Genomic DNA, 72,089 nt, shown 5'->3' with positions numbered 1-72,089 from the left:
TTGGTTTTACACAGAACAAATTTTCAACTAAATAAGCATTTGGCATTGTGTAAGGTTAATACCAAAGGTTCATAAATTCACAATATTTCTGTGTTCTTAACTTATTTTCATTGTTATGTAAGAAGAGCTGAAAATCTCTGACTTATTCATTGCATAGTGAAGCCAAATGAATATCTGTGTTATACTAGTTCCATTTGTTTTAGTATTATATAAGAATGTATAGAATTGTCTTGTAGTTTCAAAAATTCTTTCTGAGCCTGTGAAGACTGAGTCATTTATCTACAGTCAGTGTTCAACTGTTTGGTCTTTGAAGATCAAACATCAGCTTTAGGCTATATCCTTTATTTTATTTAAACCTAGTGTGATAAAATGAAATTACAGAAGGTAATAGGGAAAGCTATATTTGGGTGTTGCTTATGACTTTCTGAAGCAGTGTAATCTAAGATATATCCTTTGCTTGCATAACCTAAAATATACCCACATTCAGATAACATGCAGTTGGTGCAGAGCAAAGACCATGAAGTTGCTGTACTAGAATTTGTAATGATTCAGGACTGCACAAGTAGATGTAATCAGAACCCTCCCCCTCCCAACCCCCCCAACCTTCTTTAAAAGACTAACTTGTTTAACTCTTATTTACTTTAGCCATCAGCGTGCTTGTAGCAAGCGTGGGTAGAGCTCTTCTCAAATCTTCATTCGCGAAGCCTAGCCATGATGATGATGATGACTAATATAATAATAATTGTTGATCTCTTATAAGACATATACATTACATACGATGTTTAGTTACAGGAGGAAAATGTGATGAATGGCATATTAAAAGGCAAGGCTCTTTACCTGCTAGAGAGAAGGAAGGACCTGATGTTGGTAGGTAGTGGTTCTGATTTGGTGGGATATTCTTAGCCAGGGGGACAATGCTGAATCAGTTTCTCTCTGTTCTTTTAATATAATTTTGTAGGAAAGATCCTTATTACTATCTATGTATATTTACCTTATACAGGACATTTTATTTGTATTGTATTTGTGATCTCCATACTCCCTGCTGCTTGTTCTGCTGAGTTCTCATGATTTATTACCTTAACTGACAAATAACTGAACAACTGTGATTTGTGTTTCCGCTCTGGGGACCCCTGATGCCATCCTGTGGTTGCACTTCCAGGATTTCCTGCTACAGTATCCACTGAAAAAAAAACTCCTGGGTATTTTTCAAAGCTAAAGACTAATTTAAATTATTCTACTACTTCACTTCTATGATGTTTCTCTGGGTACTTGCAGAAAGAATTGGACTATCATGTGAAGCAACAAACCCAAAAATAAAAGCAGCAAATATTTTTCTCAATCTGTTCTGCCTTTCCCCACTCATTAATTAGCTTCAGCATCATCTAAGGTTGCTTCAGAAACCAATATGTTATCACATTAGTTTATATACAAACTGTAGTTTCAGCTAGCCATGGAGGAAAATAACTAATTTCACTGTATGTAACTTCAAATGGACATGAGTTTGGTGAGATTAAGCTTAATTTCTCTGTTACAACTGTAGGAGAATTTATTATTTAATTTTATTTGCCATTGTTTTCTACTCTGTATCTAACATCTCGGGAAATTTTAATATTTGCACAATTATAATAATAAACCTATTAAGTTAACTCATATACAAATAGATCTATAGGAATCTACTTTTTACATAAGTCATACTTCATAACTTAGGATAAATATATTATTGGAAAAATGGGGAAAATAAGTGATAAAATTATTTCAGTCTTAGATTTGAAGTAGGTTATGTCCATATGGAAAAGCATAAAAATTAATTTATGCCTCAAAGGAAAAAGAAAAAACCCTCTTCCTCTACCACAAAATAAGTTGTAAAGAAGCATCTGTCTTTAATACTAAATTAAAGAGCTAAGCAGGTTTGGTTGTATATACTACTCTTATTTTGTAGTGATATAGTGCAAAAGATGTCTTCACACATGCACAATTAAAATGTGTAAGTATGAATGTGCATAGTTAATACGTAAAGCCTTCCAAACTGATAAATTATACATCTCTGAAAAAAGCAGAGCACATCCTATATGAGTCTGGAGACTATAATTCCCTCTTCAAGCACAGCAACAACAACAACAAGCACAGAATAAATTGCAGAACACATCTCAGTCCAGAATAAGAAAGTAATACTTGATTGTGCTGTTGCCAGAGGCAGCTTGGTTTATTTTTCATAATAAAACAGTGCAGATAATATTGCAGTGGTCAAGGGTCATTTTCACAATGTGAAATTCCTCCTCCATCTGATGTCAGTGTCTTCACCAAGACCCCTGATGTGAGATTAATTCTCATTTTGTCATCAGCATTTAATGATTCTTTAAATCTATGAGGTAAATTTTACCCCTATACAAAGGGCAAGCACAGAGGTTATACAATACTTCAGTACTGAGTTCCAGAGATTTTAAACACATGCAATTGATACACTGAAATAGCATATGACATGACAGCATAGAAGCAAACATCTCAAACACACAGAAGGAGGAACAAGATTTAAGCAACTGGTTCACTTAGACTAAAATTATGATAAGAATAGCAAAACTCTTGGGAATATTTTAGCAATAACGCATTACTGAAGACATCCCTTCCCCTTGTATTGACTGCCACCTAACAGCAGGTGATTGTACTACTCTTTCTCTGTATGTCTTCTGTATCCCTGGTCCCAGGTAGAGTCATATGACTTTCTGTGGCACCTTCAGCTGCAATCTCCTTGTGTGACTGACACATACTGTGTATGGAAGTGTCCTCCCTCCAGGACTATGACCCTGATGTGTTAGATTGTTCCCTTCCAATACGTAACCTAAATTTGGGGGGCCTCCTGTAACTGAATAGAGAAAGAATTAAATGTACTGACATGACAAGACTAATTTTAAAGGCCATATTGGCCTTTGAAATAGCAAATAGCATCTGTGGATTTTGAATTCAGCTTTTGATTAGGGGCACCTACATTTAGGTAACTAAATGAATGCAAACTCATGGAAATTGTATCTAAGTATCTACTTGAACTAGGTATCTAAGTTTCAGTTCTGGCTTTTTCAGATAGCAGTGTTTAGAACTGGCTGCCAGCAGTGGTTGCATATAGATATTAGTTAGATATATAGAATAATGTAGCTCCTTTAGTTACAAGAATAGAGGACTACCTTGAGTTTAAAAGACCTGTCAATCACTCAAAAAATTGCAAACTCATAAGAACCAAAACGATCAGGCAGATTGTGAGCAGCAAAGATGGTGCCAAATGACTCTGAACAGGTTAGTAAGGAACTGTCTATTTTCTACTACAATTTGACCCTTGCAGTGCTTGGGGTAACTCACAAAAAGACTCACATCACTGGGAGAGACACTTCAGGGCTCTGAGGAAGATTTCAAGGCTGTGTGAGAAAAATGAAGAGACACTCGGGGACCCACAGACCTTTGGGTCCTACCAGTAGATACTCAGTACCATTTGAGATCCCTAGGGCATCCTAGTTCATTTACATTCGTCTGCATAGAAGATACATTGTTTTCCCAAAACTTCTCTTTTCTCTGTTAGAACTATGCAACCATTTGGATACCGTAAGATTTCTTATGGTATTTGTAACATTGATATGGAGATAAAAGCATCTTCAGAAGACATATCCTTCAGTAGAACCAGCTGTAGGTAATGTAGGTCAATGCAGGAAATACGAAGTGTCACTGTGCTCGTATGCCCAGGCAACAAAATTGATTTTTTTTAAGGGGTGTTGTAAATGAACACTTCTTCCAAGAACTCTGAACCTGGGGGTCCTTCTGCCCAGCTGCTAGAGATCAGCACAGTGCTTGGAGACCCAGGGCTTCTGCCCAGGCTGAAACCTGTTTCTGCTGACTTCCTGTTAGCTGGAGCATCTCATGTATGTTGAGAGGCTGAGAGATGGGACTGTTCAGCCTAGAAAAGAGAAGGTTTAGGGGGGATCTCATCAATGTATGTAAATACCTGAAGCGTGGGTGCAAAGTAGACACAACCAGGTTCTTTTAACTGGTGCCCAGTGACAGGATTGGAGATAATTGTCACACACTGAAACACAGGAGGTTCCCTGGTCACTGTGAGGGTGACCAAGACTGGAAACAGGTTGACAAGAGAGGTTGTGGAGTCTCCCACCTTGAAGACTGTCACCAAAAGCTGTTTGGGCATGGTCCTGGACAATCTTGCTTTAGGTGGTCCAACTTGAGCAGGAAAGTTGGGTGATTCTAGAAATAAAGGGCTGTGCTTTGTTGCTTTGGATTAAATGACACCAAGTCATTTATTAAAAAAAAAAAAGTAAAGTCTCCAGTAGACTTCTACCATTATTCATTTCTGTTCTTCGTACATCAGCTTTATCATCATTTTCAGGAAGCACTTTCAGGGAAGTATTCACTCTGCTGAATACACTTGCACTTGCACACACACGCACACAGAGAATTGTCTAACAACTGTTTAATAATTCAGCTTATAGTTTTTTAAATGGAACACATCCATATTTAAGGAAATAGGCAGTTTCCCCTACCTATGAGCTAATGCTTTGTCATTAACACATTTTATTGAATCTACTACATCTGCAAATTTGGATAACCAGAAGGCGATAATGGTACAACAAGCTTGTGACTCCTCTAAAATCAACTTTTATTCTAAATTAATGGCCAGTCTTCGCGAGCGAAGATCCGGGGAAGGTCTTTCCACCTTCCAGCCTGCGCATTGGATTTTTTAGGTGAGACACAGTGTGCGCGGAACTGAGCCCACCCTTTAATCCTAAGGTTCATCTGCCGGGGCCAAGCAAGCTTGGACGGTGGCAGCGAGGTCCTTAGGACGTAGGTGGGTTGCCTTTAAGGGCTAATGAGCCCCACCTGCCCGGGAGTGGCCCTGACCGGGAATCGAACCCGGGTCTCCGCGGTGATAGCGCGGCGCCTTTACCCCCTAGACCACCAGGGGCTCCCACTTTTATTCTAATCAGAAGAGTATCTGCATAGCCTAGATTGTCAATTCTAATTCTATATTCATTAGTCCCAGTGTCCACAGGGGCAAAAGTTCTCCTAACGTATGTAATGTTTAGCTACTGACATGACTTTCCTTTACTCATGCACAACAATTACCTGCTATATTATATAAATTCCCTGTCTTCCCCAAACAAAAAGGACAAACTGTTTCATTTAAAATCTTGTTATGGGCATAATATTCATGTGGATTTAAACATTTAAATATCTCAGCAATTTAATCTAAATGCAATAATTACCATTAATCTAGTTACAATAGTACTAATATAGTTCAAATTAGTACAGGAATGTCACATTAATAATACCTTAAATTTGTTACACAAGAAAAGGAACTAATGTCAATCTCTGGTTTTACACATCCCTACCTGTGGATGAGATCCCCCAGCTCATGGAAATGGTCTCACTCAGCCTCAGGGTGATGGGTGTTGCTGTGGGGGTCACTGCCCTTGGGGGTCTCAGGGCTCCACTGCCCTGTCCTGTGACATGCACATCTACAAGAAGGGTCAGAAGGATGATCCAGGAGACTACAGGCCTGTCAGTCTCATCTCAGTTATGGAAAAAGTTATGGCAGAGATCACCCTGAGTGCCAGTGCCAACATATGCAAGACAACCAGGGGATCAAACCCAGTAAACATGTAATTATGAAATGCAGGTCCCGCTTGACCAACCTCATCAGAATCAAAGAATATTTTGACTTGGAAGGGACCCACAGGGATCATCAAGTCCATCTCTTACATGAGGGATTCCCCATATAAGGATTAAACCCACTACCTTGGCATTATCAGTACCAGGTTCTAACCAACTGAGCTAATCTCAAGGTCATCTCCTTCTGTGACAAAGTGACTCAGTAGATGAGGGAAAGTCTTTGGATGTTGTCTACACAGTATTCAGTAAAGTGTTTCATACTTTTCCTCATAGCATCCCCCTAGAAAAACTGGTTGCTCACTGCTTGGATGGGTGCCCTCTTCAATGGTTATCAAAAAACTGGTTGGATGCCTGGGCTCAGAGAGTTGTGGTGAACGGAGTTAAATCCAGTTGGCTACCGGTCACTATCCATATTCCCCAGATCCTGCACTTAGGTCACAGCAAACCCATGAATCACTACAGGCTGAGGGAGGGGTGACTTGAGAGCTGTTCAGCAGAAGCTTGGTGGTGCTGGTTCACAGTCGATTCAACATGAGTCAGAAGCAAGCCCAGGTGGTCAAGTAGGCCAGTGGCATCCTGGTCTGTATCAAGAATAGTATAGAAACAGGACTAGGAAAGTGATCATCCCCCTGTACTCAGCATTGGTGAGGCCACACCTCAAGTCCAGTGTCCAGTGAAGTACAACAAGGCTTGTGAAAGGTCTAGAAAACATAAGGAAGCTGAGATTGTTTAGTCTCCAGAAGAGAAGGCTCGGGGGGACCTCATCACTCTCTAGAACTACCTGAAAGGATGTTTTGGTGAGATGGAGGCTGATCTCTTCTACTGTGCCTGTAGTGAGAGGACCAGAGGAAATGGCCTTGAGCTGAGCCAGGGGAGATTCAGATTAGATATTAGAAAAAAATTTTCACTGTTAAGGTTGTCAGGCATTGGAATAGGTTAGCCCAGGAGTTAATGCAGTCACTATCCCTGGAGGTGTTTAAGAGGTGTCTGGATCTGGTGCTGAGTGACGTGGTATAGTGGTTACAGAGGTAGTGTTGGATTGACAGATGGACTAGATGATCTTAACGGTTCCTTCCAGCCTTGATGATTCTATGATTCTATGACAATGGGTTATTGTTAGTCACACAAGGAGGATAGAGGACAATAGCAGAGATCTTCACCAGAGATCCTTGCTGTGTATTCTCAACTTATGATCCACAACCATTGCTGGCAACTAGACCAGAACAGGAACTCCTTCTTACTGTTTGAGAAATCAGTAGAGGTAATGTGGAACTGCTCTATTTTCACTCATAGTAAAAGGATGGGTTTAAAGCACAAGACTGATTTCTTAATTTTGTTTAAGTAGCAGAATTAAAAAGAAACATTTTTTTCTTTTCATATTTACTTTACTTAAACTGCAGTTTCATAAACGTCTTATGCCTGAAAATACTATTTTAATTCATAAGTTCCTTTAGTCCCTTTTTCACGTTGTACTTGTGCATCAATATGGTTCCCGTTGGTGTTTGTCAAATGCAAAAACCTCACTCCTCTATAAATAGTCACAAGTTTGATGCAGCTTGCAGTTTGCAAATATTCATCCCTTCTTTTTTCTGCATCATACTCATTTGACTCTATAAATAGAATAATAGGTATCCATTATAACGAATGGCAAATCTTTAATCTTATTTATTAGAAACTTCCTGCTGTGTATTTAGTCAAACGATAATAAACTGATGACTAAAACTGGTATCTCATTACATTTCTTTGAGTATTGAAGTACTGTAGTTGTGTTGATATAACAATTGCTTTTGAGTTTAGCATCACGTTTTTCTTACACCTACTTCTTTGAGAGACATAAGATAATTAGGAAGATAATGTTAATTTAAAAGAATAACTGTCTTTGTGATGAAAAGATGCTTTAAATACATTCCTTTTCCCTATGTAATCTGTACCATTATTCATTTGTCATATGGAGCATAAATGGATATTGATTTATAGAAAATGTTCTGTGCTTTGTTTTAGCTTACAGATTTCTGATTCCTCTTTTTATCATTCTTTGTTTGTGCTATTGCTATAATTGAGATCATCAAAGATAATGAATCAGTAAATCTTACCCTGAAGAGTTGGAGCTGCTTCTAAACATAGTGTTTCACTCTGGAACAGGATTATTAAGCATCAACACCAGTGTTAATACTTCTAGGCAAATGTTATCAAGGTAAAGACTACAAAATTGTGGCAATTGGTAGATCTATTTGTAATTAGACATTACAGAAATACACTTCTCAAAGATCAGTCTCTGCTATTTGACTATGCTATTATTTTTTACAAAACCATTTCTTAGCTGACAAAAATTATTATGTTCTTAATACTAATTCTCTTTTGAAATGTCTGATGACAAATATGAGAAGTGTGAAAAAATTCATGTGAAGAGATATAAGTAAGACATGTCCTTTACTTATCATAAACCACTGAAATAAGAAATGGCCAGATTTCAGTATAAATGAATCATAGTTATTTCAATGACTATGCTTACCCCTCAGAAAAAAATGCCTTCATATGGTAAGCTGATAATGTTTTACAGACATTCACGATGACTAAATAATTTTGAATTCTAAATCTGTAGCTGATAGTAGCTCTGACAAGAGCTGTTTCAGTTATCCATTTTTGTATAAGAATGTTTTTGTGAGTTGTAGTTTGGGATAGTGTGGTTTTTGCAGCATTAATCACACACACACTTCAGTCTCACATCTTTTTTGTTACATGGGAAATAAAGAATTTCTCAAGTTTAGCCTCACTGTTTTTTGCCCACGCTTCATACTATAAAAAAAAGAATGTGATAGTGTATTTTAGGTGAGATTTATTTGTTTTGTTTTGTTTTAATACTGATTACATTAGAATACTGAAGAAGTTGTTGAAGTGGCAATACATTTCATATAACAGAAGAATTACAGAATCAGTTCCAAATGGTGCCTGTAAAAAAAGGCCGGCAACAACACTGAAAAGTCTGGAGCATAACACCTCTTTCTATCCGTCCTTGCAAATAATACACATATTTTCATGGTGCAACACAGAACAAACTAATATGATATGCTAATATGCAGTTCTTTTCAGTTCTACTGAGATCAATAGTTATGCAACAAATTATAGAAGGAAGTGCAAGTGTAATATAATATAATAATGGCCAGTCTTCGCAAGTGAAGATCCGGGGAAGGTCTTTACACCTTCCAGCCTGCGCATTGGATTTTTTAGGTGAGACACAGTGTGTATGGAACTGAGCCCACCCTTTAATCCTAAGGTTCATCTGCCGGGGCCAAGTGAGCTTGGACGGTGGCAGCGAGGTCCTTAGGACGTAGATGGGTTGCCTTTTTAAGGGCTAATACTGCTATGGATATTGGGGAAAGTGGATGGTTCCTTTGGAAACATTTTTGTTTTAACTGCATATCACTAAATCATCACACAAAATACAGATCTGTAGAGAACTCCTACCTGTGTGAAAATACAACCCATTAGAAATATGTGAGTCTATATTTGCCTTCATATATGAATACTTAATGCATGTACTACATTTGTAAGTTGACTATAAACTGTGAACTATATATATGTGGTCTATCTGGACTTCAGCAAAGCCTTTGACACTGTCTCCCATAATATACTCCTGAAAAAGCTGGCAACCCACAGCTTGGACAGGGGCACTCTGTGCTAGGTTAAGAGCTGGCTGGAGGGCTGGGCCCAGAGAGTGCTGGTGAACGGGGCTGCATCCAGCTGGCGGCCGGTCACCAGTGGTGTCCCTCACGGACCAGTGCTGGGCCCAGTCCTGTTTAACATCTTTATCGATGATTTAGATGAGGGGAGTGAGTCCATCATTAGCAAATTTGCAGATGACACCAAGTTGGGAGGGAGTGTCAACCTGCTGGAAGGCAGGAGGGCTCTGCAGAAGGACCCGGATAGGCTGGGGAGTTGGACCAATTCCAACGGGATGAAGTTCAACAAGGTCAAGTGCCGGGTCCTGCACTTTGACCACAACAACCCCCTGCAGCGCTACAGGCTGGGCACAGAGTGGCCGGAGAGCAGCCAGGTGGAAAGGGATCTGGGGGTGCCGATTGACAGGAAGCTGAACATGAGCCAGCAGTGTGCCCAGGTGGCCAAGAAGGCCAATGGCATCCTGGCCTGCATCAAGAACAGTGTGGTCAGCAGGAGCAGGGAAGTGATCCTTCCCCTGTACTCAGCACTGGTGAGGTCACACCTGGAGTATTGTGTTCAGCTCTGGGCCCCTCAGTTCAGGAAGGATATTGAGGTGCTGGAACAGGTCCAGAGAAGAGCAACCAGGCTGGTGAAGGGACTCGAGCACAAGTCCTATGAGAAGAGGCTGAGGGAGCTGGGGTTGTTTAGTCTGGAGAAGAGGAGGCTCAGGGGTGACCTCATCACTCTCTACAACTCCCTGAAAGGAGGTTGTAGCCAGATGGGAGTCGGTCTCTTCTCCCAGGCAACCAGCAATAGGACAAGAGGGCATGGGCTTAAGCTCTGTCAGAGGAAGTTTAGGTTGGATATTAGAAAGAAGTTCTTTACAGAGAGAGTGATCAGGCATTGGAATGGCCTGTCCAGAAAGGTGGTGGATTCACCGTCCCTGGTGGTTTTTCAGATGAGGCTGGATGTGGCACTGGGTGCCATGATCTAGTGACCACGGTGGGGTTGGATCGGGGGTTGGACTTGATGATCTCGGAGGTCTCTTCCAACCCAGTTAATTATATGATTCTATGATTCTATTTCTAGGATATAAGGAACTATTTAATATGTTGCATGAGTCTTCTCTGCAAGAAGTTTTAAAAATAGTTGGCTTTCCTTTTGACTATTTAAAAGAAATATATATATTGAATCTTATATGTGTGCATGACTTTCACTGTTATTCATTCTGATTTCTTCTATCACAGTCTATTTTTCCTTTTTAAGAGGGATTTTGTTGCTACACATTTCTACAAAACTGTAAAAGTACTGTTGTGTTTACTTAGGAATGTAGAAGAATTGGAATAGACAAAAGGAAAGATTGGGAAAGACTGTTTACTCCCACCATTATTTTTTTTTCTGGAAATTTCTGTTTTCCTCCATCATCCACAGAAAAGTTACAAAGCTCCTCCACAAATCTGAAATATCAGTAAAAATCTGGATGTTTATTTGGAGCTATATGAAGTTAAAAAGACATCCATAAGATTTATTCCGTATTGCAGTATTTTCTTACATTCTCATCTACCTCTTCCTTTATTTTTAATGAGATCTGGGATGTAGACTATTTTGTGGTGGTGAAGCTACTATATTAGTGTCTCCTCTGGACAGTTTTGCAAAATCAGTGATATCAGTCCAGAAACCTTAGGAGATATTTAGAATCAGAAGATACCTGGCTTTTGCAAAGACTTGGAGATGATGTGAATTACTCTATTAGGTTGTTTGACATAGAAATAGAACTGTATACACGAAAAGGAAGTTCAATCAAACCATAGAACACTTGTTCATCCAGCCTGAATCTCCAATTCCAGTTGGTTGTTGTCATGCAAAGATGTATGTATGCTCACAGCTAAACTGTTCCAAAGTTGAAGGATGTCTCTCTGAAAGAGAGCTACAGGTGTTTTACAGTGCACCAGACTTTCATGGGATGAAGTTGAGACATGAGTATGTTACATGACATGAGTATGACTTGAGAGTATCTAATGTTGGCCAGAAGTGTAAAGCATCCTGAAATTATTATGGAGGAGCAAGATCAAGTTTCATGGAATCATAAAATCATAGAATATCCTGAGTTGGAAGGGACCCACTAGGATCATTGCGGTAAGAAAAAGGGAGATTTCTTCGACCCTTAATATGGAGACATTTCCTTGACCCTTTGTGACTCATTTTTCTCTCGATGCCTCAGGAAATCTGACATCCTTGTGCACAACCAGTCTGTCAGCATCCTGACGTGGGGACTGAACAGTTCTGCTGGACAAGATGGTGATTCAATTTCCCTTTTCAGAGGGCTAAGTCAACAGCATAAGGGAGACACCTCAGTGGGCCTTCCCACTTTATTTGACTGTGTTACCCACTGCAGGCAACCCCTAGTGCTTGTGAAGTACTCACACTAACAGTTTACAGAATAACACTCTTATTAATAGAAAATTGTGACAGGTTATGGTTTGAATATTGCCAGTGACAGTATTTGACTGTAAAAAACATATTTAAAGCAATATACAGACAAGCTCTAATCCCATTACAATTATTCAGCATGCATATAGTTCTTACCCAATAGAAGTAAGAATCCTATGGGGGAGAAGGTGGGTTCACTCCATCTACTGATGCCAGCAGTTAAAATGGAGTCTTCCCTAATTTTGTCCCCATTCTCAACTTACTTTCATACTATTTCTTTATGTTTAGGTGGAGCTTGACTGACTTTAGTCATAAATACTTTTGTATCTAATTGGTGTAAAATTATCTCATTTCACTTTTAAAGATACTATTGAAAGAGTACAGGGCACATGTTCGGGGAGGGGAGGTCGTACCTTGGAGGTGGGTAACATGAGGGTGGAGGTGTGTGTTACTATTATAATTAGGCTTTTATGAACTAAGTTCATCTGAGGAGAGCAATTTTGCCACCTTGGCTCAGCAGCAGGACATCTTCTTTCATCTCCCTTGGTTGGCAGGTGCTATGCAGTCTTATCGACTACAAAGTACCACTGAGTTCCCCTCCCAACAAGGATTTCTATGGAGGGAGGCTGTCGCATCTCCACTCTGTTCTATCCTCTGTTCCATCCTCCTTGGAAGGTGTTTATTGTTGTACAGGGATGTACATGTTGACGTAACATGCTGACCTCATTCCATCCAAGGAGTAGCAGCTGCATTTTACCCCATAATTTCTGACCATTGTAATCTAACTTCTTAGTTTCCTCTAACTTTTACCCCCAGTCATCTTCCCACGATCATCAAAATCCAACTCCTAGCCCTGCACAGAATAACTCCAAGAATCATATCATGTACCTGAGATCATTGTCCAAACATTTCTTGATCTCTGGCAGGCTTGGTGCTGTGACCAAGTGTGGCCAAGTTTAGATTATCTATTTTATCTTAGCACAAAGAAATGTTATTTCAAGTGGTCCAGTTTTGTTCTGGAGACTAGTTATTCATCAGCATTTTGAATTGAATATGATGGGAATGATTTGATGTTGTAGGATTTTTCACGAAGTAACATCTGGGCTTAACTGCTATAAGGGATGCAGTCTAATGGATATAAGGTTGACATCACAGTCAAGTGGAACTGGGTTAAATTCAGAATAGATGTCAATAGGTATTTCCATTTAAAAACCTAAAGGAGATCTCATTTCTTACAGTACTCAAGTGCATCCACAGAGAAGAAAGGGGCAGGAGGAGGTGGAGAAAAGAGGGCCTGAAGAACAAATTGCACTGCTTGAGGGAGAACTTGAATGCCTAGATGATCCCCATCCATTCTATCAAAGCTAGGACACCATGTAGTCAGCAATAGTCAGTGCTTTTTGTGAGACATTTCCCCTATAAAGTAGTAGTTTTTTTAAAAAGTACATCTTCTTTTTTCTTTTTTTTTTTTTTTTTTTTTTTTTGTTTTAGTTTTGTTGGTTTGGGTTTTTGTTTTGTTTTGTGGTTTTTTGTTAGCTTATACAATACTGTGGACAGAAAACCTTTTGCTTAGGGGTTCCAACAAATTTTAGGGAAGAGCCATTATAATTTTTCAAGTGTTCACAAATGACCTGTTAAAATGAAATTGTCATTGAGTAGATTATAGTAATAAGAATAACTAAAAATGTTAAAAAATTGAAAAGAAATGTTTCTTTCTAAATCTTGATATTTTAATCTATGCAGTTTCCAAGTAAACATAAAAAATATTTTAAAAAGAGGAAAATCAAACAGACTCAAAAAACAAACCCCACTTTTTTTTTTTTACATGCATTTATCATCTTCATCTAATTGAGTCCAAGTAGAAGGTAGTTTTTTTATATAAATGAAAAAAAAATGTGAGACGTTAAATTGTTAAACAACATGAGCTGTAATTAAAATAGCAAGAGCACTGTAACTGCTTTCAAGAGCAGTTACCAAATAACCAGTGATCTAGAGAGATACAAAAATAACAGAACAAACAAGTGAATACAAGATTCCTACATTCCGTTGGGAAATAAAATACCCCCAGGGATATATATAAACTTTTATAAGTTTAACTGGAGTTTACTTCACTGCTGATACTTGTTTTCATCCTAATTTGTCTTTTTGCTGAACAAGACTTTGCCTTTCAGCTATAACTTACAGTTGCGCTGTCTTTGCAGGATAAATGGAAAGAACAGTTTTTTGAACACTTTCCAGTCACTGCATTTGGATTTTAAGGCCAAGATAATGAGGAAAGACTGTCTCAAACAATTAAGTAGGCAGAATGACATATTTGAGAACCTTGACTATTATTAGACTATAAACACTAGAGAAGCCTTAATTAGATGCTTGCATATAAACTGCATGGAAAAAGAAGGGGGGTGGGGAAATGGGTCATCTAGAGGTTTGTTGTGTTAATGAGCAAAAAATATATGGAAAGAGCTATCTAACCTGTTATATCCATAAATAGCATTCACAAGAAAGTGTGTCAGAACTCCACCAGCCTTTCATAATCAAATCAAGTCTGTGTTAAGGTCACAATTTTTCATTTAAAAATGAAAGAAGAATTTAAAAATTTTTCTGGAATTTCTCTTAATGTTCACTTTTTCAGCTTTTTACAGAAACAAAACCAAAACCACTAACAAAACAAACAAAACCAATAACAACAAAAATGCAAAACACATACATACACAAACCCAAAAAACTAGAAAAACCAGTTCACTCCTTCTTTATTATGCTCAGTTAGAAAATGCATGCTTAATTTTCTACTCTGTGACAGGTTTTATATTTCCTTGATTGACCAGAGGAGTCTTTTGTTCTTCCTTTGGTTTGAAGTTAACATCTTTTAGCCCTGGGATAAAATATTCCAGATGAAGCCTCTGCAGTATTTTACAGAGTGAGAGGAGTATGTTTCTAATTCAACTGAAAATAGAAAATATTTTCTAAAATGTCATTTATCATTTTCAGTGTTGTGTTTTGATGGTTTATGTTCATATAGTGATAATTTAAGATTATGTTTTTCTTTGCAATTATTCATAGTTCAAGAATCCTTGATTTGGATTATTTTTTGTTGTCTTTAGTAGTACAAGGTTGTCATAGATCTTTTAGGTTTCAAACAGCTATTTCTTGTTACATTAGGTCATTAAGTTCTTTGTGGATTTGATCATTTCTTCATGTCAAGATTGTGTTTTAATGTGTAACTTAGAAAATTGCCATCATATATTCCTACTTCCTTTACTGGAGTAACAAAATAAAATATACATCAAGTCAGTCCCAACATAGCACCCTGAAAATCCCCAGTTGGCTGCCTCATTTCTAATAAAAGATTTAGTTCCTCCTTATTTAGTGTTGTCTATACATATTCATATATCATATATCATCAGAGTCTTCTCCAGTTTAAAGGAACACCTCTTATTTGGCATTATAATCATTATTTAAATTCTGATAAATTTATTTTTCACTTTTCCTTTTCTCATTCTGTTTTCTCAAAGACATATATTAAAGAATCAACAGAAGATCTCATAGAACATCTCATTTAATATTTAGATATATGTGTAGCAGAACTGCAAACGACAAAGATGCCTTTAAATTATAATCAGAGTGAATGGTACAACTGTGTTAACAAGGCAGTGGATCTAGCTTAAAAAGGAAAATTTTGCAATTGGAAAGCTTTGCATATACTTCATAAGTTTTTATAAAGTCATGGTTTCTGCAGTTATGAAGAAGTAGGAGAGGAGTTCACAATAGCAATATGTAAATGCCTTCACAACAGAAGTTATGTATGTTAAGTGATGATTTATAAGAATCAACACACTAAATGCTAACTTCATTAAGATTCTGAGACTAAACCACAGAAAATGAAATATCATGCAGAGAGTTGTTCAAAATTCTGTTGCCCGAATGAGTTTACAGTTTTGTTTCAGGACTGCAGTGCCTTTGTAGAATTAGGATTCTGACCCTGAAAGACAGTTTTCATATTAGACTCTTACACCAGTACTTTTTTTTTTTTTGTAGAAGTAGCTCCTTTTCCCAACAAAACAGCCCCTGAGGCACCCACTGAAATTGTCCAAACAGCTTAATTTCATTTTGCTGCTCTGTCTGCCCACAGTTTCCACAACGCTAGAAATAAAAGGCTTAGAACATTTATTTTCTTTACCATTCTATATATGAAGAAAAATATATTTTAAATGCTCTAATATGACTGCATTCCCTTAAACATGAAGATTTTTTAAAACTGAAGGCAATATTCCCAGGTCTTATACTGTAATTGTCAGGATAACCTCAGAAATGAAGTGGATTTTTAAAGTTAAACAACCACAATGAAAGTATTCCAAAATTTTATAGCACATAATATACCCAAATCACCTAACCCAGGAATTATAGCTACCAAGGAATTAGGATGTTATCAAATTATAGATCGTTTAACCATTCAGAGGATTTTTTTATCTTTTGTTTTGTTTACAGAAGCATTTGGCTTACACAGATCACATATATTAGATGTCAATCTAAGCTGAAAAAAGGAAAATAGTTTTGTAATAGTTCCAGTTTCTTATGGATATTTAAGGGATATTATACAATAGTTCACACATTCAGGAAGCCATGTTATCTACCTCTGCAGGACCCTAATCTGTCACACTCTCAGTAGCCCAATTATATAAGCCTCAGGGAAAGACTGTAAGAAGATTAGGTTTGAAATATTATCATTTGTCTTGGGTTTGTGTGGCCAGGTTTGGGTAGCGTGGGGGCTACACAGGTGACTTAAAAAAGCTGCCAGAAGCTTCCCCCATGTCCAGCCAAGCCAACGCCAAGTGGCTCCAGGACAAACCTGTCACTGACCAAGGCCTAGTCAATCAGGAATGACAGGAACACCTCTGTGATAACATATTCAAGAAGGAAAAACATTGGTTTGCAGTTGTAATTGTGGTGAGAGAAGAGAGGAGTGAGATATGTGAGAGGAACAGCTCTGCAGACACCAATGTCAGTGGGAAAGGATGGGCAGGAGGTGCTCTAGGCACAACAGTTGAGATTCCCCTAGAGGCCCTGGTGAAGACCATGGCAAACAGCTGTCCCTGTGCAGCCCTCGGAGGTCCATGTGGATGCAGAGATCCACCTGCAGCCTGTGGAGCAGATGGATGCCTGAAAAGGTGGCCTTGAACCTTCTTTGAGGACACACCAGGAGCTACCCCCATGTCTGACACAAACAATTTAAGCTGGTTCCAAAAAAAAAGCCTGCTGCTGGCTAAGGCTGAGCTCATCAGCAATGCTGGTGGCACCTTTGCGATACATTTAAGAAAGGGTAAAAATAAGCTGTATAGTATATGTGACAGAGAGGAGTAAGAAAGCTGTGAAAGAAACAGCCCTGCAGACACCAAGAGAGAGGGAGAGGAGGTGTATTCCAGGAACCAGAGCAAAGGTTCCCCTGCAGCCTGTGGAAAAGATTATGGTGAAGCTATTAGTCCTCATTTAGTCCATGGACAACCATAGTGGGGTAGTTATCCACACTACAACACATACTGGAGCAGGTGGATATATCCTGAAGGAGAACACAACCCATGGAGAGCCCACATTGGTGAAGAAAAAATTTGTTGAAGTATGTTCTATATTGTAACCACTACTGAATGACTAGGAGGAGGTGATTTTCTTCAGGTCTAGTATAATTTGAAATTGTATGTATACTTATTAGTTATTGAAAAAAAACCCAAAAACAAAAAAATCTGTTTTGTTAATATTATTTCTTATATGGCATATTCAAAGTACTTGCCATGAGCCATAAATCTTGACTGATGTGAGGTTTGGTTATTTGAGAGAATCTTATGTTCAATTCCTGCAGCAACAGAGGATATGTTACTGCCAGCAGTTCCTCTGAATTAAATATTCATATATGAGTTAGGATGAGTTGAGTTCAGGGCCCTTATCACTGTGATTTTACAAACCAGATACACCCATTTGCAGAAAAAATAGTTGATGATACTTATTTCTTCAGGTTAGATTGTGTGAGGGATGATTCTTAATGCTGATAGAATAGTTTATAAAATCCAATGTTGATATTAATAAAAAAATTTTAAAAAATCAAAAAGTGTTAGTTGGTTGACTCAAATGTTGTTCAATATTCAAAGATAATATGATGGGTACTCTTCACATACACCTACAGAGACATCTGCAGTAGTCAAATATAGCAGGTTTTTCAGTACGTAGCAGTGTGTTACATTGTCAAAGTTAGTCTGATAGAAAATAAAGACAGGCCTGGTTTGAAAATTTGAATCTATTTGGATCTCAGTTTTATTTCAAGTTCTTCAGTAAAAACACTACGACTGCTCAGTTTTCTTTTTTGGCTATTTTGTGTTGTTCTTGCAAGACGAGAAAATATTTTTCTAATTAAAATACATAGTGAACATTCCTGGTGTCAGTAGTGATAATGTTTCAATATTCTGATTAATGCAACACAAAAGATATGTTAAGAATAAGATAGAATAGATCATTTCAGTTGGGAGGGATCTACAATGACCACCCAACTGCCTGACTACTTCAGGGCTGACCAAAATGTAAAGCATTTTATTAAGGGCATTGTCCAAATGCTTCTTAAACACTGACAGGGTTGGGACCTCAACCTCAGTCACCTCTCTAGGAAGCCTTTGTCAGTATTTGGTTTAACTCATTAACCAAATTACCTTTATATTTACCAGAATAGTACAAGGAAACCAAAACATGTACACCTTCAGCACACTGTAAAGGACAACCCTGAAGGCAAAAAATTACTTGAGAGTAATTTCTTCCTCTGAAATATTTTATGTTTCCGTTTTTTTAGTTTAAATTTTTTTGTAAGAACTATCTTGGTTTCAGTCAATGTTGTCGCATTTTTTAAAACTCGGAATATTCAGAAATATTATTTCATTACTACTATGAAGTCTGAAAACTTAATGTCATGTCATTAAATTCCATTTAATAGAAAATGTATATAAAGTGTATTTGGGTAACCAAGTGAGTGTCAACATTGAAGATAACTGAGTGGGTATGCTTACTTATTGAATTATAATTTTCCAGAAGTAATTTAATTTAATACAGAAGAAAAGTAAGTAAATTCAAACAGCAGAGATGAAAAAAATCTAGCAAATACAAAACTTGAAAATACAATATGATGCCCATTTAGGTGAGTTTCACTGAAATTTCCCTGTTGTTTTGTATTTGAGAGCCAAAGGGTAATATTAAGTAAAAAATATAACAATTCTAGATTGTCAATATTAGACATAATAACTGAAAATCTAATAGGCACACACAAAAAAAACACACACAACAACAACAACAACAACAACAAAAACAAACAAACAAACAAAGCAACAAAAAAAAACCAAACCCAAAAACAAAACAAAACAAAAAAACCCCCACCCCAATACTCTTCCTACATTTGTGGTCAATAAAATAACTAGATAAATGTAAACATATGCACATATGCATTCACTCATTCCAGGTAGAGAAAAAATATAGAAAGTACTTTCCTAAATACTTGGTGAGAACTGCAGGGTCACCTATATTTAATTAACAGACAGGACATACGGTTGGTTTTTTTCTCTGTGCATGTGTGTATGCAAATGTATTTATGAAAAAGCAGAAAGCAACTAAAAGTATCCATTAACTGGAGAAAAACTGCATGGAAAAAAAGCCTTTGTGTAAATACAGAAGCACCAACATTTCCATTAAATGAGAGAAAGGCAATAAACAGCTGTTGTATGGGGGAGGAGGGTATTTATATCCAATTTATGCAAGAATAATAATTTTCTTAATATTCTTGAAAAGGCCTAACACCTCATTTTCACTTACAACTATTGTCCATTTCTGAATAATGTAAGTCTCAGCAACCACATTATAGTCATGTGCAAACAATTTCATAAGCAGAAGAATGGATCTTATCAGTTTGGCACTGAGTCCCTTCCCTAAGCTTAAAACTCAACTTTATTTTTCTTTTTTAATTATCATTCCTTTTTCCAAACCAGTCTTTTTTTCTCTTTCATGCCATCTGTTACAGTCTTGGGTTCAGACCTCTCCTGCATGGAGTGGAATGGAGTTCAACAGGTTCATTTATAGCCATTCCCCAATAGAAACCAGAAGATTCTTTTTCCTCAATAGAAACCAGAAGATTCTTTTTCCCCAGTGTAGAAGAGTAGCGTATTCCTACCTCACAACAGTATAGAGCCAAATTCTTCTGGATAAAGTAGTTCATTCTTTCTGATTTCAGAAGCCTAAAAAAAGACATATCACCCTTTCAGTTCACTATGTGAACCCTCTGTGTGGTTAGAGGGCAGAAATGGGAACTTCTAGAATGACTTTGATTTCCTATTTACATAAACAACTAAAATAAGTTTGGTGAATCATTCCTGACAAGAACCATTTTTTTGCCATTGACTTTAAGTGCCATCTAAATTACAAGCCCAGATATAGATAGCTACACTGCAGACTGTGAAGGACAGATGAAGTTAAAAGCAGTCATTATGATCATGATGCAAAAGATGTGCAGAACAGCAAAGAGGAAAGTAATAGAGGTAAGGAGTTATTGAATATACTTTCAAACTCCAATACAAAATTTATATCCTTTTTTTTTGTTCTGATCATGCATGATATGTTTTTCTCTTTAGATGATTGCTTTTATTCTTAGAATACTGACTCATAAGCAGATCATGATGTGCTGACCTCAGATGCAATAGCAAATAGTAGCTAGGAAGACAGTCAGAAACGATTGCCTGTTAAAAGAATACAATATTTGGTCGTCCATTTTAAATTTTTTACTTCAGTGTATAAACAGTTCAATTAATTTTAAATAAATTCTTGAACGGCAAAATTATTTTATTTGATGAGAGTCCACTTTTTGTGTTTTACCACTATCCGTCTTTGCACAAAGCAGATAATTTTTAAATAAAAAATAGGATCTTTTTAAATAGAAAGCAGAGTATTTTTAAATAAAAAATGTTCTCCTATATCAGTTTTCTGAATTTTTCTCTTTCTCACACACACACAAAGAAGTGTATACACATACAAAATGAACAAACATTTGGCAAATATGTGTCAATTTACAATTATTTTATATCAAGACATCTGATTTCACATTCCTCTCTTTTATTACTTATCTTTTAGATTGTATTACTTTTAAAAAATTTATTTGTTTCTGGACTTCTCTCCCAGCCTTTATTTTAATAATTCATCCCAATTTATGGCAATGATTTCTGTGATGTCAGTGTTCTGTGCAACATAAATGAAATTCTAAATTGTATTATTAGGTGTCACTGTGACATTTCCTCTGTGTGGTGTGAAATTCCAATAGATGTGAATGAAAAGCCAAATCTTCTAAAAAAGCTTAAGTGGACAAGCTGTCTCTAACCTTGCAAAATCAATTCACCCGTATTCACAGGTAAGTAGGCAATGGATCAGCTGAATGAGGTTGTCAAAAAATGAAGATCAGTTAGAAATTTCTTTTAATATGCATATTTTTATAAAGACCAGAGCTCTCAGCTTACTGACTGGAGGGCCACTGAGGTAACTCTCAACTGTAGCCTTGTAAATGTTGAGTCAGAATTTTGTAGCTGGTAAGAAGGAGAGGGAAACAAAGTGATCACAGGTCTCATAGAAGAGAGCACACTTATTAAGGAACATTTATGAGTACCTGTGTGGTTACATAAGATTCAATATAGGAAATTTATTTATTTGTGGGCAGGTACAAAACATGGGATTTTCAGGAGAAAAGTCAAATGGAGGGATGAAGGTGGATCAAGGATGGAGAAATGAGTGTGTGAAAATGGAGAGGAGGGAGAATAGAAGAGGCCATACACATATATGTAAATATGCTGCAGATGAATATGCTGCTATGGCCAAGATCTGTTCCTGATCAGTGCAGTCTGTCCTGTTTTGTTGTTAAGCCGTATTCCTATTTAGGGTGTGATCTTGCTCTTTATTCTGTGTGTAATATTTGATTTGCTAGTGAACCTCAACCTACACCAGCTGGTAAGGTAGGAGGAAGCCATAGTCTAGAAAGATTTGAGGTTGAAGATGGAGCCTGGATAAATGGGGTCTAGGCATGGATTATTATGGTCTGGAACAAGTTTGAAGTGATCCATGAATGTGAGAATGACTACAAATCGAAGAACATGTTTATGTTCACTTGTGAGCTTGCATCCTGATGAGTTGGAAGGAAGGGACTGTAGGTATTGCTCTACATAACCTGTACAAGTGCTGTGTATATACTGTGAGTGTGTATAGCTAGATCTTTGGCATGTGTTCTACCTTGTTACTGGGTGGACCTGCAAACAGGAACAGCAGCAAATAAGTGGAGGAGAAGAAATCTCTTGAGTCTCTAAGTTTACAGAAGTCAGTATCCCTTAACAGTGTCCACTTTTATGACTGCTTTGTAATTTTATTAATATTGAGGGAAGAAGCCTCTGTACTCAGATATCTTTTAAGGTGATATATTAGTACGGTTTCATCTCTCAGTCATTATTCTGCCAATATTATATGAGCCTCTCAACAAGTACTAGTATAAGAATTCCAGTTTCTTCATATAATTTCCTTTCTTTACTGACATTTTAAATAGGTCTTGACCTATCATCACTGGGAACACCAGGAACTTTGTCTGAATAAGCACTGGATCAAGAAAGAAAATTAGTGTCACCATAATGACTAAAAATTGTGATTTTTTTGGTGTTTTTTTTTTTTTTTTCCTAGCTCATATCTAGGAATACCTATTAAAATCTGGATATTGAAAACCACAAATGTCTGTCCAGAATTATTTCATTTACTTTGATTTAGTAGTTATGCTAGAATATTTCTGAATTAAGTGTCTTGCTGAAGTACCACACATTGTAGAAGGTCAAGAGAAAATGTAATATAGGCAGGATACCCCTTTAAAATTTTGATTCACAGTTAGAAATTTTTCATGTAATTATTATTAGTATGCAAAACATACAGCAATATTTGATGTGTACTTGAGGTGAGAGAGAGATGATAGGAAACAGACTATAAAAAGCAGCTGTATGTCAGGTGTAACTGATTGTATCACTACTGAGAATGTGCATCAGTGCAGTTGTAGATGAATCGGAACCTTCACTAGCATTGCTTAAAGTAACCTTACTTAACTGTTATGAATTAGACTAAGAAGGTTTAATTTGCTATTTCTCCACTGACACTTGACATCTACTTAAAAGATTTTACAGCTGTAACTGAGAACTCTAGAAAAGGTGAAGCATGATAACACTTTTTGTGGTAATGCCAACATTTATTATTTTTACTTGTGGGATCTTCTACCCTGTTTTCCAATAATTTAATATTTGAGCGTTGGATCAAACATCAGATCTTTTAAAGAGTTTTCAAACTTGAGACTACACCTCTGATTTCTTCCTTCCACTTCAGTTTACAGGTGAGGGCAATATATTTTAAAGTATATAGGAATATCCTTCAGAGTTGTTTCAGGTGATTATTTTGTTGCCTAAAAGACCATGGGAGGAAAAAAAAGACTCCAGGCCAAATTAGGTAGAAGGTAAGATAAGCAGCAGAGGTTTTAATGAGCCTCCAGGTTCCAGGAATACAACCCACGGTGCCCTTGAACACAGGTGCTACAATTTTCCATCCAATCCCCATCCGCCCCTGCCCCCCGCCCCAGTTCTACCCTGTTCTGCCCCCAGAAATTCAATTCCTTCAGGAATTGAGTCTGGGGGAGTTTTGGGATTTCCTCTTCCTCCTCTTCATCTTCGTCAAAGCACATGCAGTTCTTGGAGGCTTTCCAAGGTTCTGGTCTTGAAGGTCATTGTGTCTATGTCTGTATCTTCTTGCTCAGATTTTAGGCTGTTCTCTACAATTCTACCTTGCAAATGAGACTCAACAGACTAATAGAATTTAGGGGGATTAATATGGGAATTGAGTAACAGGGTTTACTATGTAGCTACTGTGTTAAGGGTAAGGGATAAAATGCAGCTACTACTAATCAACTCTTCTAAGTCTAATCTACTACTTCACTAATCAACTGCTTCTAAAGTCTACAAAAAATTAAAAAATCAAAAACTCCAAAGCAACAATTTATAGTTTCTTTACAGACATTATATGGATTGCCTTTACAGTCACTGCTCCTAAAATGCTTCACTTTCACTCCCTCTTGTTCCTATAGGCCAAACTTTCAGACTACAAAGTCATTCCTGGAAGATGATTATTAAACATGTTATGTTCCGTTTTAGGGTCTCTTCTAGTTCTTGAAGTCATCAGGGTCTTATTTGATTGAGGTGCAGTCAGGTATCTTTTTTCCATATGTTAGTAAGTTAGAATATGACTTTTACTATTAGCATATAACTTTAAATTTTCAGATAATGATTGGTAAGTAGTTAATAAAATCCATGATCTGTGTTACTGTATTGTTGATATTTTATCTGCATAGAAGTAACAATCAGATATAGGAATAACTATAAGTTATGAGAGAATTAAAAAATGTGTCAAAATGCTGTTTCTAAGATGTCTGTAACATCCTTTTCCCAGTAGGCAGCTCACCATCATCTGGTTAAAGTCAGAGCAGGATATTTCAAACAAGTTTCTAGTAGACCAAAGTTTCCCCCACTCTTGATGTTAATTTACACTTTTGTTAGTTTTCAGAAGATAGGCTGGGGTTTAAACACTTTTAGAACACAGATGACCTGATTTTACTTGCAGTCAGTGCTGTGTCACATAAGAAATACCCAGGCTTTACACTACAGCCTTCAATCTATTAGAACTTTCTTAGTGAAGGTAGTCTTTGAGCTCAGTATCTAAAGCCCACAGTCCCTCACCTTTAATGAGTGAAAAAACTATGTTTTTTGAAGCTAACAAACCAGTTTACTGAAATAGCATTGTTGCTATTTATAATGAAATAGTGAAGTGAAAAGTCATTTATACGTGTTGATTTGCATATAAATAACTCTGAAGATATATATGATACAGACAGTGTAGTGAGAGCCAGCCTGCCTGTAACAACACAAACATAGTGAAAGATAGAGCAAACATTGGCAGGAGGACAAATGTTGAGACAGAAGGAATTAGCGCTCAACAACCAGAGGCAGCTCATACTGGATGTAGAATAGCTCCCTATACAGTTACGATGTCTTACTGTTTTGACTTTTTTAAACTTTCTTTGATACCTCATCCCCAAAACACTACACACTGTCACAGCTAATGGTTTTCTTCTTTGAATATTATAGGGTTTTGTGGCAGAACATAGAAGTAAGTCAATATTCAAAAAATAATTGGTTAAGAAGTTTGCATGAAGAAACAGAAGCATATGAAGAAGTGCAGAAGCTGCATTTTATTTTATCCTTAAATGTTTTAATTTAAATTTAAATGTTTTTAAATAATTGTGCCTGCTGGTTTAGATAAACCAACTTATAAAATTGCTTTATGTAGCAGAATCTCAATGTCTTAGAACTCCTTTTAATAAACCATTGCAATGTATTGTAAAGCTTTTACTTCTTGTGAAAATTTTAAAGTGTGAAGGTAGAGTGTCAAAAATGCAGTATAGCACTTTCTTTAATTGAATTGCCTGTATGTATTTCACAAAGTTCTTGGATTTTTTTTGAAGTTTCCTGGTATTGCATGCCTTGAAATTAAAAAATAGTTGAGAAGCCTCTCCAGCAGTTCTTCTGTTCCCTTTTTCATTTTTTATTTTTCATTTTCCTTAAAAAATATTTTATCATTATAGTTTTTTCCTGCCAGTGCAAACATTTAATCTTTACAGATATAGTTTCCTACTTTTGCAAATATATTAGTAATTAAAGACCTCAAAGTAGCATTGTTATATTGCTGCCAAATCCAGCTGATATATAAGAGACCGGAAATTTTCTGTATTTTATTGGTCAGAATATTCTCTTATGCCAAAAATCAGTTTCTATTAAGAAAAAAGAAGTCAAATTGCAAAAACATCTGGAATGCCTGTGAAATCAAAACTAATCCATAAATTATATTGTAGTAGATAAAGTGATTCCTTTGAATGTATTCACTTTCATGTATTTGTTTGTTAAGACATTGTCATTTGGATATCAGTTTTTAACTGATTTTGTTGTAGGTAATTGATGCTATTTGTTAAGCAAGGTTTTTATTTGTGGTCTATGTGGAAAAAAAAGGGGAGAAGAAAGTAGAATTTTCCAGAATCAATGCAATTCAGACATACAGAGCTATGTGATTGAAAAATCTAAGTGTGAAAACATGCAATGGAATTTAATAGACATGTATTATCAAAGTTGATGCAATCATTTTACCCACTTATTATTCCTAGGCAATCTGTCAGTTTTATGTGGCACTTGTCTGCTTGTTCCCTGCTTCATCTGCAAACAGTATATTTGAGGCATACCTTAGCGGCCCCAAAACTGTTTTTTTTTTTCTCTTAGGTAAGAGGATTTGACATGAATGCAGCAATTTCAATCTTTGATTTCTTTAACTTTCTCCAGAACTGCAACAATTTCTGAACATTTTACAAGACATCATTCTTTAGCTACAAATTTCTTTAGAGATCAAAATCCCTTTTTGTCAGTCAGCCTCCTGTTCATTTAGACTTTATAGGTTACCTACATGCTTATTCCTTCCATATGTGCTTATTTGCTTTTCCAGAAGCTCTAGAAAGTAACATATGTTAGTAAGTGAATCATTTTATACATAACTTAGCACACAGATAGTTTTCCATATATTTCACTCCATAATCTTTCTGAAAAACTCCACAATGTTTGAAGAATTCAAGTTATAGAATATTTTGTCTTCCTCCTTATTCTGATTGTATGCTCTATAATATTCATCATGATATCTGTGAAAATTAGGAAGTGGAAAATACTTTGAGTAAAGTGTAATGAGATGAATAATCATTAACAGTAATCTCAGTACTAGAGACTGAAATGTGTTCTGAAACATGCCTTTACACTTCAGACCTTTGTGTGGCATTCAGCTGCTGGTGCAAATTCATGAACTGGAGTGAATAGGAGCATGTAAACACCTGTATAGTAATGATTCATCATAGCCTAAGAAAATATAATCAATATATTCAATGGAGTCTAGAGAATTTTTTATGTTGCGTCAATTTGAACAAATCATGCCTATCAGCTGAACAGGTCTCTAGACTCCTTCGACCGGCTGATTCTCCCAGGCATCTACTTTCAAGTTGATTGTTAAGCATTACATAGACTTGGTAGTAATACATGTATTGTAAATTGAATCATTTTGACTGAAAGTATGATATAAATAAACCTCAGTCAGGCTCTTTCTCTGTCCCTAAAGACAGGAAGTAGACCACAGTTTGTAGCTGTGTGATTGAACTTACTCCCCCAAGAGCAGGATGACCTTATTCATGTTGTCTGTTTGACAGAGTGAGTGTCAGTGTTTCCCAAGCCCTGTCTAGACAAGTTCTAGCTAGCCAGAAGAGCCAAACACTATGGAAAAGTATCTGCCTGTGCCTGAACAGAGTCCTTGTTCAGTTTGCTAATGTGGAAAGTTTTAGATTAGCATGCTAGAGTGGCTTTGGATTCTTTGCTGCAAATCACCCGAGCAGAGAATTTCCTTTTATTATTCTGAGGCTGCAGATGAAACACTTGGCATACTAGTATTTAATTCTAAAGACCATCAACAGAAGACAAGCAACAAAATATTTCTGATGGTTCTGACTCCATTCTGTTTTACAGGCATTATCTATATATGTCATACCAAATATGTCAATATAATTGAAAACTGCCATAAATATTTAGAATTAATGACCTTAAGTGAAGTAATAAATATTTAACAAAAATACGTTGATTAAAAGAAAAACAGACCCTTCTTCCAAAGCTCTAATAAAGACAGAAGAAGAATTATTTTATTTTCAAATGCAAATAAAATTTACATTGCCAGAGGGGGTATTAAATTTGTATTGTGGTAACAATAAATTGATTCTTGAGTAAAATCCAATAAAATTTCCATGAATCAGTAGTAGCATGTAAAATGTCTCTGAACAAAAAGAATTAATTTGGAATTCATTTACAATTATTTCCCATTTAAAACCCAGACTAAAGAACTTAGCAGTACAAAAGGCTTGTATATGGCATTAATGTATTTATTCTTGTTAATTCATTTGGAATTTTCCTTGAAAGCATGCACCTCCATTTTGTGCTAACAGGAAAGCAAAATACGTAATTGTGGATTGACCTCAGCTGACTGTTGGGTGCCCAACAAGCTGCTCTCTCATTCCCCTTCCTCAGTTGGACAGGGGAGAGAAATTATGATAAAAGTTCATGAGTCAAGATAAGGGCAGGAGATGACTCATCAACTGCCACACAGACAAAAGCAGACACAACTTGGGGAAATCATTTTAATTTATTGCCAATCAAATCAGAATAGAATAACGAGAAATAAGAACAAATCTGAAAACATCTTCCCCCAACTATTTCCCTATTCCTGGGCTCAACTTCACTACCAACTTCTCTGCTCCACTGTGGACCTGTATGGTCTGCAGGTAAACAACCTGCATTGCCGTGGTCTTCTCCACAGGCTGCAGGGGAATCTCAGCTCCAGTGCCTGGAGCAACTCCTCTCCCTCCTTATTCCCTGAACACTCTTCTCTTCCAATTGTTGTCTCACAGCAGTTTTCACCCTTTCTTAAATATGTTACTGTAGAGGTGCCACCAACATAGCTGACTGTTTCATTTTTGCGTGGTCTGTCTTGCAGTTGGCTGGAACTGGTCTTTTGGACATGACTACAGCTTATAGACTCTACTTACAGGTGCCAACTCTGTAGCTCTGCTGCTACCAAAACCTTGCCATGTTAATCCACTGCTCATAGTGTACAGAGTGACATCTGAGTTCACAAGAAAGTAAAAAAAAAAGAAAAATTTTCTCCTCTCTAGTCAAGACATGTTCAGATGTATGGAGCTCAAGTCTTTTTTTCTTGTGATGAGGAATATGAAATAATCAAATATAATAATTTCACAATATATTTATAAACATTCTTAATTTACTCAAGCCACTTATCTGCATTACAGTTTTGAGGACCAAATTGGGGAAGAAGGAAAACAAGTTCAGTGAGACGAATTTCATCCCCTACTTGGAAATGTATGTATTTTTATGTTATTTATATGATAATTTGTCTTGTGAAAGTGTATACTGGACTGGCATGTTTAGTTAACTTTTAAAGTCCATGATGTCTATGTTCAATTTATGCTTGGACTTTTCAATTCAATTGAAATTACTATTCGTAAAGAAAGAAAATAGGAATATACAGGTTACTGCATACCATGTCAGGACATAAAAAATGTATATAAACATATATAGTTTATATAATAAACTATATCTGTGTTACAATATAGAATATCCCTATGGAAAGAAGCCCTGGAACACAGAAGATCCAAATACCTTGTTTCTTTGTCAATGAAAGGGCCATGATATAACAATATATAAAGTACATACCTACAATAAAACATACATGTAGCCTTGCAGAATCTTAAATATAAACACCATGTATAGATGTGCTGTATAAATTTTATAGCACATATGATGCCTAGATAATGGAAAGTTTATTGACTGGATATTTTTCTGTCAGACAGAATAGAAATGTGTAGAGTCTGATTGAAAAAAATGTTGTGAGTGGTAGTGACTGCTTCAGAAACAATTGGATCACTGAAGAAACATAATGAAGTATGAATCTGCCAAGTTCCACATACTTTGGGGATATCACATACTTGCAGTCTTGCCATGAGAAGTGGTAATCACCACTGTCATACAATAAAAATCTGAAGAAAAATCCTTAGTCTTGAAGGATTTGCTTTCTAACAGTACTATTAATGTCTTAATGTAATATTAATGTCTTAATTATTGCCGATATTGAAAAATTATTTTAAGTCTTGGTCAGACTTTTATTTTGCTATGCAGAGGTGTCCTAAAAAATCATGTTCATCTTTATCCTAATAAAAGTAATTAAATTCCATTCAAGGTCACTCAAGATTAGAATACAACCCCCTTGTTTTCAAAGGTGACTGGTTTTCTTTGCTTCCATCAAGGGAATTGTTGTCAGCAACATATTTGAGCAATTTATCACATCACATTACATATACTTACCTTTGTCAAGTTTTCTCTCTCTGCAAATGCTATACCATTTCAAACTTTTCTAGTGGTAATTCTATGAAGGATATTTTGTTATTATTTTCCAACAATGTAATACATGTATTATTCTACATGTATGCTTGTATAATTTTTCATTATTGTAAACACAGATAAGAACATAGTGTTCAATATGGATACTTCTACAGTATGGACCTTAGAACTTTACAAAAACATTTCTTATTTATTTAACTTCTTTGTTGCATCTTTATATAGAATGGCAGTAATTCTCTCTTTGGGTATACTCTGTAATGTAAACAAATGAAAGGAGCATGTAATAAAGAAAAGACAGTATTATATTAATCACCAAAATACTTTTTAAAGACACTGTTGTACTATAGGTTTAAAACCAATACATTTATGAATTTGCAAACTTCAGACAAGTATATGTCTCAAAGACAGATATTTATAGCTTAAATTAGAATATTCTGATTTATAATTCAATCTCTTACTCTGTTTGTTTATTATATCCCTCTAAGTTATGGAATACATTGTTGTTCATCTGCACTCCTTTCTGCCTTATCTGCAAAAACAAAAACTCTCTGTAACAGTTTCAGATAAGTATAAAATGAAATAAATTGTATGTTGTTTAATATTCTGAGTTTTGTGTATTATGTATCCTGCACTATCTAGGGCGTTTTACTGCCATTTCCATGAGAGAAACACAATATTGAATAAAAAAAGTCCTCTGGAGCCAGTTAGATGCAGTAAATTAATCTTCTCTGCTGCGTATAGACAGAATGAAATCATCAAGATTGAACAGATACCCTCAAATAAATTGCTTAAGTTTCAGTCATTGTAATCAATTACAAGCCTTAGAGAAAGGAACATTTCTAGACTGGATGCTATCACACAAGTATGGTGCTTCCCAGAAAAAAACACTTAGAATACAAGCATGAAAATTTTATCAGAATTGTTTCAGACAACCATTTCCAGCCAGGAAATCATTCTCTGAGAGGGAAAAGCAAACTAGCAGCAACCTGTGGAACAGTCAAGTAGAATATTTTTCAGTTATAATTTTTATTCATTCAAATAATTAATACTAGGGGTTGTGATAAGATAATAATCACGATTTGTGACTTTTCCTATGGAAGACAATTTCTGGCTATTTTTTTTTGTTTCTCAAGCAGCATATTTAACACTTTCAGTTTAGGGTACTCTGTAGAATTGGCCTTCGAGAAGGATGTAAAAGAAACCATGCAACTTACTGATTCATCAACACTGTATTCTAAACTTCACCAGTTTTATCACACTAGCAGGATATATTACAAAAGAAAAAAAGGATGACCTTTCTCTTAATAGTAGGAATCTTTTATGAGATAAGAACTGACTCTTCATTGTTATAACTCAGCCTAATCTTGAATGTATATGACTACTCAGCATACCATTACTACATTTTTTATATCTTTGATTTTTATTTTAATCATCAAGACACTTCCTATTTAATATTTATTTGTACATCTGGAGGAGCACATATTTTCTGTGAATATATTCAGTGGAAGTGATATAGAAGACACACACTGACAGTAGAATAATGCTGTCACTCTTTCTTTTTCAAGCCACAACTCCTTCTGTTTTTTTCTCCTTATCATTAGAGTTTCACCTTCTGGCACCGTGCATAATGTATTATGCTTCTCCTCAGCAGTCCAGCTTGTCTCTGACTTTGGTAAAGGTTGCTTAGTTCTCAACAGTAGTAGTGTTAAATTTAAGTAGGTTGATGCTGTGATTCAGGCCTTACTGAAAGCTATGATTTATTCATTAAAATTAAAACTTCTGTTGTAGGTATTTGGAATGGGAGGCAGGGAGGAAGGATGGGAAGGGAAGAGTTTGCTAAATGGTTATTTTTCAGTGTATAGAGTAACTGAATAGGCTAATTTTAAGCCTTTTTATTTCTCTGAGCTTTTAGAAATCTTTTTCTAAATGAGAACATCTGTTCCAGTACCATTTCTTCTAGCTCAGATAGTTCCATGACTATGGCTAAGAAGTATTTTCCTCTGCTGCATCCCAACTTTTTTTTTAGAATTGTGCCATTTGTATATTGATTCTTCCACCTCTGAAACAAGACGGCCATGAGCTTTGTGTGAAGCTAACTCATAGTAAAAATTATATTGAAAAAACCACCCTTACCAACTATGTGTTTTTATAATATTCAGTTAATTCAAGATTTTATTTAATTATAGTTATCACAAATAGTTGAAATCTGAAGTAGGGTTCTGCTAGCCATTCAGGATCTTAAATCAGTTGCTTACTATCCGTAGCTTTTATTAACTAAACTGGTTAAAGAAAAGTCCAAAGGTACGCTTGTGGTTAAGACTGTTTTTTTTTTTAGTGAAGCCTCATCCTTATGTCATAAAAGTATATCCTAGAGGGACTAGTTACAAGACACTATTAGCTGAGGATACTTTTTTCTCTCATAGAATTAAACCCTAAAAGGCCTTATACATTATGTTTATTCAAAACAAAAGTACTTCAGCACGTGTTGACTGTGGACCATCTTAAAGACAGTGGGTTTTGTTTATTGACTTGTGTTCCCAAGGAAAACAAATTTTAATTATTAATTTAATGATTCTTTTATCTGTATTTTTTCCTTCATCAGAAATCTCTGAATTACTTTTGTCCTCATTGCAGACAGAACTGGAATGAGACAGGACTCTGACAGAATTAGGTTTTCTGGAGTGATAGTCAGTAGCTGTTAAAGAAGGTACAAGCTTCTGGGCATAAATAAAACTGTTAAATACTTTTTGGTCCTGAAATCCATTTACTCCTACTGAACACCACAGTGTAAATGACATGGTTTAAAGAATCTTCAGTAAAGACAATATCATTATGTGAATATTACTATAATTCTCTTTAAAAAAAAGAAAGAAAAAAACCAAAACCACCAACAAAGGCAATGGGTTGGGTTGGAAGAGACTTCAAAGGTAGCTCCTCTGCCATTGGAAGGCATGCCTTCCACTAGACCAGATTGCCCAGAGCCCCATCCAACCTGGCCTTGAACACCTCCAGGGATGGGGCATCCACAGCTTCTTTGGGCAACCTGTTCCACTGCCTTACCACCCCCACAGTAAATAATTTCTTCCTAATATCTAATCTAAATATACTCTGTTTCAGTTTGAATCCATTCCCCCTTGTTCTGTCACTACATGTTCTTGTCTCTTTCCTGTAGGTTTCCTTGAGGTACTGGAAGGCCACAGTTAGGTCAACCTGAAATCTTGTATTCTCCAGGATGAACAAACCCAATTCCCTCAGCCTTTCCTCACAGGAGATGTGCTCCATCTCTCTAATAATCTTGGCAGCCCTTCTCTGGACTCACTTCAACTCAGTGTCCTTGCTGTACTGGGGACCCTAGATCTGGATGCAGTCCTCCAGGTGGGGTCTCATGAGAGCAGAGTAGAGGGGCAGAATCACCTCCCTTGACCTTCTGACCAAGAGCCTTTTGATGCAGCCAGGATATGGTTGGCTTTCTGGGCTGCAAGTGCACATTGCTGGTTCATGTCCATCCTCTCACCTACCACACCCCCACGTAATTCTCAGCAGGGCTGCTCTCGATGATCTGTTCATCCCCCAGCCTGTATTGTTACCTGGCGTTGATCCAACCCAGGTGCAGCACCTTGCATTTGGTCTTATTAATAAGCTGAAGGACATTCCCATGGGCCCACTTCTTGAGCTTCTCCAGGTACCTCTGGATTGACATCCCATCCTTCAAGTGTGTCAACCACACCACTCTGGTGTCATCTGCAAATTTGCTGTGGTTCCTCTCCATCTCTTCATCTATGCCATTAATGAAGATATCAAATAACACTGGTCCCAGTATGGAATGCCAGGGGACATCACTTGTCACTGATATCCATGGGGACTCTAAGCCATTGACCACTACCCTCTGGATGAAACAGTCCAACCACTTTTTTATCCCATCCAACAGTCCACTCACAAATCCATCTCTCTCCAGTTTATAGAGAAGTATGTTGCAAGGGACTGTGTCAAAGGCTTTACAGAAGTCCAGATATATGACACCTGTAGCCCTTCCTTTGTCCGCTAAGGCAGTTACTCCATCACAGGAGGTCACTACATAGGTCAGGCAGGACTTGCCCTTGAGGAAGCCATGCTGGCCTCTCAAATCACCTCCTTGTCCTCCATGTGCCTTAGTATAGCTTCTAGAAGGATCTGTTCCATGATCTTCCAAGGCACAGAAGTGATGTCAACAGGCTGATAGTTCCCATGGTGCTCCTTTCTACCTTTCTAAAAGATGGGTACAATGTTTCCCTTTTTTCAGGCACTAGGAACTTCATCTGACTGCCATGACTTCTCAAACATTATGGAGTGTGGCTTGGCAATGTCATTAGCCAATATTAAAAGACTTAGCACAAGTTTGAAATTACTGGTATTTAGCTTTCAATCTGTTACATTCATATTCTCTGAATGATCACTAATTTCCTTGTGAAATAAGAATGGTCAGGTAAGTGTCTGTAATTTTTTAATGTACTTTAGTAATGCTGTTTTATTTTATTTTTTTCAAGAATCTTGAAAGGGCTACAAATACAGATTACAGTAAATACATTTCACACTGAGGATCTAACTAAATTTATACAGGAAAATAAAAAAAAATAACAAAAGCAATCAGAAAAAAAGAAAAATTAATTACAAACTCATGTTACATTGCTCTGACAGCGTGTTGTTCATAGATGCACTTAATGTTAAAACATAACCTCCCAGAAATAAACCTAAAAAAAAATCAAAACCGGTAACGGCTTAAAAAGATGGGTTATCATAGGAAGGAAATCTTTTAAGATAGGTACCATTACTACAGAAATTATGAGGAAAAGAATATCACCAAATACTGGTTAACAATAGGATTTTAAGGGTAGCAGGTTAATCTGACTTCAACAGTAGGAAGGCTTTCCATTCAAAATTACTGAGTTGCCAAAGAAAGTAGTGTGTAATAAACACTATTTGTGCCTTTGAAAATCTTGCCCAGGAATTTCACATAACATAACAAATGTTATGTCTGAGACACCACATTTAATGGAAGTAATGGGCGAATAACATATTATCAAATATTTAGCTTCATCAAGGAAGCAGGCACTTGACAATTTAGGGGACACACAAACCAGTTTTGACATATGTATCTGTAGGAATGTTTCAAGGAATATTCTCAAAATTACTACTATTCTTATTGACATTGATACCATTCCTTATGTTGTTTATAGCAAACTATTAGCTAATAGGTTTCTGTTTTGAAATGACACCACATGCGTTTTAATTCTTACATATAGACTCTTAGATATAAAGTCATAAAAGAAAGTCAATTAATTGGCATTGAGAAATTTTCTTAACACATGGAACACATGGAAATTTCTTTGATGTAAAAATTAAGACTTGTGAAGTCAGTCTTTTTAGTCCTTGTTGTGGACCAGATTTCCTAATTGATATTGTGTTCCTGATTGTAAGACAAATGTAATAATATAATTTCATAAATTTTTGTAGAAGTTTGGTATTTTTATCAAGTTTATTTCATACATTTATGAGGTAAACAGCCAGAAAGGCAATGAAAATTGTGAAGGAAAAGAAAATGTCTAGTGAAAAATAGTGATAGAGGAATTACCTGGCAGACTGGGAGCTCTGAGCTTGGTAACTAGACCCTGGAACCAAAAGCAGCTGGCCTCTTTGAACTACAGCCTGGGTACCTAGAAACCAGAGACATAGAATCATAGAATGTTTTGGATTGGAAGAGACCTGAAAGATAACCTAGTTCCAAGCCCCTTTTCATGGAGAGGGATACTTTCGACAATGACCAGATTCCTCAGAGCTCCATGCAAGCTGGCCTTGAACACTTCCAGGGATAAGGCATCCAATTTAATGTTCCATTCAGCCTCTGTGGAGAGGTAACAGAGGTTCTTGTTAATATATCCCTTGGAGTAGATTAGAATGGCCAGTGTATATATAAGTGTGTGTATGTGTGCATTTGTAGGTGTGTACTTTAGAACAATTTGTTGCAATGGAAAGGAGGTATGTAGCTGTTTTGGTTGTTATCTATAGTAATATGACAACATAAAACTATGAAAATATCACTTAGGACAATACATAAGGAAAAGAAATAAAGAGAAAGAAAGTGTAAGAGTAAACAGCAGAGAAGAAAAGGATCACCACCCATGGATCCAACGATGAGACTTGATTGTTGCAATTCAGATATCCCTTGGTCAAAGTGATGGTTGCAGTCTCGATCTGTTGAGATGTGGGGAAAGGTTTACTTATCTTTACATATCTTATGGATGTATAATTTTGTCTCAACCAATTGAGAATTAGGGAATTCAGCCAAATTTATCCTGGTACAAGGATTTATTCATATTTGGAATCATAGAAATCAAGGAATATGTATTAACCTTCCCAGTTCTGCCTCAGAAGTCTTTAGATTTATGATGGTTTGGTTAAATTTTTCACAGATATTAATGAATGAACTAAAGAATCTTAACAAAACAAAAGAAAATGTTACATAGGAAATGGTTGAGTCCTTCTTCCTAGACTAGAAGCAAGGACAGCCTCAGACTGCAAACGGGACATGGATAGAATACAAGAAAGCCTTTTATCAGCTCTCAAGGAACTCTTGACTTTTATGCAAAATTGACTGTCTCTCTCCCAGAACTTCCTGTGCTGCATGAACTTTTCCTTTTCTAAACAGGCTTAATTCTCCACACAAACTACAGGTTCCAGGGCTCTTCTAGCAGACAACTGGCTGACTCTAGACTCTCTGACACAGATCATCTTTGAAGTTAGACTGTCTGTTATCTTACTGTTCTTTGGGCGCATTTTTGGAGCTGGTTCTGTTTGCCTTTACACTTCTGGGATGCTTGGGTCCCCTTCTGGAATTGTTTGTCCTTCCCTTTGAGATGATTTGGTCACTTCTGAAATCTTTCTAATTTATTTGATACTGGTATTATTAGGAAATAGATGGACATTCCATTTAAACTTTGGAAAAAAAATGTCAATATTTCCAATAAATACTACAACAGTCAACCTTAAAGTCTTTACTGAGGTCACATATTCCACATTCCTAAGGAATGTTTAGCATCTTTACAAAATATATCTGATGAAAAAAAAAAAAAACAAAAAGCAAAACATCCCAAACAAAAACAAACAAAAATCCCCATTTCTCTTATTTTTGTTTTTAAAGTTGAAATTAGGCCTTCAAGGTTAATATATAAAAGGAAAAAATGTGCATTTTATAACAACAGCACTGGGAGGCACACAGATATATTCCCAAAAATTTTATTGTGACTGAATCTCATTATCTCAAAGAAAGATTGAAATGAAATGATATAGGGAGGCAAACAGCTAGAGAATTGATGTTTCTTTGTTTCTGTGTATATATATATAATGTACCCCTGATTCTGTGATATGTCTTTTGAGATAAACCTAATATTAATAAGTTATAAGAGACACAATATCTACGAGCAGTATGATTAGCATTTTAATATGCAATACTAGTACAGTAGAGATGTAAAAATTATATGAAGTGAGTTAATGGATGAAATAGCAGAAAGTCTTGATTCAGAAGTCTTAAAACTATTCAGACATTTATGTATAAGGCTAGTCACAGACTTCTGTAGAATTATTATCAGAAAACCATAAAACCAGTAAAGGAAAAGGTTGAATTATGATGAAGTGAATGAGGAATCCATAAAAATAAGAGATAAATATACACTATCTAACTCTACAGATACTAGTTTCATCAAAAACAAATTGAAGTAAGTCAGTTTCTTAATTTTAAAGCATTTTTTTCTTTTAGGCAAGACAGAATTATTTTAAAAAATAATAACTTTTTCTGTCATTTTTAATAGAAGAAATACTGGGGACCTACTTGGCTAGATGACCTCATTGAAATTTTTCAAAAGAATGTTTAAAGTAATAAATATTAACAATAATTAGTAACAGAAAATACTGGCATTTTTTTTGCACTGAACTGACTATAGTGTATCATTGCTTGCCATGAAAGAGATACTGCATTTTCCCTTCACTATTACCTTTTTCCAATGGAAAACAAAGGTGTTTTTTTTTTGTTTAATCAATTGTGTGTAACATTTTTGTGAAAGGCTAAAGAATGTTAAGGGAATCTAGTCAGATATCACCTAAATATGAATTGACTTCTGCTCAAGAAACAAGGTCACAAGGATGCATGCTCTAGTCAGCATTTTGGCATACAACTACATGGCACAGTGCTGCATTGTTGGCTCTGTGCTTCTTTAAAAATATTGTGACTTTGCCTATTCCAGATTCTTAAATACAGAGCAAGGACACACGTTCAGTCCTTGCCAGTGGTTATCAATACACAGGTGAAAGGAGTAACTGGAAATGCAGCCTTCCCACAATTCCATGAGCACTGTTCCTCTTCTTTACACAATTGTCTCACTTCTGTCCCTACCTAAAGAATGTTTCCCACTTATTGGAATACTCAATGCTCCGGTTGACACCACACCTCAGCACATTTTTATGAGGATTTCTAACCTGTTTACAGGTGTGATGCATATTCTTAGTGTTGCCTAAATGGCTGTGGGGAAAAAAGACTCCAAGCCAAATTAGGTAGGACATAAGACAAGGATACAAAGGCTTTAATGAGCCCCCAGGTTTTCTGGAATACCCCCAACGTGCGCTCTCGAATACAGATGTTCACAGTTTTTATAATGATTTTCACCCAATCCCCGTTCAGCCACCACCCAGGTTCTGCCCCCACCACACCTCCTGGGAATTGGGTCTGGGGGTGTTTTGGGACCCCCTCTTCTTCACCTTCATCTTCCTCAGAGCACGTAATGTTCTTGGAGGCCTTCCAGAGTCCTAGGCCTGAAGGTTGTTGTGTCTATGGCTATATCTTCTTCCGTAGGGTTAGGATGTTCTCTACAATTCTACCTTGAAAAAGAGACTAAACAGACTAGTGGAATTTAGGGGAATTGATATGGGAATGGGTAACAGGGTTTACTATGTGTAGCTGGTGTGTTAAAGGGTAAAGGGATAATATGCTGCTACTCTAAAATCTACATTTACTACATAACTACTTCTAAGATCTACAAAAATTAAAAAATCAAAACTCCAAGGTATCATTAGAGTGGTTTATTTGATGTTCTCCAGCTATTTCAAACACACAGATCATGTGATGAAATATGTTCAACTATATTTGAGTAGTCACAGATGGTGAAGTAAGGATTACCAGGCAGCAGTTCTTATCACTCTAAGTTATACATAACTGTAACCATCAGCTAAACCATTCCCTGGATAAATTTCTCTCCACTTCACTACAAAAAGTTCATAAAGAGGCCCAAACTTGATCTTCTAATATATTAATAAAAAACCCAAACCAAATGAACAAAAAAAAAAGACATTGGTTGGTTACTCTTTAGCTTGTATCAGGCTGAGCTCTGATACTGTGCAGCCACATTATAGGGACTTGGGTTGCTGACAGAGAGTTTGAATAAATCTTTTTATTTAGTTTTATTCTATGTATTATATATGAGATTGAAAAAGCTATATAGAATTATTTTGTGATTGATACTGCTCATAAGGGGTTTTTTTTCACTGTTTATCACATCATTTTTCAAAATATTGATTATCCTTTCTTCTGTATCAATATATTATCTTTTCCACATTCTTTTCTCTGTTGTCAGCACTACTAGGCAAAAGGTACTCATTTATACAATTAGTGTATCCATCTTCAGTTCCAGCACTTCTACTCCAAGTTCAGACAGCTATTCCTTGGGGACATAAAGCTATATGAAGACACACATCATTCATTCTTTCTTTATGTGGTAACTTCCTTAAAGTTCATATTTAGGCACCTTAATGCATACTAGATGGTGACTAAGGATCTTACTCTATTTAGCCAATAGACTATATGTATACTTAGTTCTGTGAGAAGGCTTGTATTTCCAATTTTATTTTGTGGACAATCTTCTATTTTCTGCTATGGAAGTTGTAAAATTTAATCTGTTTTTTCACTAAAAATTATGATCTAACTTGTTATTTCAAATTGATTAAACAAACTTTCTCTGCACTCTGAATTTGCATAAATGAAAACTTGTTATTAACGATTTTTGTTTTTTAACAAAACAAGAAATTTAACTGATTTGTTAGAGTAGAAGGAAACAAAGCAATTACTCTTGAATGAAATTTGTAGCTAAGAAAGTGTTTAATGAGTTACATTTTATTCAAGTGAAACTATTTTTAGGTTGATACAAATGTGTTATTTAAGTGTAGATCTTTAGGTTTTTTTGGGTTTGGTTGGTTAATTTTTGTCTGTTTTCTCTAGGGAAAAAAATTTGTAATCCACAAGTGCAATCCATTTACTTGTTCTATGTATGATCCATGTTTTGGACTTCACAGTTTCTGAAAATATTTTCAAACTAATTTTAACTAACTAGTTTTAAAATTGGCTTATAAGTTCTTTTGACTAATCAATGGCTTAAATTTCATGTAAAATTTCCTCTGATAACATTATGTTACTGTCTGTCACAGATAAAATTAGGGGTGAAAATGTCCCAAGAATAGAAGCGCACCAGCCAGTGACATAGAATCTAATATTTTTCTCTCAGAGTTGGATGGACATAATGGGTAGATAGTAATTTCTATTCTACAAAAAACACATATACACATATGCATACACACATGCAGTCTGCACAGAACCTGCTCACGTCAGCCAGGGCCTCTGGTCCAGGTAGAACTGATATTGTGGTCTCCAGGGAACAGTATGCTGGCTCCAACTGGTCAAAGTATGGTCTGGTCTCTGGCCTTTACATGGCTGATTTCCTCCTCAAACTCATCTCTCAGCATTGTGAAAGACATTCATGGATGTATTTCCCAACAAGAAGCTCTTGTTTTCACTTTTTACCACTTTCCGACTTAGACATTCAGCATAAATGGACAATGGCCTTTTTGGCCATGTAACCACAAACCAGTGTCTCTTCCTTTCTTGATATCTAAAGCCAATTAGTAGTCAATAGTCTAAACTATATTATTAATTTTTCACTTTCCTAACCTTAGTGTCTTACAAGGAAATAAATTAAAAGTTTCCCTCTCATTTTTTTTCTTTCCCAGACATATCTAAATCATTAGAGTTCAGTAAATGAAGTCTAGAGCCTTTGGAAACACTCCTCCCTAAAAAGAATTATCTTGTTTTGTTTGTTTGTTAACAAATGCCAGAATCTTTTAATGAGTTAGAGCTGGACAGATGGAATAAAGATCTCATTTGTTTGAGCATGCTTTCAGGTAAGCTTCACCATATGACAATTTTTAAATATAACCAAACACTGAGAATTTTTTTATAATGTTTATGACCTATTTATCATACTTTTATATACTGGTAACTGTGTTCAATTTTTAAAACTATCTAGTATCATTTAATGTATCTTTTTTAATTTTGCTAATTAGTAAATATCTGTACTTAGCATTTCACAGAGAATGAAATTCACTTCATCGGATTAGATTATTATGTACACAATTTGAGTTCCAGTAAGCTAACAGTGTACAATATTATAGCCAGAATAAGTAGCCAGTAGGAATATTTATTTGTACCCAAAAATAAAAATTACAATCCTCCTTTTTAATTTCTTTTATGATTAGGAAGCTCTGTTTTCCATTTAGTCTTCAAAGCAACCTTATAAATGAGGTCATGTTTTGTGCTTTATTTCAGAACACCATTCTTGAAAAAAAAAAAAAGCAACTAGGTTTAAAATATTTCTTTTCAGTTCAGAAGCAATATTATGCAGTATTTTTAGTTTCATTTCACTAGGTTCCAAACTCTGTGTCATTCATTGTTGTTTCCAATATTCCCACATTAATTTATTTTCATCAGATTCTGCCTTAGTTGGCTTTTTTTTCTTTTTTCTTTCCTACATATTTGCTCGTGTTGCAAATAAATCAAAACACAAATGTACCCATGAAGTCAAGCAAGACACAATGGATCTTTATTCCTCATTTACAAAATAATATCCCAATATTCGTACTGTGTTTATTTTCTTCCAGTTTTTCTACCTGTTAATTTTAGCAATATTCATAACATTTATTTATTTGAAGTTTTGATATAACTTTCATATAATTTGACTGTTTCTAGATCATGTAATTTCATACTTTGTATTCCTCAAGTGACTGTGCTAATTTTCAGTTTTCTTCGGGTTTTTTTCTATTTCCTGATTGGTATGTTTCATGATTCTTCCAGTTAATAAGTACCTTCCATTTTGGATTGGAATATCAAACCTTGAAAGAACTCTATGAATGTCAATATAGAAGCTACAGCAGAAACTCATGTCGTGCAGTTGCCCCTGAAGGTATAGTTCCAACTAAAATCATCCATGGTCAAAACTACTGGTTTTCTATTTTTGTATTCTGTTGAACTGAAGAGTAACTATTGCAATGAAACTATAATCCCAGAAGCCTAAAATTTGTAACTTCTAGGAATTAATACACATTTTCCTTTAGCTAGACAACTTTTTTAAAGCTGAACTGTTGTGAGTCTATTTCCATTCATTATTTGACAGGGTATATTTAGTTTTAATAACAGTAAACTCTACAGATGTAAGTAAAAAGTAATATTCAAATTGAATGCAGCTTTTCCTAGTAAACCTCACCTTAAAATGATTCTTTTTCATTATTATTCATGTTATTACTCTCACTTTAGCCTTGTTTCTTGTTTTTTCCCATTCTTCCTGATCTTCTTATCCTTCCTTGAAAGATAGTCCATTTGAGGCCAGCCTCAACTATTCACAAATCCACCTTCTGGTTTTCTTCCACTTAAGAATTAAGTGTTTTGGGGCATATTTAATAAAGGACAAAATCAGAAACAGACAGTCCTGACTCTGTGCCAGTCCAACACATTAATCAGTCATTAGAGCACTCTTAAATCTTACTTTAATACTTCAACAAAATGAATGAATTTGATGACACATTCCCTGCCTTCTGATGTGAGTCACATACAGTCTTTCCTCTTGGTGCTGTTCCACTTGGCATTTAGTGACCTGAACACAGAGCAGTATTACACCATGGCAATGAGGTCACTAAGACAGTAACTTATTTTGATTCTTCTTCACACTTGATTCAAAACAGAAACCTAAAATCAGTTCCTGTAATTTTTAAGAGAAAACTGATGCCAAACTCTGATTTAACTGCATACTGTGTGTCTAGATCAACAAATTCAAAATGTGAAAGGTTATTTCATGAAGAATAAAGCATGGATAGAAAATATATAGAAGAGTCCACCATCGTTTACTGTAGTAAGGCTTATCCTCAGTAAAGTGTTTGAGATTGTCTCCCATGAGATCTTCATAGGTAAGCTGGCAAAACACAAGTTAGATAAATGCACAGTGAGGTGGATTGAGAAAATGGCTGAATGGCCTGGGCCCAGAGGACTGTGATCAGTGGTAGAATCCAGCTGGAGTCAAGTCATCAGTTTTGTACAATGCTTAGCACCGGTAAGGCAACAGCTAGAGTGTTTTTTAAGCATTTCCTCCAATCAGTTATTTCCCAGTTTTGAATTTTGATTTTCATATTTCTTAGTAGAACACAGTACTTTGCCTGTGTCTTAATGGGACTTGATGGATTATTGATTATTGATCAATAATGATTATTGATCATTACTGATTTTAAATCATTCCTCCAGTTTAATCAAGATCGTTAATATTCTAGTTTTGTCCTAAGAAATTGAAATCACTTATACTATGAGTTGATCATAGATTTTATATGCACCGTTTTAATTGTATTATCTAAATAATACATGAAATTATTTAATTGAACCTCTTAGATGTACTGGACTCCATATGGAATGTTCTGCTAATTTTCCTGTGAGCACTGTTAACTACTCTTTTAAGTAGAGGTTTTTAATGAGCTGTACAGTACTGCTGTGCCACCTCATTTTCCAAGTCTAATTAGGAAGTTGCCATGAAAAACAAAATGCCAAACAAACCAAGTAAGTTAAATATTTCCTTTTCTTCCTATCCACTGAACCAGAAATTGTTTCGAAGTAAGATTTAGAATTGTTTGGCTTGATTTGTTCTTGACAAATATATCAGTATATAACACTAAACCCACTTAAACTTGTATAAGGATCTTACAGCAAAAACAGCCATGTAAGCAGAAAACAGATGGATGATCTCTATGCTTTATGATATTTGTGAGTTAAATATAGTAAAGGAGATAACAGATGCATTCAGACAGACCAGGGAATACTTAGAAACTCTAAGACGATATTGGTCAGTGCGAGAAGGAATGATCTAAACTGCCCATATTTGTAATGCATTTAGTGGAAAAGGTCTGTGGCTCCTCTGTGCCTCTAAATCTCATTATTTAGATTTCTGCTTCCTGTTCTGCTCAAAAAGATGGAGAGAATTTTGAATCACTGTCATTTTCTAGTGGTTTAATATAAATAGTTTTTGTGGTATAACCTTAGTAGACAGCTATGCATCACAGAGCAGCTAATTCACTCCCCCCTGATGGGACTGAGGACAGAATCAGAAGAATGAAAGTGAGAAAAGAAGAAGCTCAAGACAAAGACAATTTAATAGGTAAGGTAAAAGCTGTACACATAAACAAAGCAAAGCAAGGAATTCATTCACCACTTCCCATGGGCATTCAGCCATCTCCAGGAAAGCCAGGCTCCACCACATGTAACAGTATTACTTGAGAAGACAAATGCCACTACTCAGTGGCACCCTCTTCCTTCCTTTTTACCAGCTTTTATTGCTAAGTATGATGTCATATGGTATGGAATATCCCTTTGGTCACTTGGGGTCAGCTGTCCCATCTGTGTACCCTCCCAGTTTCTTGTCCCCCTCCAGCCTCCTTGCTGATGGGGAACTTAGAGAAACAGAAAAGCCTTGAAAGTGTGTAAGTACACCTCACCAATAACTAAAGTATGAGTTCTCAAAACTTATTTGGTCACCAGTTCTAAGCATAGCACCATACAAGCTACTCTGAAGAGAACTAACTCTATCCCAGCCAAAACCAGTAGAGTATTATCCATTAACCTCCAAACTATATGCAGAAGTTGTAGTCAAATTATTTCTTGTCTTTTCCTTCTCAGTTTTACATATAATTCTAACTTTCCTTAAAAGGTAAATTGCATTTAAAATCTTATAGATTTCATATTATTTTCAAATACAGTAGGTTCCAAACCTTGTCTCCAGAATCCTGAGCAAGGTATCTAGTTTTTTGGCTCACATAAGACTGGAATCCACCTTCATATGGATTTGAATGAAGCTGGAATATTTAACTCATAGTCTAAACTGATCCTATTTTTCAGCTTCTCTAGGGACTTCTTCTCTTTCATAATTAAGATCATTGAATACTAAGCACCTTTAGTACTGAAAGCACTTTGAAGGTGGAATTGGAGACTTTAAAAGTGTATTGTTTTTTATTTCTGCTTATCAGACAAATACGAAGGAAAGCAAAGGAAGGAAATCACATAAAGAGCTAATGCAGACAAATGGCAGTGAGAGTTTACCCTGTTAAAACATGGTGGAACTGGGAAAGACTTTTGAAATTTTTTTTTCTCCCTTATTTTGGTTTAGAACAGAGATTTCTGTGTTAGTTCTTTATTAGTTGGAATGAGTCCAGAGGAGGGCCACAAAGATGATCAGATGACTGGAGCATCTCTCCTGTGAAGACAGGCTGATAGGGGATGTTTATTCTGGAGAAAAGAAGACTTCAAGAAGACCTTTTAGTGACCTTCCAGTACTTAAGAGGAGCTACAAGAAGGATGGAGATGTACTTTTTACAAGGTCTTGTATTGATAGGACAAGGGGTAGTGCTTTTAAAATGAAAGATTCAAATTAGTTATTAGGAAGAAGTTATTCACCATGAGAGGGGTGAGGCAGTGGAACATGTTGCCCAGAGAAGTTGTGGATGCCCCATCTCTGAAAGCATTCAAGGACAGGTTGGATGTGTCTCTGAGCAACATGGTCTAGTGGAAGTTACCTACAACCATGGCTAGTAAGTAACTGTCTTGATGAGAGTAACTACTTGCTCATATTGATCTATATAACAGTTTCATGAAGAAGGCCATTTTCTATATTTTGCGCTGATGATGTCAAGCCTTCTTAAAACAAACAGAATGAAAGAAAAATGATGAATTATAATGACTTTTGAAATACTAAAATATTTTGCTAAGCTATGTCTAGAGTGTCATAGGCCTAGAAGTGAAACTCTGAGGATAAATGGCCCTATTTGGCTTGCATCCATTCCATTAAGAAGTAACTCTAAAGCAGATTTATTCTGGAGAGTTTGAGATTTCCTGAAGCCAGTCAAAGACTGAGAAAACAGTTGTGGCTAAGTAGGTGGATGAGTTCTTGAACTCACCCCTTGAACCTCTGCTAATGAGAAGAACTGATGCATCATTTTATGGAATAAAAATATAAATAATGAGAATATTAACCTGGAAAAAATGTAAAATGTCTTCTAATGTAGTGAACTTGTCCTTCTTTTTTTTTCTTTTTTAATGGAAAGATTTTATGTTTAAGAAAACTGAAAAAAAAAAGAGTTCATACTCTTGATTTTTCTTTTTTTTTTTTTTTTTTTTTTTTTTAAGAAAGGATCTCTAAAGATCATTTGTGATACCTCTTCTTGAACACCATTTACTGCCCTGTCTAGTTCCCTTGGTATCCCTTCCAGCAAACACCCCATGAGGAACCTTTTCAGGATGGGGACTATAGTTGTTGAATACCTCTGCCTGTTTCTCAGAAAGGAACAAAAAGTGCTATCTACCAATACAAAATATTCCTTCTCCCTTATAAAACTTTAAAAAAAAAATTATATTTATATATACCTGTAAGTATTCATTACAATTACAGATGAGGCCAATGTATAACCCTGTGTTTACATTACACAGCATACCCACGGTTTGTCCTGTAGTAAGTTTATAACTTACTGCAGTAAGTTTATAACTTCCACTTGTACATTTCTGTTAGACTTTGGTAGTTTATGAAGGGAAAAGAGACAGACATCAAAAGCAAACAGCAGCAAAAAAATTCCTTTAGTATAGTGCTTTCCCATGCTATAATTTTACTAAATAAAATAGTACTCTAAAATTCTGTCAAGATAAAACCTTCTTACAACTGTGTGTCAAACACACTTTGTAATGTTAACATTACAAAATATTCAATAGACACCTCATTGTTCATTTAGTTCCATATACCAGATTAAATGTCAGAAACAGATAGTATTTCACAACATTATAAGTTAGGAGTATATGGAAGGTTACAACCATATTTATTTATACATTTATTTGTTTGATTGTTTATTTGTTTATTTATAGTGATGTGGGTACAAGATTCCTAAATCTTATTAAAACCTATCCAAATAATGCAGGAAATATCATCTCTTCTCTGGACTTCAAAACCTATCAAACTGACTTCTATGTATTTCTATACCTAGTGTGTAATAAATACCATTGAACCTGTTGCTGTAGGGAATCTCATAAAAAACCTGTTGTGATGGCCTGACATGTCCAGAATGCCTAGATAAAAAAGTATCAGAGACATAATATTCATGTAAATGTTTTGAAATCTGCAGTATTAAAGAAGGTAAGGTGAATTTTTTTTCCCATTTAACTGATATTTAATGGATATGCTACACTGTAGGGTCATCTGGAATCTTAACCATGATTATTCTCATTTTTAAGTAGGAAAATGTTTAAATATCTGTGTTAGGAACTTTTGTGGTCCCTAGGGTTGCAGTATCTATAAATGTCCCAGTTAAAAAAGGATTGATCTTTTCTGTAACATGTTCCATATGAAAATATTATTTTCTGCATAGTCTACTTCAGGTCAGTTGAAGGATCACTAAGCTGGACAGGGGATTTTTAAAATAGTATGTTGATCCTGGAAAATAGTTCAGTGTGATAGGAGATGACTGCTAGTCTATCCGCTTTTCAAAGGGTTTTATCTGACACTAGCTCGATCCAAATAAAAGGGTCACTGGAGACCATTCAGTTTAGTCTTAGCTCATTTTCAACTGAAAGGAATGCAGTTTGCAAGCTCCAAGATTAGTCTGCAGTGAAAATCAAAGGACAGAAGCACAGTTAAGAGAAAATGAGATTTGCTTCAGAAACTATGCTCTGATCCAAACTAAAAGAAAATGATATAAAATTCTAAATATATATATACACACACCCACATATATATATACACACACATATATGTATATACATATATATAAATACTCCCTGGTGGAGGAAGGAAATGAGTTGCCTTAATGTTCTCAGGCCTTCAACAAGATACTTAAAGATGTCCAATGAAATGCAACAGATGAACCCACCCAAAATCCAGTTTTTTTCTTAGTTTAGCCATTGTGGTTATGGTGTTAGAGGTCATCCTCCCATTACATTTTCAACAGAATTATTTAAATGCATACTAATTATTTCTTTTTAGACTATCTTTTCAGGAATAGGGAGTGGAGTTGATAAGTCTTTTTCAGATTGGAACCTGTTTCATGAGAGGGCCTTCTTTCCATGTTCGCTCTTCACCTTTCACCTTTAAATTTCTATAATGTGCATGTAAGACTATACGTTTCATCAGATCTGGAGAAGAACAATAAAGGAAATTCTAATGATAACCTAAATGTTGTGTTTATCTAGGATAACTGTCTGAAGTTTGGTTGCTGCTTATTTTATTTAGCTGTTTTACAATATGATATATCAATTATATAGATCTTACTTAGCAGTGGTAGCCAAATTTGCTGAAGCCTTAGATGGTGAATATTCACCTGTATGTGTTAGCATTTACCTAGCTAAGTAAAGGAAGGCCTCAAACCTCCTTCGAGTCAGAAGATAAGGATGCTACAATCATCAGCATAAGTTGCAGCCTTGGAGATAAGAAAATAAATAGCCCATCTAGAGAAGCTGAAAGGATCCAATGAAGAATGGGAGGACCCCTGACCCCAATATTACTATTCGTCTGATTTCTTCTGTGAGTGATGGGGAACTTAGATTGAAAGGATATAATTACTGATGTATTTCTTTGTTGGTGCCTCAAGAGGGTCCTTCTTAGGAGGCACACAGTTCAAGCTGTAATGCAAGTAATAAATAAAAAGTACTTTCATAGAGGAATCTATCTTTCAGCTTATTGATTCAACGGAAACCTAGAGTCAAACCCTCCTGTGGTGGCTGGCATGTGTAACTTCCATAATATAAAGCTGGTCTTATGTAAGACAAAAATATCACAGTCCTGGAACTGGAGTATCTCAACCCTTCCTTTCTTCTTCCCTATTTCAGCTTAGTTTTTTATTTTAGTTTCTTTTTTTTTTTTTTTTCCTCTGTTCCCTCCCCCCACATTTTTCCCTAGCTGTACACTGCATCCCTCACCCAAAACTGGGCAGGAAGCACATGCATTTATATAGTCCATTTGTTATGAATGGTACAGCTCATTTGAATTTCTCTCCTTTCTCCTTTTTTTTTTCCAGTGAGGGGGAGGGAAAACCTCCATTTTTGGCTTCTCCAGCACACCTGGGCCCCCCCCACGTGGCAACTACCAGTGATCCAACAGCGCCTCCTGCTAACTGTGGTTAGAATTGCACCAAAGGGTGCAAACTGAACTGTTTACTTTTTGTTTGTTTGTTTGTTTTGAAGGGAATTATTTTTGGGTATAGGATTATTGTTTGGCTGTTTTATTTTGTGTTCTTTTGTTCTTCTGCCAATACACATATATCTTTTAATAAAGGGCTGTTATTTTTTCCTTTTTCCTCATTTTTCTCAGTTGGAGTCTTTTAATTTTGGATTTACAATTGCTTAGAGGGAGTAGTTTGGGTCTTCCTCATAACTCATCCTCAGCAAAACACTTGTATCTCATTTAAACTGAGACATCTGTCCTCCCCGTCCTGTCCTCTCTTCCTTTTTAGATTTCACCTACTGATTTCAGACCATTTCTCTGTATTACTAACACAATTTTAAAATCTAAAACTACCCTTCAGAGAGCTTGCACTCGCTACTGCTTCATGTCATTTGGAAATTTTTAAGGACACTCTACAATTCTATCCAAACCACAGCTGAAAATACTGGACAGAATAAGTTCTAGCATAGGTCCCCATGAATTCTCACTAGAAGGGCAATCTGATAGCCTAACTGCGCTTCAAATAAAGTTGTTTTGTTGGATTATATATTCACTTTTTTGTTATTTCATCTTCATTATCAGTGATTTTTTATGAAAACCACATTTGGAAGTAAAATTCCAGTAGTCAAAGTGGATCTGTTTATTATTTTTTTATGAACTCTTCCAGGTTTTCTATGAAAAGACTAAATTAAATTAGTTTAACACAGTCAATACTTGACAGATCCCTACTTGATGACTCTTGACAAATCTATTTTTATCCTCTCTGTATATTTTTATCATATTTAGATATTTAACTGAATGTTCATAGACTTTTTCTTATTTTCTGCAGTGTTGAAACTAAAGTAACCCATTATTAACTACTTATTGACTCCTCTTTTTCTCACTTTTATATATAGATCTACTGCTTTTCCTAAACCTATTACAAAAGAAGAACTGAGCAATCATCATTGGTGGTTAAGAGATTATTTTAGTTAGGTTTTTACATGCCAGGACTTCACCAGGGCATATTGGAATCTAATCTATGTAGTAATTTTTTACTGCCTTATTCTGTTCTATACTACTATCCTACTGGTCAGTCATAACTCAACTGCTATGTTCAAGAGATCAGAACATAATAGCTGGTTCATATGTTTTTCTAAATCACCTATTTTTTTCAATTAATTGAGGTACTTGTTGTTCATTTTATCTTCTTCTTACTTACATTATTCTGTTCCCTTTTTTTCTCACACATGTTGTAGTTCATCTTTCAAACATCAAACTTTATTTTTATGTGCTTGTTTGATACTTTAAATTGATTTATTTACAACAACCTTATTTTCATATTTTTATGGCTACTTTTTATATTCAGGCTATTAATAAAAGAGTTTGTGGTATAAAAAAAGTTTTTTACCACAGGTCCGAACTTGATTTACCACTGAGAAAAAATTTACTCTGTTCTCTTTTGAAACATCCTTAGCTCATTTTTTATTTGGATGTAAACCAAGGAATAGGTTATTGATGTGTAAGTTTGCAAGAAAATTTAGTTACTACATAGCCACTGTGCATCCCCATTATCATGGCTGTCCTAGATAATTATCAAGCAAAGCCACAAAGTGTTCAGAAAACAAAAGAATAGGCGACTTACCATAAGGGATGATGATAACAATTCAAAACCAAGAAGGAGCTGACATATCACAAAATTAAATTTGTGTTTATTTAGTGATATGCTTTTTATAATTCTTTATATTCAGAATGATTTCTCAGGTGACCTTTTTAAATATTGCAGTGAGAATTTCACATAATTCAGCTCTTTCCTTCTCCAGTGACCTTTTTAAAATATTGCAGTGAGAATTTAAAATCATTCATCTATTTTGTATTCCACTCTTAAAACCTCATGTCACACAGAGGTAGCTCATATATATAATGTTTTAATTTATTTACTCTACCATACACTTATACGCCTAGCCCAGTTTATTGATATTTCTACAAGGCAAAACCTGTTCTGAAACAAATTTTAAGGGCATACCATGCTATGTAGTGGTAACTTTATTGGTTTTGGCTAATACTTCGAAGTCAGGAAATGGTTGTTGGGATATACAACCAGGTTTTCTATTGTTCTGAAGAGCATAGATGTATTATGATTTAGGTCATTTATCACATCTATGACTTTTAATTATTTTTGGGCTTTGAATTCGGGATATTTTCATCATCTCTCTGCATCATGACATTCAACTCTCAAAGAGAGGGATGTGGAACCATCTTAAAACTGCCCTGTTTTAGTCTAAAATTCACACTGTCAACTGAATAAGTCTCCAGGCTCACACAGACTGTGCTGATCAGAGTACCATTGACTCTGAAACAGAACTTCAGCACCTCGTTCATGTCTGAACTGTAGAAAACTGGCATTTGGATGTATAGATCTGAAGCTGAATCAGTTTCTCTTTGTTGCTACCTTAGAAAGTAGCACATTTTTTATGACGTGATTATAATATCATTTTCTGGGACTCCTAATGCCATGAATGAATAAGATAATAAGTTGACACAGGAGTATTTTCATTTCCTACATAATTAAATGAATCATAACAGTCTAGTCATGTTCTAATTTAATTTGGTTTTGAAACTCTCACTACAGAATAGATTCTTCTGTTCAGTCTTTTACATGTGTGAGTAATTTCTAGGTACAGTAGTTAGACATCTAACTTTTACTTCTTTCTTTCTTACCCTTACTCACCTCAGAAATATGTCTTATACATTCTAGGGGTCCCAATTTTATGCAGGTTGTGTATTTTTGTTTGTGCGTGTGTATTTATATGCTTACAATAAAGTGCCAATTAATAACTGATATAACTTTCTAACAATTCTCCTGTGATCCTAATTAGTCTTTAAGGCTTTACAAAGGAAGAGACTTTGTTCTCTTCTGTGTTCCTTCAGCATAAAGAGAAGAAATACAGTACAGTGGGACTGAACTTGGTGTTTTCTCTTACCAGAATCTGTTTTTCAGTCCTTATCAGTAACAGAAAAGTGAAATGCATCCTATTTACTAAGTTGCACTCCTTACAGCTCAGACAGGGAACTACAGAACAGTCTACTACAGTACTTTTCTTTTTCTCCAAAAATCAAACTATCTCCAGCTTTCCAGCTGCTAGTATGTATGTATGTGCATATTATAATTGTTTTTAAAGACCTAACCCAAACAACATACAAGAAAAAAAATCATCAAATCTCAGAAATCCACCCTTTTCTTCATGAAAATCTGTCTGTTCTAGGCTCTAAATGAGTTTGTTCAGTATTAAAAGTGAATGGTTAAGATATGAGAAATGTTAGCTGTCTTTTGTTTGTGATCATTCATTCTTAGGTGTATATAAGGTATCAATTCTAGAAGGCCAAATGTTTTTCTTAATATTTATTAATATTACTCAGATTTAAGATGCAAGAGGGGAAACTAAACACTTGTGAAAGAGAAAGCATTTTTGTGTATCTCCATCATGTCCTACTCAAGAATAATTTTTTGCATTTTTCACTTAATGTTTGGCATGAAATTTCTCAGAAATTATTAATTAACCCTACCGTCACACCACTATTACTACATAGCATGCTGTTTGAGCATGTGATTCAGCTAGACAACACACAGACTTTAAAGAGTCCAAGCAGAGATAGGAAGAGACTAAAAAAAAGACAAGGAAATAAAAATTCTTAGAAATTCTTATATTCATTTATGTGGACATATATACATTACAAATATGTAGATTATTTTATATAGGTCTTTTTTCCATCCTGATTTGATAGCTAAAAGATTATTAAAAACCCCAAAACTAAAGAAACCTCACTCCATAACAAAAAACTCCATAATCCTTTTTTTTTTTTCTTCAGGTTAGAAATTATTTCTGAATTAAGCAAAAATTGTAAATGACCAGAAATAAAAATCATTGCATGAGTTGTTTTGACAAGACAAATGCAGAACATAGTGCAATAAGCCCCTTCACAGCAAACGGAAAGGTTCTTAGAGTTGCTAACAACAAAAAGATTAAGTGCTCTTCAACTATGATAGTTCCAATTGGTCTTAAAGAAAAAAACAAAACAAAACAAAATACTAGGTTTATTTTTGAAGAATTAGCAAAATAATAAATCCAGAATAAAGACACTTTTCAGAAAAGCCAATAAATTGTAAAATAGAAAAATGCGATATTTATTTTAAATGTGGCTTGAGTCAGAAAAAGGATGGAAATAAAGCTTTTTCCTATGATTTAAACATCAGAGTAATTTATTTGTACATTTCTCTAGATGTATTCACAGATTAGTACCTTAAGAATGTTAACAAAAGTTGATGTTGAAACGCATGTCTAAGTTCGAGTAGATTTGTGGAGAAAGAAAAATGCAATTATTACATACAATCAAAAAAGACAAACCTCACATTCTTAAAAATTTCTGCATAAAAATAAATTATATTTTATGTAATGTTTTAATGAAATTATTTATTCATGTAATTAACTATATGTATTGTTATAATTTTGATTTCATTTTAAGTTGATCATTACAATAATCTGTAACATATATTTTTGTCCTAGATCATGTAAAAATAACCATTTTTAAGGGAATTGAGGTATTTCTAGTCCTCTTCAAAATAATTTTTAATTAAAAAAATATATAATTATTTAGATACTTTGTTCAAGATCCAGCTTCCTGTCTCATCCAAATAAGTATGTCTACTCCCTTCAGAAAAAATTGCTCTAAAGTAAACCAATTAAGATTTAATCCAAAAAGGTCACAAATGTAAACATTTTTTAATTAATTAATAGGAACATTTTGTCACCTTTTTTTTTGTTGTTTTTGACTGTGTTTTTTTTCATTTGTCCCATTAAATGAGAACAACTGTTTATTTTTATATTATTATATGTAGATTTCTCTTAGGCTGTGAACTAATGTGGTCATATCAAAGCTACTAGGACTCCTCCAGTATGCAAAACATTTTAAGTATAGTACTAAACTTATTAGTTTCTATGGAAACAGTTACTGTTTTATAAAAGATGACAGACTGTATTTACAGAAACACCAGAAATGAACATAGAATAGTATGAACTTGACAGATTCAGAAAGGATAGTCTTGTCAGAAAGATGCTGGACCATACTTTTATATCAGAAAGAATGCAAATCCCTGTCATGTTAAGTGAGTTGATAGACAAAGAAGCTGAAAGAATAACAGAAGATGTAGAACAATTCAAGCTTAGAGATTTGTAGTGATGGCTGTAACGTTAACATTTCACAAAACTGAAGTAGCCATTCACTTCCTTGATAAACGGCAGAAAGTGAATTCTCATACTAGTTCATGGGATGTTACTGACTGACAGTGTCAGTCCAGTGTCTAATAAGTATAATTCTGCAGTCAGAATAGCATGGACAAAAGTGAGATCTCTTGCCTAAAGATTCTTGCCTAATTCATTTGCTCATTTGCACCTATCTTTGCTTTAGAAACATTCCATGCTTTTATATAGTTTCATGATTGGAGCAGTGGAAAAATGGAAAGCAAGGCGCCAGGTTCTCCTCCTGAGGTGAAACCCTAGAAACAGTTTTCAGGAAAATCCCCTCAGAATGCAAGAGTTGTTGTTCTGAAACATCAAACAGAGACAGATTCAGACATCAGGGGTTATTGTCCTCTGGTAAATGTTTTAAACATTAAGTTATTACTGTGAAAGTATACAATGTCATTGGTTCCACTTATTGTTAAGGAAAATTTCTATACCTGCAGGGAAATTCCTCCTCAATTGTTTATTTGAAATTCAATGATATCAGTGTGATTGGATGTGCATAGTGCATTGAGTGTCCTCAGAGAGTGTAGATGAGCTGGGTATCTTTCTGTTTAAAGCAGTGTGAGATTTATAATGAAGATAATTCTAAGTCTCCTAAAATGGTAGTGATTTTCAACTTATGTTCCAGCACCACCATAAGCAAAGTACATTTCTGCCAAAAAAACCTATTTACAGACACAAAAGCTCATAGACAGTTTAGATCTTTTTTAATTTTTCATAAGTACTCATTCTAAACACTGTTTCCTCTGTAGATGAAAAAGACTGCCTATGTGCATGAAACTGAATTTGTTCCTATGGTCACAGGTATTTTGAGAAATAATTTATGTAACACAGAGAGTAATCAGTTTATCTAAACTAAAATCTATTCAAAATTAATAAAATAATATTTTTCAAGTGTTTTATTATTTTCTGGTTCAGTTCTGTTATTACTGTCATATATTTATTCTTCTTAATTATATTGCATAGTTAATCTTACTAGCTAAATGCAAATACTTGTTATAGTACATTTTTTTAAATTTCTGCCCTAACTACTCTTGTGTTATAAATAATTCTCTAAAACTTTTTTCCTGAGTTTTTTCTTTTTTTTCCCTAATCTCAATCTGAACTGAATTATTTATATATTGCTTAAAATACTATCTCTCTTTTTTGTTTGTTTGTTTGTTTGAAGCTATATCCTTTCTGTATCTCAGTTATCTTGATGCAATATGTATAAATAAATAACAATGCAGAAATACACATTGAGAAAAATGGGCTATCAGCAATTCTTGACCACATCTCATTATTTTCTAACTTGTCATGGGAATAGCTGTGGTATTCACTGCAGTCTTCCCTACTGGTTTTATGCTACCAAGTTTTATTTACAGGTCAAACAATGAAATCATTACACAGTCACTCCAAATGTAGATTTCTTATGGAAGTTAAAATATATATAATAATTTCACAGTCTATAGGAATATTAGAATATATGATTATTTTAAGATAAATGTTCAAAAATGGGAGCCTAAAATGATATTAAAAGACCATTTTGAAATCTAAATATATGGGCTGTCCGTAAAGCACATAAACACTTAACTACTGATTCCTATTCATATGGATCTGGATCCAATACCTGTGATTCCATTCCCACCTTAACCTTACAAAAATCTGATACCTCACTTCAGTTACTCTTAACATTTGAGCAGTTGCTTTACGAACTAGATCTGTAAGTACATGGTTTCTGAGAATTTCCAATCTTACTTTTTTTTTTTTTTTTTTTTTTACTTTACTTTGTAGTTTAGTTTATCTTAGTTTCATTAATTTGGTATTGCATTAATTTTTGAACAAATTCCCTAGCTGCCAGAAAAATGAAGGTAAAACAAGGGCAGACTGAAGAGCAGCTGTCAGTTACAACATGTAAAGGAGAACAGCAATTGCAACATAATTCAAGTACATTTATTCTTAGGGAAAAATCTTGGTCTCATTAGCCTTAGAAACTAAGGAGTAATTAATTGTAATTGCTTCATGGATCAATCCCACCTTCACGTTCTAGCAAGTAGAACATTCAGCAATTAAATGAAGCATAAGCCTTACTTCATGCCTTAGCTGTGTGAATGTTTTTCTGCAAGAATAGGATACAACACTTCAAATAACCATATGAAAAAGGAATTTTCTAGAAACAAATTGGAACAATAGTCAAAAACAAGAGATTAAAATAGGTAGAAAATTTTTTCAGCATGGGAGGCAAGCTTTTTAGATTTTCTAAATGACAAACAGTGATTCAAACATTTTTCTTCCCTTTACCATTTTTCTCTTACTCAGATAAGGAGGTTCTACTCAGGCATTTAGAGCTTTTGTGTCTGGGTCTGTTTTAATCCAACTCACTTTGCAAATTGAAGAAATAGGTAGAGAAACCTAAAATTTTCATAAGAAGGTGCATTTGTTTATGTAGTATTGCAGAAGTTGAAACTGAAGTACAATAAACTCAAAATTCCTCAAATGAAACAGATTACAGCAGCCTCAAGCTCATTAGTCATTAGAAACTCTAATTCTCTGCATACTCTTCTCCTACAAACATTCTCCTGGGCAAAAAAAATGACTCCTCCTCAATGTTCACTATAATTCAATATGAATAGACTATTTCTCTAATATATCAAATTCTGTCAGCCTTCAGGATCTATCCTCTCCTTAAGGATGGCCTTCCTGATTTCTCTAAACCACCATGGCGCATTCCTTCTTCTTTTTATGTCTTTAGCTTATAATTTACATTCCCCAGTCATTCCCAAATATTTCATATTCCCTCTCTGTCCCAAAACTTCTACAGTACATTCTTATACATCAGAATGCTTCTCTTAAAAGGAAGAAAATTTTATAGTTTTGTCATGGAGAAAAACTTCCATCTCTACAGACTGGAACTGTTTTTTTTCAAGTTTTCATCAAGTGCTGGTCTCTGGTTCAAACAACTACATTTCTTTCTCTGGCTGCAGACATGAGACAGAGGTTAAAAATCGGAATACTTTTGAAAGCATTAGATATTGCTGAAGGTAAGAAAGTCTTAAAAGCTGTAAGTGAGAGTTTTATTCATAAACTGTGTGATTCATCATATCTCACATCAGCTACACATATATGCTACAAATCAGTGGCTCTGTGTTTTAAATAAATTATATGAATACATTTATAAATATGTAGAACATATGAAAAATGTATAACAACTATGTTCAGCAAAGTGTGGGGTTTTTTGTATAAAGAAAGATCACACAAGTTATTTTGGTCTTGCAGGTAAAATTCTTTAAATTTCTTTTCCTATGGTTTTATGGTACTTGACGGTTTTCTTTCTTCTGTTATTATTTAAGTGTCATTGATGTTTAAATTATTCATGAACTTGTTATTCTGAGATGGTTTCTGTGCCTGGCCATTCCAAGGTGTTTGTGGGTTTTTTCTTGTTTGTCTGAAATACTGTAGTGGTAATCAATTAAATAACTCCCTTATTTAAACAAAAATTTAGAAACTACAGGTTGACTTTATGTCATCCTGACACAAATATAATTGCCCAGCAATAACAGTCGTATATAGCTTCTGTACACACAAGATGAAAAGAGTACTAAAGTTGAGAAATCAAGTGCTGAATGATTCAGAATGTCTATATTAAACTTTCCCAGGTAATTTAATACAGCTTCACTTTTAAATTATTTATTACTTACTCTTTGTAACAGTGCTGCTATGGTACTGTTCTACTGCAATGTTATCATAATATTTTTAGGTATTTCTTGAGCACTTTCTTCACAAGAAAATTAATGTAGAACTTCAGGAACATGAAGTGTTTTTGAGATATGAATCCCACCTTCACAGTAATAGCTACCTACGCAATAATTTGCTTTAAACAAGAAAGTATTTCATCACTCAATATCCTTGTGTTTATGGTTCCTCAGACAATAAGCCAATGCACCCAATAGTCCCAGCTCTTAGGCTGTAAATCAAGGGCAATTTTGGTTTTGCTATTTGGAAAGAACATGGTAATCCAGTGTTGAGATTTGTTTTGGAATAGGGCACTTAGAATTAGGTGCCTCTGCACATATTACGTGTATGAAAAATTTACATGTAACCTAAGTCTGTAAATTCTTATTGTAGTCATTGTAGATTTAGTAAATACAATTATCGGACCAGAAAAGTATTTTAATCTAAATGTTTAAGGCTTGACTCAGTTGCTTCTATGTAAGATGAAGTTTGAAATACCCTTTGGTAGCTTTCCTCACAATCAGCTGATGTTCAGAAGCCTGACAATTTTCTAAGCATCTTTGTCTTATCTGCCAGATCAACAAAGATTTCTCAGATACTCCAGGGCAGCTCGAAATGTCAATACCTATTCAAGCAGTTAAATCCTTCCCCTAATAGCTATTAGTCTGATCAGTCTGTAAATATTTTCTGCTACATTGATCCATAGCTCAACTGCAGAGTAGGCTGTAAAATTCTCAATCCTCCTTTCAGAAAAGTGGTTGTGACAGACACATCCAAGATCATTTCGTGTTTCCTACGTATTAATAACTTATCTCACTTCATGTAATAGGTTGGCTATAGGGAATCCCAGAATCTAGCAATCTCAAATCACTAAGGAGCCTACTATGGGGATCTATAAAACAGTTGCAAATTCTATTTCACAGAATAGGGGTTTGATTTAGGCAATTCATGTCAATGTTTTAGCTATCTATTGAAGCATTCCTTCTTAATTAGCTGTTTTGTATTGTTGATGGAATAGAGATAATTATATTGATTTTGGGGGCCAGTGGGCTGCTGCTTAACTTAGGTACCAATGTATATACATGGAAATTCTTACATTGTCCATTAATATCATATATGTTCATATATTTATATACATATAGACACATATATATTCTTGTCTGAATATGTAGAAACCTAGGTATTACTTTCAGAAGGAATAATTCCTAAAGTACTCACTTAAGGATCACTAAGGAACTTCACTTTACTTGAATCTCTGATGTTTCACAAAGCTTAAGTTGTACTTAATCTACACCTTTTATTAATGTCAGAATACCTTCAAGTCTAGAGATGTAGTCTTAAGGAATTAAAGATATAAATTTCAAGTTTGAACCATTCAAACCAAAATTTTAAAACACGGCTGGTACATTCAATACTATTTGAATTATGTTTTAAGAACCAAATTATATAAAAAAATTACTAAAATCTCTAAAATGAGAAAACATGCTTTCCACAAAGTTGCAAAAAGCATTCGAATTCCTCACCAGCACTAGTGCTATGATGTTATTGTAAATATTGAGCACCTCATAACTAGCATAAAGATAAAAATTATCCTTTTACTCTCTTTTTAGATGATGTAAACTTAGTATGTAAGATTTTGTAAATGGTTCAAAATAAGGAAATGTTATGCACATGTTAATAAAAATAGCTTATAAGATGTAATAGAACAAATACATATTTTATCCATATAATAATTCTTTCTAATTAAAGGAGAGTATGTATCTTTATATCTGTATGGAAAAATAAATGTTCTATGAAATTATACAGGTTTAAAGAATGCATCAGTTCTATTTATTATACATAGTCTCTATATAACTATTCAGTTTTTGGTGTTTGTTTTTCATTTGGTTGGTTTGTTTTTTTGTTTTTGTTTTTGTTTTTGTTTTTTTGTTGTTTTGGGTTTTTTTGTTTTGTTTTGTGTGTGCGGTTTTTTTTTCCCCCCCTTTTGAACTTTCTGCTACTTTATGAACAGGAAACATCTTTTTATAAGATATGATCAAAAAGGGTCAAATTGGGCATTGCCCATGATTAGCCTATCTTACAGAAGAGAAAAACATGCAGCTAACTTAAAAATAGAAAAACATGATCAAAACACTCACTTAAGTAAAAGTTAAGACAGAAGGATATACTGCTGGCATTGTCACCTCCAGATAATGATAGAAATAACAGCTTTCATGAGCAGTTGTCATGAGCAGATGACTGTAAGAAAATGGTTCTGTCAGTTCTTGCTATACAAATAAAACACTGCCAACAAATTATCTGCCACTGTGGCATCAGTAGCAGTAATCTCATGCTACAAACCCCTCAATTGTTAGTGACCTACTCTTTTAACGTTAATATTTTCTTAAGAAATCCACTTCACAGAATCACAGAAGCATGGAATGGGTAAAGTTGGAGGTTTTGAATTACCTCAGGACCCCCACCAGCAGGAAGCCCAAGGTGAAGAAGGACCAATAGGGCACCCCTGGGTCCATAGGTGGTGACTACCTTCTGCTTGATCTCTCTCTCCCAATCCTCTTTTCTATTTCTTTCTATCTGTCTATCCCACATACATTGTTAATAAAATCTGTATTATTGACTTTGAATTATGGTCTCATTTGCAACTTAACTTGGGTAGAGGCATCTCTCACTAATCAGTTTTTGACAGGGAGCGCAGTGGGTTACGTCTGGTCCAACCTTCCTGCTCAAGCAGGATTATTCTAGAGCACAATGCACAGAATTGTGTCCAGATTGTTTTTGAATATCTCCAGTCAGGGAGACTCCACAGCCTCTGGGCAATCTCCTCCAATGCGGAGTCACATGCACAGTAAAGTTCTTCCTCATATTTAAGTGGAACTTCCTGTGCATCAGTTTCTGCCTGTTGCCTCTTGTCCTGCTGCTTGGCAAAACCAAGAAGAGCTTGGCTTCATTCTCTTGATGTTCTCTCTTTAGATACTTATGCATGATGAGGTCCCCTCTCAGATGTCTCTTCTCAAGGTTGAACAGGCCCAGCTCCCTCAGCCTTTCCTCATAAGAGAGATGCTCCAGTCCATTTATCATCTTTGATGCCCTCTGTTGGACCTGTTGGAGCTCTATGTCTCTCTTGGGCTGAGAAGCTCAGAACTAGGCACAGCACTCCAGAGATGATCTCAGTAGGGTTGAATAGAGGGGCAGGATCACCTCCCTTGACCTGCTGGCAATGCTCTTCCTAATGCACCTGTGGACACCATTGGCCACAAGAGCACACTGTTGGTCATGGACAACTTGTTTTCCATCAGGACTCCCAGGTCCTTCTCCACACAGCTGCTTTCCAGTAAGTCAGCCCCCAGCCTGTATTGTGCCTGGGGTTATTCCTCACAGGTGCAGGACCCCGTACTTGCCTTTGTTGAATATCAGATGGATCCTCTTTGTTCATCTCTCCATCCTGTTGAGGTTCTTCTGAAGGGCTGCTCAGCCCTCTGTGGTATCAGCCACTTCCCCCAGCTTTGTGTCATCAGCAAACTTCGTAAGGAGGCATCTACCTCTTCATCCAAGCCATTGATGCATAAGTTAAATAATAATGGTGCCAGTATTGAGCCTTGAGGCACACCACCAGTGACAGATCTCCAAGTAGACTCTGTGCCACTGATTGCAACTCTCTGGGATCTGCTGTTCAGCCAGTTCTCAATCTGTTTCACTGCCCATGAATCCAGTCCATACTTCCTGAGTTTGCCTATGAGAATATTGTGAGAGACAGTGTCAAAAGCCTTGCTAAAGTAGAGGTAGGCAACATCCACTGCTCTCCCTCCCTTCCTCCCTCCATCCATCCATCTAGTTGTTTTGATTGTAGAAGGTAATCAAGCTGGTGAAGAATGATTTCCCTTTAGTGAATCCATACTTGCTTCTGATCACCTTCTCATTATCCTTGTTGATAGAGATGGCTTCCAGAGTGAGGCGTTCCATCACCTTTCCGTGGATTGAGATGAGGTTTACTGGTCAGTAGCTCCCTAGGTCCTCCTTCTTGTCCTTTTTGAAGACTGGGATGACATTTGCTTTCTTCCAGTCCTCAGGTACCTCTCCTGATCACCATGACCTTTCAAAGACAACTGTGAGTAGCCTGTTTATCGTGTCTGCCAGGTCTCTCACCACTCATGGATGTTTCCTGTCAGGGCCCATAAATTTGCGGATGTCAAGTTTGCCTGGGTTTTCTCTAAACCAATCCTTCTTCACCAGGGGAAAGTCTTCTTTCCAAGATTCCTTTACCCTGGTCTCCTGGGTCAGAGATCTCTGAGGGTTAATCTTGTCAGTGAATACTGAAGAAAAGAAGGTGTTTAGTAACTCTGCCTTTTTTGTGCCCTATTACCAGGGTCCCCTCTCCATTTAATAATGGGCCCACACTATTCTTAGTTTTCCTTTTGTTACTGATGTACTTGAAGAAGCTCTTCTTGATGTCCTTGACATCCTTGGGCAGATTTAACTCCAGATGGGCCTTGGACTTCCTTGACTAATTTCTACCTAATCTGACAACTTTTCTATATTCATTCCAAGTGGCCTTCTTCCATATCCTGTATATTTCCTGCTTATGCTTGAGTAGTGACAGGAGTTCTTTGTTCATACATGTAGGTCTCTTGCACCCTTTGACTGATTTCCTGTTTATCAGGATGCAAGCTCAATCCTAAGAAACCCGTGTAACTACAAAATATATTGGAATCCACAAATTACACAGCCTTTACCTCACATGCATGCAGTTGCCTACGGGCAATTAACTGCATATGAATAGATGAATATGTCAAAACTGTAATGCCTAATCATAGTAATGCATGATATTTATTATAGAAGTATCAGAAGTATCAGAAAATAACCATCTATACAATTTAATTGAGTTATAACTATTCATACATTATATGTTGTGCATGTAAATATATACAGTGCATTTAGCTACAGAACCTTCATGGTATATGATATAGAAAAACATGCATTATATAAACTAAATTATATAAACATCCCTTAAAAATTCCATGAAAAGTTTTAGTAATTCCAAACTGATGTGCCCCCCCGTTATCTCATGGCATGTCCATGTGGCATGGCAGCTGGGCCTTGCTGGCAGCAATGTTAGCATATGAGCTATACCTAACCCTATCGGAGGAGGAAGTAACCTACTTACAAGAATAGAGTATCTTGACCTTAAACAACCTGTCAATCACTGTGAAGTTGCAGACAAGACAGAGAGCCCCCCAGAAAGGCAGATGGTGACAATGACAGTCAGTTTTAGGTTCTGGGTGACGCAGAAGAGATCTGTTAGGAATTGGATATTTTGTGTAGCACCTTTACCAGGATGGTGACTGGTATGACTCCAGAACAGTTATGAGGAGCAAGATCTAAGAGATTCTAGAAACACCCAAGAGACAACCCAGGGATTCTTGGCCCAGTCCAAGGACTCTACACCCCACAGCTGAAATCATCTCATCAGTCCTCTTGATTATTCTTCTGAACCTTGAAATCACCCTGTGGAACAGGGGAACTGAGTAATTCTTAAAAATTGCATGTATCTGTGAGTGAAGTGTTTTACTGCCAAGTCCATTTAGTCTCCACGCTGCCAATTTTATCTAAAACCACATCACTCCTATACCCCTTGTGGCCATAGTGCCCTTTATTTTGTGTGGTCTCTCAGAGAATTTGTTTAGTTGCATCAACTTGACCGTTTTCCCATCAAGGACAATGATCTAATCCTCTTCTTTAATCATCTGAGATAGAAACCAATTCAAGGAGCTGGGTTTGCACAGATTGGGTTAATATGGTTTCTTAGCTGTCACTATTCTCTTGATCCTTTCAGGTCTTTGTGTTTATCCTGATTAGCCTCAATCAGATGACTTAACAAAAACACATCCTTTGTAGGAAAAAGGAGTGCAGACAACAGAAATCTTCTTTGTTCTAAGCTTAAATGTTCCAAGTTTATTGTTAGATACTACAGTAGAGGAACCACTACTCAGGATTCTATCAGAATCACTGAAGTTTTTTTCAACAGTTTTTAAAAGCCTCTCCTGGTAAACACTTAACTCTGCCTTTCACAAAAGCCATGCTTGATGTGCTCAAAACAGTGGATATCTCCTCTTCCCTCCCACATATAGTTAAATATATTGCTGATTTCTTTGAGACAGGGTCCAAATCATAATGAACTCAATTCAATCCCCCAGTTAAGCATTTTAATCATAGAATCAGAGAATAGCAGCATAATAGATTATGCTGAAATTGGAAGGGACACATCAGGATCATTGAGTTCAACTCCTGGCCCTGCACAGGACACCCCAAGAGTCACACCATGTGCCCAGCCAACTTCTTGGTGAAGAACCTTTTTCTAACATCTAACCTAAACCTCCTCTGACCCACCTTCAGGCTTTTTCCTTGAGTCCTGTCACTGGTCACCACAGAGAAGAGATCAGTACCTGCCCTTCCTCTTCCCTTTACAAGGAAGTTGTAGCCTGCAATGAGGCCTCTCCTCAGTCTCCTGCAGGCTGAAAAGAACCAAGTGACCTTGGCCATTGTTCATACAGCTTCCCCTTAAGACCCTTCACCATCCTTGTGGCTCTCCTTTGAATGGTCTCTAATGGCTTAATGTCTTTTTTATATTGTGGTGCCAAAAGCTGCATACAGTACATTCACATCTAATGGACAGTCCTATACTCCAGCAAGAAAATTCCTTGTGTCAAGGTACAGTGTCTTCCAACACCTTCTTTCTTTCATGGAGTCACATGGAATTTTTCCTGTGATCTCTTTGGATTAATTTAACATGATTCCTGTTACAAGTCTTCTTTGGTATGATTTATCATTACAGAATGTGCTAATCTTGGTACACCGTGCTGTCTTCCAGAATGAAATGCATTTCATGAAGAGCAATTGTTTTTGTTTGATGTGAATTTCAATTAGCAATTGAAGGCATGGCAACCATGGATCATTTTACATAGATACATCTCCACAGTGTCTTGGGGTGACGTATTGCTCTACCATGAAATAAAATGGTGGTGTCACTTCTCTGTAACTTGACTCACTATATGGAATGTTAGGTTTTGTGACTAAAAGCTAATGCAGTTAAACACAGAGACCTAGCTGGGATCAGATGAACAATGACAGACCATGAAACCTAGGAATGGAACAGCTACTCCTAAAACCATCAAAGGACAGTGATTAGACCATTATCCCTAGTGTGAAACTCTCCAAAGGGTCAAGGAAAGAAAGTCTGTCTTTGAAATACCATGCAAACCAAATGGGATTACTGCCTAAAGGGCTATAGGGTTTATTATAAATGCGGTGAGGAAATGAATTATGGTACTGTACAAATCTTAAAATGGAATGTCTCAGGTAGGGGCAAAAGGCAGGGAAAAGGATTCATTAACGTGGAACAGGGAAGAACAACCATAGGAAAACAGAAGGAAAATAGTTAAAAGGAATGGGTTAACTGTAAGTAGGGTCTGATCAAACAGGTCTAAACTTACTTGACAGAGTCCTGTGTTTGATTGACACATTCTGTCCTTTTTTCTCACATACTTCAAACTTATTTTTTCTCTATGTGTATGTGAGTGTATATATGCACATAACAGCTAGAAAACTTCAAGGTGAACTATTCACGGAGTAATACTGAATTGCAATGACCAACATCTGAAGAAAGAGAGATCCTGCCTGCAAACAAGAAGTCCAGCTGCCCTGGAGGAAACCAGGGACTGGGGAAAGACCAAGTCTGGAGACCAGTGACAGATGTGTGTCACCACTAGAAAATTTGACATGGTGAGAGACAGTGACTGCACAAGGAGTCTATGGTCTGGTATAGGTATTGGACAGACTTGAAGTTTGTCCTAGTATTTGAGAGATCTATCAATGTGGGTGTGCCGGTGATTCAAGAAAATGAGGGTGATCAATCCTGATCAACCTAAAAAGAAGTCCAGCATTGGCATGCTTGCACACGTCTTTTTATCAGGAACACATCCTCAGCTTCACCACCAACTGCACCTAGGAGTACAGAAACATATGCATCTGTTGTGCTATGATACAGCAACCGTCTGTGCCTAAAAGTCCACACAATTTGACTTTATTTTCTACTGTGGTGAACTGGAAAGCAGAAATCCCCCAAGTCCTGAAGTCTTCCAGATTCAGCTACCCTTAATAAAACTTCTTTCTTGTCTGATGTGAATTCCAGCCTGTGATTCAAGCAACCACAGGTGCAGAGACCATTCTACATGGAGGAATCTCCACAGTGTCTCAGGGTGAGGTGTTCACTTAACATGAAGAGAAAGCTTTTGTCACTTCACTATAGGACTTGACATCCTACTCTGTCCTGTTGTGTTACCATCTGTCCGGTATAGTCAAGAGTTACAGATGCCAAAACTCATTTGAGCCAAAGCTGGAAGAGCTTGTTTAGCCTAAATACAGATTCTGTTAGTTTTGGGTTTTTTAAAAGATTCTTATTCAATAAAAGATAAAATGCTACCAGAAAGGTTTGAGGAGAGAAACAATGAAAATATATTATGAAATAAAAAATATTATCTTTTAAATGTTTTTCTTGTTATTTCTAAATACTTTAGTAACCTACTTGTTACATGTAATGTAAATTAATTCTTTTAAAATATTAGTTACTAAAAAGTTAAGAGTTTTGTGTTTAAATATTGAATCTGATTGATTAATATAAAAATTTTTTCCTTCAAGATTTTATTTTACAAATAATGTATTAAAAAAATCATAATGAGAATGGAGGAACTATTTTTATATTAAAAAAAACCCAGAACAACAACAACAAAATCTACCTCAAAAAAAACAATCCAACCCAAACCAAAACATTTCTGATATGGTGAAACTGTTTCTTTACCAACAAAACTAGACTCTAGACTCTGATCTAGTAATACCACTGTACTGTATATCTGTAGTGGGTTTACCCTGCCTGGACACCAGGTACCCACCAAAGCCGCTCTCTCACTCCCCTCTGCAACTGGACAGAGGAAAGAAAATGTAATGAAGGGTTCATAGTAATGTATGAGATAAGAACCAGGAGAAATCATTCACCAAATACCATCACAGGCAAAACAGATTGAAATTGGGGATATTAATTGAATTTATTACTAACAAAATAGAAGAGGATAATAAGAAGCAAAATAAAATCTTAAAAACACCTTCCCCCCACCCATCCCTCTTTCTCAGCTTTACCTCTTCCTCTCCCATGGCACAAGGAAAATGAAGGTTACGGTCAGTTCACCACATGTTGTTCCTGACAATGCTCAGGGAGGGGAGTCCTTCCCCTGCTCCAGAGTGGGGTCCCTCTCTTGGGAGACAGTCCGCCACGAACTTCTCAAACATGAGTCCCCCTCACAACAGTTCTTCACTCTCTGCACTTCTGTGGACCTCTGTGGGCTGCAGAGGGAAAACCTACTTTACCATGGTCTTCGTCACAGATTGTGGGGGAACTTCAGCTCTCGCACCTGGAGCACCTCTTCCCCCTCCTTCTCCACTGACCTTGGTGTCTGTATGTTTGTTCATCTCACATATTCTCACTCTTCCCTAGCTGCAATTGCATCTGCCCAATAACCATTTTTTTTCCCCCTTCTTAAATATGTTATCACAGAGGTATTACTATCATTCCTGATTGGCTCAGCCTTGGCTAGGAGCTGCCCTGGAGCTGCCTGGCATTGACTCTGCCACACATGGAGGAAGCTTCTAGTAGCTTCTCACAGAAGCCACCCCTGTAGCCCTCCTCCTACCAAAAACCTGCCCATGTAAACACAATATAATATCCTTCTCATTTAGGTAACTTCAGTGGAAACATAAAAAAGTAAAAATATATTTAATTTTATTTATTTATTTTATTACTTTTTATTTATTTTTAGATAGTGTAGAATTTGTCATGATCAATGACTTAGAATGAATGAGAGTTAAACAATACTGTATTACTTTGATTCTTCTAGGAACAGACGCATGACAGTTATCACAGCCTAGATGACATGAAGCAATTTTGTTGTCAGTCCTAATCTTTAGGCCAATTAAGATGCACGAGGAAGAGAATTCAATTCTCTGAAAAGAGTTCTTCTCTGAAGGAGTAGTCCTTGAGCTTACCTTTTTAAAATTTATTTATTTGTCTAGATTCCAGATGCATAGTGGATATGTTTTTATACATAAATTCTTATTTTCATTTGTTCATATTTTATGCTGTCAGTCTTCCTAAATATCTGTGTTTACTGTGTAAATGATGCATTGTGTATACTCAATTCAGGGTTTGCTTGTGAACAATGCAAATTTATCTCTTCCCTGAATCATAATCTCCAGGGAGATAGAAGTCCATACAAAACCGAGGATTCAGTTTAAAAAGCTTCACTATAGAAAGTTTCAAATAACTCCACTTTAAGTAACTTAAAGTTAATAGAATAACAGAATGGTTTGGGTTGGAAGGAATCTTTAAAGATTCTGCTAGTTCAACCCTGCCTGCCATGGGCAGGGACACCTTTCACTGTTCAAAGTCCTGTCAAGCCTGACTTTGAACATTTCTAGTGATGAAGCATCCACAGCTTCTGTGGGCAATCTATTCTGGTGTCTTACTCCCTCACATAATGAAATATCTTCCACAGGAGAGGTGTTCCAACTCTCTGATCTTTTTCATGGTCCTCCTCTGGACCTCTAATAAAACTTATTCTATCAAGTATTTAAAAACATTTACTTATTTAACATATTGATTATAAGTGAATACATGTGTCCTATTTCATATTTGATAAGTTCCAGTATCATAATGCATGACTATCCACTTTGCCAAATTACACTCAGCTCCAGGTTTTTCCAGTATCTCATATTCTCTGATTACACTACAAATATTACCTGACTTATATATCTGGTTTTTTCCTTTAGAAGTTTAAGGTTGAGATGGTGGGGGTTTCTTTCACCACAATCTGAAATCAGGAGCCAGTTGCTGTGTGTGCCTGAAGCTGGGAAATACTACAGTAGTGGAGCATGTGCCTTGATACCATCATCTGCCTCTATGATTTTTTCTTTTCACTGTAGGAGTTTGCATAATATATTGTAATTCAAAAATCAGGCTCCATTTCAACAAGTTCCAGGTGTAAAATGAATATTTCACACAGCTCTGCTCCTCAGCTTGGTGTAAGAGACTGGGAAGCACAGTGTTATTTACAGTAAGAAGAAACTACAAAATAAATTTTTATTTGTATGAAAGCTGTTTCTGTACAGAAATATCTGCATAAAATGGACCACCCCTTTCACAAAAACCTGACTGTTATAAGATTCTAGGACTTGTAGATTTAATTTCTCTTTATGCCACCAACAGTTAATACAGAGACATATTATAAAAGCAGAGCATTATGAAAGGGGCATTAAGAGCCAACAAGAAAAACTGGATCACTGAGTGAATCACAAAATCCCAGAAATTTTTCTTTTGCTGAAGATGGTGATATTTATATTTTGTCATAGTTTTTCCTATCACTTTCCTGATTGGTAGCAATTGAAAAGAGGCCGACATTTTCCCAAAAAGAGCTGCATATGGAAAAGTACAATTATGTCTGAGCCACAAAATGAAATTAATCATCTTAAGATTCTTCAGGTGCAACTAGAGTTCAATAGCTAATTATTTTCTAAAGGACAAGAGTGTTTTGGGATAAGAGAAAAGGTATTTCACTAAAAGAAAAACAAAAAGTAGAGTACTTTTTGACATTTCTCAGAAACTTTTGACTTCATAACCAAGTTGTACTTCAAATAAACTAAAGACATATGCAATTTCATACTATGCATTTAGATATTTCTCAGGGAAAGAAAATAAGGATGGTTCCATTCAAAAGGGGTTTGCTAGCTGATGTTGTCTTTTCCTTGGAAGAAGAGTACACTTTTGCTACCCTCCCTTGCACACCCAGTGGCACAGCCCAAGCAGTGGTAGGACAGGTCTCTCCCAGGGGGATGAGTCAGCCTTGGATGGTTTGAGCTGGTTGGAAGCAGCTGGTTGGAGGTGCCATGATCACATGACTGCCATTAGCTAAGGAAACACAACCAGTTGACCAGGGACAATGGCCTGACAGATCTCAGGAGTGGGGAGGAAAGCCCTTTCTGTCAAGGCAAAAGGGAGAAGTACACCTCCAGAGCCCCAAGAGGAGCCAGAGGAAGAGGTGGACACTTTTGCCATTGGCACTGTGCTCCTCCTGGGAGGACTGCAAGGCATCAAGTTGTTGTATCATTCCCTTCCAACAGGTACGCTCACCTGGGAAATCTGAGACTGTCAAGGAAGGGTAACCACAACACCAGAGTGAAAGAGAAAGGTAACGGGAAGGGTAATTGCAGAAATAGTTTAATTGTATTAATGAGAATTTTCTGTATTGATTTTTATATGACTGTTACTGGCATTGAAACTAGTCTAGTAATAGCTGCTGACAGTATTTTTGATTGGACTGTGAAAGCATTAATTATATTAACAATAAATCCTGTTTTCATAAACACCATGCCCATAAAAAGATTTTGAATAAAAAGCCTTATACCCCACTTGTGGCTGTTGTTGTCCTTGGCACTCAAAGCCAAGGTCCTGTCAGAGCTCTAAAGAGATGATGACATTGTCCAGGCCTTGGGCTGGAGGAAGGCCAAGTGCTGGGGCAAGGGTGGCCTCTCACCTGTCAGAGGGGAGCTATGGTCCAACTGAGCACACAGTCACAAGGAGTAGGAATGGTGTGAGAACATGGACAAGCAGCACATCCCCAAGGAGAACAGTGACTGCTGTGGTCTACCTAAAGATGCTGCAGAGGCAGGAACCTGAACCATACAGTGAAGGGAAGAAAGACGGTGAGAGGCAATAGTCAGAAGAAAAATACATGGAGACTGCTGAAGTCTGCTGGAAATGTATGGCATCTGGAAACACAGGGAAGTTCCTTCTTTGTCTCCAGAACTGCACTTACCAAAAAATAGTGTCCTGGTAACAGGTTAGACACTAGTCAAAGTTGCCATCAGACCCACCTGAGTCTTGGTCAAGTATGGCACACTAACTGGGAGAGGCAGATGATGACTCACAATCATAGGGGACAGATGGTCTTACTCATTTACTGACCTGACTCATTCAGGTCCCTTCTGACTTGAGATATTCTATGATTTTATGAATTTCAATGCTTATAGCCAAGCTATTAAAAATGCCATCTCTAAATATTTTTGAATAATGAAAAAAAAAACAAAACCCCACATTATCAAGTGTGTAATATCTTTTCATGACTGCTACAAATTTTTAGAGGTATCCCAGAAACAAGAAGAAGAAAGAATGGTTATGGATGTGCCATATCTATTATCCAATAGACATTTTTCTTGTTGAGGATCACTATATGGAATTGATGGAGCTGCCATGAATATTAGGCTGTACAATTGCTCAGCTGTTATTCAATGGCTTGCAAGAAGGGTAATGAAAAGATTCCTAGACATGTTCATCAGCTCTGATTTGTGGGCAATGTTTATTGCAGAGAGAGGTGGTTTTTCAAGACACACTCTTTTTAGTTGTCATCGTTTTTCCTTTTCTTGGTATAACTACATGTAACAATGAAACAGCATGTGGACTCCTGCACTTTTTAGGTATGTACATGAAGAAAACTGCAAAGAACTAATTTTTTTTTCTGCAGCATTTCTTCTGTATGTTGCAATTCCAGTCT

At 36.0% G+C, this 72,089-nt stretch overlaps 1 long non-coding RNA gene across 2 annotated transcripts; it reads left to right on the top strand.

The window, feature by feature from the left end:
• The first annotated feature begins 20,212 nt into the window (after positions 1–20,212).
• Positions 20,213–70,727, top strand: LOC126649757 (uncharacterized). 2 transcript variants are annotated; one of them, XR_007631136.1, is made up of 4 exons: positions 20,213–20,309; positions 21,042–21,172; positions 28,763–28,832; positions 70,660–70,727. It is a non-coding gene; the product is annotated as an uncharacterized LOC126649757 (long non-coding RNA). The 2 variants fall into 2 exon arrangements; XR_007631135.1 differs by lacking the exon at positions 70,660–70,727 and adding an exon at positions 29,320–30,079.
• The last annotated feature ends 1,362 nt before the right edge of the window (positions 70,728–72,089 follow it).

The sequence above is a fragment of the Myiozetetes cayanensis genome, unplaced genomic scaffold (genome assembly GCF_022539395.1).
Source record: "Myiozetetes cayanensis isolate MyiCay16 unplaced genomic scaffold, myiCay2020 scf5-8, whole genome shotgun sequence".
Classification (NCBI taxonomy): Eukaryota; Metazoa; Chordata; class Aves; order Passeriformes; family Tyrannidae; genus Myiozetetes; species Myiozetetes cayanensis.
Note: the sequence above shows the minus strand (reverse complement) of the source record. Positions and strands in the feature narration are given on the sequence as shown.